Source organism: Schistocerca cancellata, chromosome 7 (genome assembly GCF_023864275.1).
Source record: "Schistocerca cancellata isolate TAMUIC-IGC-003103 chromosome 7, iqSchCanc2.1, whole genome shotgun sequence".
Taxonomy (NCBI): Eukaryota; Metazoa; Arthropoda; class Insecta; order Orthoptera; family Acrididae; genus Schistocerca; species Schistocerca cancellata.
In genome coordinates, this window is record NC_064632.1 from 47,807,603 (window position 1) to 47,879,691 (window position 72,089).

At 41.6% G+C, this 72,089-nt stretch overlaps 1 pseudogene; it reads right to left on the reverse strand.

Moving 5' to 3' along the window:
* Positions 1-34,483: 34,483 nt before the first annotated feature.
* LOC126093845 (5S ribosomal RNA) lies at positions 34,484-34,601 on the reverse strand (annotated as a pseudogene).
* Between the last annotated feature and the right edge of the window lie 37,488 nt (positions 34,602-72,089).

The window sequence follows — 72,089 nt, forward strand, 5'->3', positions numbered from 1 at the left end:
ACGTGGAACTGAAATGAAAGGGGCCAGTCTCTCAGCTTAGAGCGCAAAAACGCGACATGGAAATGCACTTTAGGAAACATTACCGAGACACAACAAACCGAGCTCACCGCAGGAAGTCAGTTTAAGGCGACTGTGGTCTGGGCCTTCACCTCTGCGCATTTGTGAGGAAGTTGGAGAAAGCCTCTCCGTCGCAGGTTCAGTAAAATCCTCGGATCACGTGATCCTCTCGCAGCTTCAGTAAAATCCTCGGATCACGTGATCCTCTCGTGAATAGAGCGTGGGCTTCACATGCAAACGTAATAGCAAAATCTCGGACGCCGTTTGAACAAAAAGGAGACAAGGAGGGAGAAGGTGACGTTACTGCGACGCAGAATTTTATTAGGAAAATTCGCTCGAACAAGCAAATACGGAATGTATTAGGCCGATACCAGTGTTGGCACGAGGCTGAGACCCGGTACAATGGGGGAAGTTCACAGCAGTATAGTCAACTGCGGGTGGATAATTGTGGTTCTCTTCTGTTGAGAGACGTCCAGTGTTCCACAGGACGCTTAACACCCTACGGTGACGCAGAGGGAGGCTTTTCTGTGAAACGTTTTTGGTTCACTAGTCTCTGTTTCAGGCATATTTGTGCTGAATACCTCGTATATCTCCAAAGTGGAGAAAATTAGGCGAGCCGTTCTAGTAAACATTATTGCGAGAACTTTGAGTGCAATATCCACATCGCCCAGCCTTGGCGAATGTACAGAGCCATTTTGTCTGAGCCTAGGGCCACATACAGTCTCCTGCTTCATGGAAACTTAGCGAAACTTTCAACTGGTTACATTCAGTCAGAAGTTGGCATTGTGTTAGTAGGATGACTGGTATAGGACCTTCCATTCAGTCAGAAGTTGGCATAGTGTTAGTACGCTGACTGGTATAGGACATTACATTCAGTCAGAAGTTGGTATAGTGTTAGTAGGCTGACTGGTATAGGACATTACATTCAGTCAGAAGTTGGCATAGTGTTAGTAGGCTGACTGGTATAGGACATTACATTCAGTCAGAAGTTGGTATAGTGTTAGTAGGCTGACTGGTATAGGACATTACATTCAGTCAGAAGTTGGTATAGTGTTAGTAGGCTGACTGGTATAGGACATTACATTCAGTCAGAAGTTGGCATAGTGTTAGTAGGCTGACTGGTATAGGACCTTCCATTCAGTCAGAAGTTGGCATAGTGTTAGTAGGCTGACTGGTATAGGACATTACATTCAGTCAGAAGTTGGTATAGTGTTAGTAGGCTGACTGGTATTGGACATTACATTCAGTCAGAAGTTGGTATAGTGTTAGTAGGCTGACTGGTATAGGACATTACATTCAGTCAGAAGTTGGCATAGTGTTAGTAGGCTGACTGGTATAGGACATTACATTCAGTCAGAAGTTGGCATAGTGTTAGTAGGCTGACTGGTATAGGATATTACATTCAGTCAGAAGTTGGTATAGTGTTAGTAGGCTGACTGGTATAGGACATTACATTCAGTCAGAAGTTGGCATAGTGTTAGTAGGCTGACTGGTATAGGACATTACATTCAGTCAGAAGATGGCATAGTGTTAGTAGGCTGACTGGTATAGGACATTACATTCAGTCAGAAGTTGGCATAGTGTTAGTAGGCTGACTGGTATAGGACATTACATTCAGTCAGAAGTTGGTATAGTGTTAGTAGGCTGACTGGTATAGGACATTACATTCAGTCAGAAGTTGGCATAGTGTTAGTAGGCTGACTGGTATAGGACATTACATTCAGTCTGAAGTTGGCATAGTGTTAGTAGGCTGACTGGTATAGGACATTACATTCAGTCTGAAGTTGGCATAGTGTTAGTAGGCTGACTGGTATAGGACATTATATTCAGTCAGAAGTTGGCATAGTGTTAGTAGGCTGACTGGTATAGGACATTACATTAGGTCAGAAGTTGGAATAGTGTTAGTAGGCTGACTGGTATAGGACATTAACTTCAGTCAGAAGTTGGTATAGTGTTAGTAGGCTGACTGGTATAGGACATTACATTCAGTCAGAAGTTGGTATAGTGTTAGTAGGCTGACTGGTATAGGACATTACATTCAGTCAGAAGTTGGCATAGTGTTAGTAGGCTGACTGGTATAGGACATTACATTCAGTTGAAGTTGGCATAGTGTTAGTAGGCTGACTGGTATAGGACATTACATTCAGTCAGAAGTTGGCATAGTGTTAGTAGGCTGACTGGTATAGGACATTACATTCAGTCAGAAGTTGGTATAGTGTTAGTAGGCTGACTGGTATAGGACATTACATTCAGTCAGAAGTTGGTATAGTGTTAGTAGGCCGACTGGTATAGGACATTACATTCAGTCAGAAGTTGGTATAGTGTTAGTAGGCTGACTGGTATAGGACATTACATTCAGTCAGAAGTTGGCATAGTATTAAGAGGCTGACTGGTATAGGACATTACATTCAGTCAGAAGTTGGCATAGTGTTAGTAGGCTGACTGGTATAGGACATTACATTCAGTCAGAAGTTGGCATAGTGTTAGTAGGCTGACTGGTATAGGACATTACATTCAGTCAGAAGTTGGTATAGTGTTAGTAGGCTGACTGGTATAGGATATTACATTCAGTCAGAAGTTGGTATAGTGTTAGTAGGCTGACTGGTATAGGACATTACATTCAGTCAGAAGTTGGCATAGTGTTAGTAGGCTGACTGGTATAGGACATTACATTCAGTCAGAAGATGGCATAGTGTTAGTAGGCTGACTGGTATAGGACATTACATTCAGTCAGAAGTTGGCATAGTGTTAGTAGGCTGACTGGTATAGGACATTACATTCAGTCAGAAGTTGGTATAGTGTTAGTAGGCTGACTGGTATAGGACATTACATTCAGTCAGAAGTTGGCATAGTGTTAGTAGGCTGACTGGTATAGGACATTACATTCAGTCTGAAGTTGGCATAGTGTTAGTAGGCTGACTGGTATAGGACATTACATTCAGTCTGAAGTTGGCATAGTGTTAGTAGGCTGACTGGTATAGGACATTATATTCAGTCAGAAGTTGGCATAGTGTTAGTAGGCTGACTGGTATAGGACATTACATTAGGTCAGAAGTTGGAATAGTGTTAGTAGGCTGACTGGTATAGGACATTAACTTCAGTCAGAAGTTGGTATAGTGTTAGTAGGCTGACTGGTATAGGACATTACATTCAGTCAGAAGCTGGTATAGTGTTAGTAGGCTGACTGGTATAGGACATTACATTCAGTCAGAAGTTGGCATAGTGTTAGTAGGCTGACTGGTATAGGACATTACATTCAGTCAGAAGTTGGCATAGTGTTAGTAGGCTGACTGGTATAGGACATTACATTCAGTCAGAAGTTGGCATAGTGTTAGTAGGGTGACTGGTATAGGACATTACATTCAGTCAGAAGTTGGTATAGTGTTAGTAGGCTGACTGGTATAGGACATTACATTCAGTCAGAAGTTGGTATAGTGTTAGTAGGCCGACTGGTATAGGACATTACATTCAGTCAGAAGTTGGTATAGTGTTAGTAGGCTGACTGGTATAGGACATTACATTCAGTCAGAAGTTGGCATAGTATTAAGAGGCTGACTGGTATAGGACATTACATTCAGTCAGAAGTTGGCATAGTGTTAGTAGGCTGACTGGTATAGGACATTACATTCAGTCAGAAGTTGGCATAGTGTTAGTAGGCTGACTGGTATAGGACATTACATTCAGTCAGAAGTTGGTATAGTGTTAGTAGGCTGACTGGTATAGGACATTACATTCAGCTAGAAGTTGGTATAGTGTTAGTAGGCTGACTGGTATAGGACATTACATTCAGTCAGAAGTTGGTATAGTGTTAGTAGGCTGACTGGTATAGGACATTACATTCAGTCGGAAGTTGGCATAGTGTTAGTAGGCTGACTGGTATAGGACATTACATTCAGTCAGAAGTTGGCATAGTGTTAGTAGGCTGACTGGTATAGGACATTACATTCAGTCAGATGTTGGCATAGTGTTAGTAGGCTGACTGGTATAGGACATTACATTCAGCCAGAAGTTGACATAGTGTTAGTAGGGTGACTGGTATAGAACATTACATTCAGTCAGAACTTGGTATAGTGTTAGTAGGCTGACTGGTATAGGCCATTACATTCAGTCAGAAGTTGGTATAGTGTTAGTAGGCTGACTGGTATAGGACATTACATTCAGTCAGAAGTTGGTATAGTGTTAGTAGGCTGACTGGTATAGGACAATACATTCAGTCAGAAGTTGGTATAGTGTTAGTAGGCTGACTGGTATAGGTCATTACATTCAGTCAGAAGTTGGTATAGTGTTAGTAGGCTGACTGGTATTGGACATTACATTCAGTCAGAAGTTGGCATAGTGTTAGTACGCTGACTGGTATAGGACATTACATTCATTTAGAAGTTGGTATAGTGTTAGTAGGCTGACTGGTATAGGACCTTCCATTCAGTCAGAAGTTGGCATATTGTTAGTAGGCTGACTGGTATAGGACATTACATTCAGTCAGAAGTTGGCATAGTGTTAGTAGGCTGACTGGTATAGGACATTACATTCAGTCATAAGTTGGTATAGTGTTAGTAGGCTGACTGGTATAGGACATTACATTCAGTTGAAGTTGGCATAGTGTTAGTAGGCTGACTGGTATAGGACATTACATTCAGTCAGAAGGTGGCATAGTGTTAGTAGGGTGACTGGTATAGGACATTACATTCAGTCAGAAGTTGGTATAGTGTTAGTAGGCTGACTGGTATAGGACATTACATTCAGTCAGAAGTTGGTATAGTGTTAGTAGGCTGACTGGTATAGGACATTACATTCAGTCAGATGTTGGTATAGTGTTAGTAGGCTGACTGGTATAGGACATTACATTCAGTCAGAAGTTGGTATAGTGTTAGTAGGCTGACTGGTATAGGACATTACATTCAGTCAGAAGTTGGTATAGTGTTAGTAGGCTGACTGGTATAGGACATTACATTCAGTCAGAAGTTGGTATTGTGTTAGTAGGCTGACTGGTATAGGACATTACATTCAGTCAGAAGTTGGCATAGTGTTAAGAGGCTGACTGGTATAGGACATTACGTTCAGTCAGAAGTTGGTATTGTGTTAGTAGGCTGACTGGTATAGGACATTACATTCAGTCAGAAGTTGGCATAGTGTTAAGAGGCTGACTGGTATAGGACATTACATTCAGTCAGAAGTTGGCATAGTGTTAGTAGGCTGACTGGTATAGGACATTACATTCAGTCAGAAGTTGGCATAGTGTTAGTAGGCTGACTGGTATAGGACATTACATTCAGTCAGAAGTTGGTATAGTGTTAGTAGGCTGACTGGTATAGGACATTACATTCAGTCAGAAGTTGGCATAGTGTTAGTAGGCTGACTGGTATAGGACATTACATTCTGTCAGAAGTTGGTATAGTGTTAGTAGGCTGACTGGTATAGGACCTTCCATTCAGTCAGAAGTTGGCATAGTGTTAGTAGGCTGACTGGTATAGGACATTACATTCAGTCAGAAGTTGGTATAGTGTTAGTAGGCTGACTGGTATAGGACATTACATTCAGTCAGAAGTTGGCATAGTGTTAGTAGGCTGACTGGTATAGGACATTACATTCAGTCAGAAGTTGGTATAGTGTTAGTAGGCTGACTGGTATAGGACATTACATTCAGTCAGAAGTTGGTATAGTGTTAGTAGGCTGACTGGTATAGGACATTACATTCAGTCAGAAGTTGGCATAGTGTTAGTAGGCTGACTGGTATAGGACATTACATTCAGTCAGAAGTTGGCATAGTGTTAGTAGGCTGACTGGTATAGGACATTACATTCAGTCAGAAGTTGGTATAGTGTTAGTAGGCTGACTGGTATAGGACATTACATTCAGTCAGAAGTTGGCATAGTGTTAGTAGGCTGACTGGTATAGGACATTACATTCAGTCAGAAGTTGGCATAGTGTTAGTAGGCTGACTGGTATAGGACATTACATTCAGTCAGAAGTTGGCATAGTGTTAGTAGGCTGACTGGTATAGGACACGTCGCCGACAGCAGTCGGCCACCGCCACCTCTGTCGTTATACACTTCAAAAGGTAAATAACGCATCGCTGAGGCACTAATTGCTGAAGTTACTAGCGTGCTTTCACTTCAGAACTGCGTTAGTTTGGAGTAATAGTGTGACACCCCACCCGTTGCTTGTCCGATTTTTGCGTGTGTTCGCCCCTGACAAACAACTTACAGAGAAATTGGGAGTGGAACAGTACGCAAAAATGGGTAACGCTAGATTTAAATGTGCCCTGTCACCCCTAATTAATCTGCGGTAGTAGTGTTGACGATAAATCACACCTATTTTTACTTCCAAAGATGAACGATCACGAACACTTAGGGTGTTCAATAACATGAAACACATACACAAAAATAAAATAAATCAAAAGAGTGAATTCCGGATCAACTACTGAAAGTAAAGGCTCTACTGAATCACAATAATTTTATTATAACCTTCAGATCAATGCTGAATAAAGCACAATGAGCAATTTACAATTTATCCTCCTAATTGGCATTGTGTTAAAATCGGTCGAAAACGCGATCTCTTATAACCTATATACGAAGAACCACAACATTCCTAAGTACTGTGAAACCTCTGTGGAAACAGCAATTGCAATTGATCCAACTATTTAACGTTACTCCAAACACAGGCCGAAGCGGGAGCGCTCTCATCATAATATTCCTGTTGTAGGGGCGGTCTCCGACGGCGACGGCGCAGCCGTACGATAGGCGTGTGGCGTCTCGGAAAGTACAATCCTACAGTATTCGAACACCAGACTGCTGTTCGTAAACTTCTCTAATTGCGTCAATGTTTCCCTCAGCAATGAGCTGGCGCGGCTAGCGACCTCTCAGAAAGAAATACCAAGAGGGGAGACGACTTGGCTAACGTCCTCTCACTACGAGAGCCTGGAACGGAAGACCTCTAGCGAGAGTCCAGCAAGATCGCTCTTCACCTTTGTTTTCTCGCCTCAACTTTTACCGAGCGAATCACATCACTAGAAGCTCTCAAAATACCCAGTTTGCCAGTGCCGACCTACGTACGGCCTGGGAATACAACTCTTTTCCACAATTCTTTTATTCCTACAAAATTTCACAAGTAAACTCCGCCCTCGCCGGCTGGGAAGAACCACAGCTGTGGGCAGTAAAACGTTTACTGCAAGTTTTCTCCCAACAGACCACTCAAGATTTTCCCAGAAAGATTCCCCGTCGTAGCGAACACAGATTCTTGATTTGAAAGTTTGTTATTTGGAACTCCTGGCCTGCCCCACTTGAGTTACTCGAAGGTGAAAAATTAGTGGAACATAGGCGAGAGCACGCACAGGAAAAGCCCGTCCAGCTATCCACTGCTCTGTTTTGGTAAACACTTGAACACCTGCAGCAGCGCATCCCTCAGAGTTTGGCGTCCACTGTGGCCCCTGTAAACGGGTTACAGAAATCCCCCAGTTCACCATTCATACCGTCAGGATGTGGCATTAGGCGGCTAGGCGGGGACGTAGCCAATCTCTGTCTCGCGTACTGCCTTTCCGCAAAATCTTAAATTACAAAATCGCGGAATTCTCGCGTGCCAATGCGTTTCCACATAGATTTCCTACATCGTAATTTAGAGTATTACTCCAACAAAACATAAAGTGTCACGTTAAATGGGCTCATGTAAGGTGCAAGGCCGTTGCCACCTTACAATAGTTGGATTCCGTCGTGACAGCGACGTTATCCTAAGGTTTAAGTTCGGGTAAGTCATACGGGTGATGGGAAACCATGCCCAGATACAGTATTTTCGTTTTTGTTGTCAGAGTGAATACTTCCATTTCAGTTGAGAATTCTACATGCACTTTTGTCATATTTTTTTCTTATTAAGTCTTGTTAAAGTTGATGAACATACTTTCCTGGTCTTATATTTTTGAGACGGGATCTTCCAAGAATGCACAGGATTTTCCTAAGATGACGATTGTCGGATCCTGAACCCACCTGTCTATGGTACTTTATGTAATAAAAGATTTATATGTACAGGGAATAGAATGTTTGTTTGTCCCAAGATAGAGGTTCCCTGTCCTTATTGACATATTGACACTGACAACAGCTGTTCTTCTAATGTCTAACAGTGATAGTGTCTGGGATCTTCCTTCCTGGCAGGTCCTGGGTTCACAAACTTAATATTTTCCTTTTCGGAGCAGTCCTTGAGCGCTAAACGGTGGGGTAGATTACACAAAAACCAGAGCTCTCAGCACGTCAGAAACTTCATTCAAAAGTTTAGTCAAATTCAGTGAGAACACGAAGTTTCCTAGCAGGTATAACATCGCTTAAGAAGGATTACTAAATTTCGCGTTTACTCAACAGTAGAATTTTGATGTTTATTTGCAGCGCGGTAGCGTTCTCGCTTCCCATGCCCGGGTTCCCGGGTTCGATTCCCGGCGGGGTCAGGGATTTTCTCTGCCTCGTGATGACTGGGTGTTGTGTGCTGTCCTTAGGTTAGTTAGGTTTAAGTAGTTCCAAGTTCTAGGGGACTGATGACCATAGATGTTAAGTCCCGTAGTGCTCAGAGACATTTGAACCATTTTTTGCAAACAATATCTGAACATAACGCATCGGAATTTCGGAAAGACTGATTTGGAGTAGCGACGCCTGAAAACTGATATTAAATACCTTTGTTGCTTGGCATAGCTACATATAGTGAATCTCAATAAATCAGATTAAATAAACAAATTCGAGTATTATCAGAAATATATTGAGGCAACATTAACTTTAGACTCTTTGTTTCTTCGTTCACACCTGCTTCTATTGCCATCGTTTTTATCTGATTAGAGGGCACTCCGCTCTGAGTGGTCGCCCGTTTTCTTCGAAACACCAGTACATGAGTTCTTCTACTGCCAAGTGTCTTGGTGGACACAATCAGTCACCAGACGCACTTTTACGGCGCCATGTTGAGACAGTTTAACTGAGTGTTGCAGGCATCTTAAGCGTTGACGTTATACTTATATATTCTGAAGAAATCAACGTTTCGGCGACGCTTAGAGTGGCCTTCTTCAGAGTATACCAGAGTGCTTCTCTGATCTTGAGTTTCGTCATGGCCGGCTGCTTAGCCAGTATGCAGGTTTTGAATTTGATTTCCTTCCCGCAGACTTGCCGGTGTTCGGCCACGGTAGATTGGCTGTGATGCCCCGGACGAATATGGCGCTTATGTTCTTGTATGTGCGTTGCTGTCGGCCTGCCGGTCTCCTCGAAATATACAGGGTGATTCAAAAAGAATACCACAACTTTAGGAATTTAAAACTCTGCAACGACAAAAGGCAGAGCTAAGCACTATCTGTCGGCGAATTAAGGGAGCTATACAGTTTCATGTAGTTGTACATTTGTTCGCTTGAGGCGCTGTTGACTAGGCGTCAGCGTCAGTTGATGCTAAGATGGCGACCGCTCAACAGAAAGCTTTTTGTGTTATTGAGTACAGCAGAAGTGAATCGACGACAGTTGTTCAGCGTGCATTTCGAACGAAGTATGGTGTTAAACCTCCTGATAGGTGGTGTATTTGTTGTGGCGTATCAAGACAGCCACGCCACTCGGAAGTAGCCGAAATGCACGCGTTACACACGCCGGCTGGCGTGAGGTCTGAAACAGGATACGTAATGAATGCTATAAAGAAAAGTACGTAGCTTCTTTAATACTTAACTTAAATCCATCATTTGTATACAGCATTCTTGATGATACAAGTGAGACTCTCTCCAGAAATGGTTAATGGCGCCTTGCTAGGTAGTAGCCTTGGACTTAGCTGAAGGCTATTCTAACTGTCTCTCGGCAAATGAGAGAAAGGCTTCGTCAGTGTAGTCGCTAGCAACGTCGTCCGTACAACTGGGTCGAGTGCTCGTACGTCTCTCTAGACCTGCCGTGTGGTGGCGCTCGGTCTGCAATTACTGACAGTGGCGACATGCGGGTCCGACATGTACTAATTGACCGCGGCCGATTTAAAGCTACCACCTAGCAAGTGTGGTGTCTGGCGGTGACACCACAGTATTAAACGTTGGTATAAACAGTTTACAGAGAATGGGTGTTTGTGCAAAGGGAAAAGTTCTGGACGGCCGAGAACGAGTGATGAAAATGTAGCACGCATCCAGCAAGCATTTGTTCGCAGCCCAGGAAAATCGACTCGCAGAGCTAGCAGAGAGCTGCAAATTCCACAATCAACTGTATGGAGAGTCCTACGAAAAAGGTTAGTAATGAAACCTTATCGTCTGAAATTGGTTCAAGCACTGTCTGCAGCTAATAAGATTAAAAGAATCGATTTCTGTGATTTTATCCTTGCTCAAATGGAAACAGATGAATCTTTCGTTTCAAAGATTGTGTTTAGTGATGAAGCAACTTTCCACACTAACGGGAAAGTCAACCGTCACAATGTGTGTATATGGGGCGCAGAGAATCCGCGGGAAACAACTCAGTATGAACGTGACTCGCCTAAGGTGAACGTTTTCTGTGCCATTTCAGCCAATAAAGTTTTTGGTCCCTTTTTCTTCGAAGGTGCTACTGTAACTGGACTACAGTATCTGGAGATGTTAGAGAATTGGCTGTTCCCTCAGCTCGAACAAGAAGCACAACAATTCATATTTCAGCAGGATGGAGCGCCACCACATTGGCACTTATCTGTCCGTAACTACCTGAACGTCAACTACCCGAGGCGATGGATCGGCCGCCAGGCAGCCCGTGACAGAGCACTTCATCGCTGGCCTCCAAGAAGCCCTAATCTTACCCCCTGCGATTTTTTCTTATGGGGGTATGTTAAGGATATGGTGTTTCGGCCACCTCTCCCAGCCACCATTGATGATTTGAAACGAGAAATAACAGCTGCTATCCAAACTGTTACGCCTGATATGCTACAGAGAGTGTGGAACGAGTTGGAGTATCGGGTTGATATCGGGTTGATATTGCTCGAGTGTCTGGAGGGGGCCATAATGAACATCTCTGAACTTGTTTTTGAGTGAAAAAAACCTTTTTAAATACTCTTTGTAATCATGTATAACAGAAGGTTATATTATGTTTCTTTCATTAAATACACATTTTTAAAGTTGTGGTATTCTTTTTGAATCGCCCTGTACTTCTCCACACTGACATTCTACCCTGTACACACCTGCAACGTGCTAAGCAGCTATCTTGTCCTTCCTGGAGCCTACTGTAAGTAGATTGTTTGTATGTTGGCAGCGCTATAGATTGTATTAATATCCACACAGCGATCTGCGCCCTCGGCAAGAGATTCTGTGGTTGGACGGACTAGCAGTTAGCGAGTGGATAGGGAAGTGTATGGACATGGCATTCTTTGTGGAGACTCCGTGTTGGTCGGACATGCATTGTAAAGTGAGATGGAAAGATGTGTTCATAAGAAAATATGCAAGGACACGTATGGTGATGGAAGCTTGGTTGATGATGTTTGGGCAGTGGAATTATTGACAACTACATAATTTTTGGAACTGGATGTCACATGAATAAGGTAAAATTTGCTTAATACATTGTTTGCTCTTCAACAAAATCTTTCGTTCTGCTAACCATGTGCCTCCGAATAGTTAGAGTCTATAGTAGTTAGACTGTTTTTGTTTAGCTGCTTGTAGTTGCTACCTGCTATAATTGAGGCGTTGAGATGGAAAAGGGGATATGTCACCCAGTTGATGTTCTGAAATATATTGAAAAAAACTCAGTAATTCTGAATAGCGTTATTCCCAAACCTTAGTTAGTCCCACACACTCGTGAGGAAGAATGCAATGTTATACCAACAATCTTTAATCATAGGGTGAAGGCAACTAATAGAAAATGGTAATAGAAAATGATTGACATATCCGCTTTTTGATTTAAACAACCGCCATTATACTGAAATATTGTATAACTCAACGAAATACCACATCTACAAGTAAAATATTATTTTTAATCCCTTCAACATGGTCATACGCATGTAACACGGGAGAGTTAATTCCACATGTTTTACTTATGAAATAACCCTTTCTATATTGTCAGAGATATATGTTAATAAATTTGTCTCTCTTGATCACTGTCCCAAACTTCACTTCCAGTTCATTGGCGTCCTCTCTACCAGTCAGTTTACTAATATCGCATTCCTTTAGAAGCCTATCAAAATATGCGAAACTGCAAAGGGATAACGTCCATCACGCATGCAATATCCTTCAGTTTCTCAGGTTTCAGTGGAGTGACGTTCATGTATGCTCTCGGCACATTATGGAATTGACGGACTGTCCCAGCCTTAACCAGACGAAAATCATATTTCACCATTCCACTGGTATTTGGTGAAACAGTGACGCATTTTGACTGGTCAGCGTACTCAAATAGTTTGTAACGTGTAACAGCCCATTTTTCTCCTTTCACAGTTACAGACTTCTTAAAAAATAAATCTAGAAGTTTCTGATAGTCAAGAAATGCGTCTTGTGTGCATAGTTCAATATGCATGCGTTTCCTTGCTTTCTGTAGTACTGTGAACCATTGGCGGGGAGTGTACACTGCGTCCTGTTACCTCTTCCGTAATTGCAGGCTTGTAAAGTCCCTGTCACAGGCACTGTAGGAATGCCAACGGGTTGGGAACATGTGGAAAACGTTGGAAAATCTACCACTATGAACCAAAGTGTACCAAAATTGAACCATTGTGCGATTCCTATTCTGTCCTGTACAGGCATATGAAAATCCATACAACGTTTTCATACTAGATGCCACATGTTTAGTTATGAAATCCGTAAGAAGAGAAACAACTGCATTAGGACCCTTCTCAGCGGTTACTTTATCAAACACATAAATGAAAGCTTTGTTACCAGAAAATCTGGCTGCCGCAAATAGAACATATCACTTACCGGTATGTGTGAAACAGGCACGTTCTGCATGAAATCGAATGTGATCATTTATGATTTTCCCACCTCTTCTCACTGTACAAGTTTTTCACGACGTGCCATGTTATCGTAGAACTGACGTGCTCGGAGCTTATGGAGTTTCAACTCATTTTGCGCTGCAATCTTGGTAGCAGGGTTGTTCTCTCCTTCAATTTTACATGTAAGCCTTTCACATTCATCACAAACGTCCATTCGAGGACGACCAAAGCCATAGGTGTAATGATTCCTGAAGTGATCATAAAAATAACGATATCGTAACTTTGGTTTGAACAACACTGGGTCAGTAGTGTTACTTTGAGACTTAAAAAATTATGTACATTTCGGTGTCGTATTTTTCAAGAAACATTTCCCACATGGTTTTCACAGATAAAGAACTTGAGAGATATCTCTTCTTCCTACCACAACGTCCATAATGCGCTACCCTTACTGGAAACGACTCAATGAATTCCGCTATGATGACATTGGTATTTTCTGGAACGGGATAATGGTTTTGGTATCTACCACGACCAATCATGTGGTGAAGTCACTCCTCCTTGACATAAGCCGCACTGTCTCTCCACTCGGCGTTTTGTTATGCCATCGAGTGCCATAAAACCTTTCTTGAATACCATAGTTTCCTTGAAGCCAACTTTGACCTGCAGATACAAGTGAATTAGTATAAGAAAACAAAAATCTACATAATCGTAATACTGTAGCCCTATTAAACATATGCCTTAAATATTTGTCTTTTTACAAAACGTGGATCAAAGATGTACATAATTCGGGAACGAAATAGTTAATAAAATAATATTACTTTTGTCATGCCAGTTACCTTATAATAATAGTTTGGTGTCCTTCCACGATTGGTAATGGAATTTGGGCGTGGTCTGCTTGCTTTTGGAATGAAGGGAAGAATGTGAGCACTCAAGTACCTGTACTGTCCATCTTTGTTGGGCATATTGTTTAATTCTGTCAACAATATTTCCTTCTCAGCAAATGAGAACTTCTCAAAACACTTACGCCGGCATCTGTAAACAGATATTGGCGCATTATTAACCTATATACTCGGCGAATAACATATTTTTACAGATTTCCTGTATTACAACTAAAACGTAAATTGAAACTTTGCGTCCATGAAAAGAATTTATATTCACACTTTAGTACAATATTTCTACACGACTTGCCTCTGCTACAGAATATTACATTATGTACCGAGAATTCAAACAATGAATATTGTATGACTATTTACCTGCAATCTGCACCTGTTCCCCTCATAGGAACAATGTTTCCTTTCCAGTTGCTATGCTCCAAACCCTTGACCTTCTTTTGTTTAATCACATTCCTCTTCCACAATTTGGGGCGTCTCTTCTAAATTCGTGTATATCGTCTTCGGACTCGTCTGACGGTTCCATCACCGAAGCCATTTTGAGATCTCACAGCTGATTACGGCAAACCGCTGCAGTGCTGCCCCCACGCCTCACGATCTTTCGTGCAATATAAGGACTTGTCTCTGTGACAAGTCCTCTTTCTGCACGAAACGTTAATTTCAACACTGGTTTTGACAGGGAAAAAAATACTGAAGGAGTACCTTTTTAGAACCAACAGACGCGGAAACGTGTGAAAAAGCCAACTACAGTAATAGCTCATATACCGCAAAAATGATGACTAGTCCCATTTCTGATCTCAACGCCTCAATTGCTGTAGTTCGTGTTATGAAGATTTTCTGTGAGGTATGTGACTTATGAAAAAGAATGGGGTTTGCACTGTTGGGATTCGTTACTGAAATGAGCTTAGGCAGTTAACAGAGTTCGAGGTAGTTTCATATTACTTTAATTTCATATTTTTTGGACTTGTATTATAGTTAGGATTTCTTGTTCAGGACCATTCTTTTGTATTAGTTATTGGTAGTCATGTTGTCAATGTGTAACAGTCAGATTGCTTTGGGCTTGTATATTGTCGGTAATAAATGAACAGGTTAAGTTTGAGTTGGCTTTGTCAGAGAAAATTCTGTTGGTCAGTATTTATTAAAAATAACTAAACAGGTAGTTTTACCTGTCGTCCTTGCTAGGATACTTCACTGTAATCATCTGATTTCCTTGTAGTTTGAATAATTTGTGCATGATTAGAAATTAATTATTGTCTACTGCTAGCGCGAAATTGCATGTATGGAATTAGCTTTGTAGTTGTAGTTCCGTATTTTTGTACTGTATTGTCATGAGCAAAGTAGTTGTAGCATGCATGTGGGTTTGCACTAAGTATCTCGCAGTCGCTTTTGCAACTAATTGGATATTTATTATTTTCAGTGCTATAGTTTTTTGTGTGGTACTGTGTAGAATAGTGTGATAATTGTGGTGAGTGAGGCTGCAAAGCAACTTGAGAAATGTCAGTGATAATAGTGTGGTAGTTGTGGTGAGTGAGGCTGCAAAGCAACTTGAGAAATGTCAGTGATGACGAGCGTAGCTTGTTAGCACTACGTAGTAACGAATTGACAAACGTTCAAGACAATAATTTGGTAACAGTGCACAGGGACTTGGACCAAACAGTAAATAATTGGTAGAAATGGAAAAAATCAGTGAACAGGGAACTGTTGATGATCGATCGGTCGGTAACAGTTGGCCCGGGGAATGCAAAATAACACAACAAAAGCTTGCAAATACCGTAGATTCAGGTTTCGCTTCAATACACTTTTCTCGATTAAGTTAAGACACACACACAACTTTTCTAAATACGAATATCACCGGCACAAACGCGCTGATAAAAAAAACAAAGGAACATGTTTCAGTCACTAATGCATTATTATTGCAATTAATTCAAAAATTTAACCGAACAAATCAAAAGTTAGACACAATGGAAAAAAAATCAGAAACAAGCACAGCAACAACTTCAAAAGTTGAAATTACACAAACACGTGATTTAATGGCTGAGATACACAAAATCGAATAGAAATATCAAAACCTTTCTGAATACGTGAGAACACAAATTTGTGAGCATTTTCAGCCTATATTTTCGCGAAATGAAGACACATTACAGAACCATGAATCAGCAATAAAAGAACTGCAGACCATTGTACACGAAAATCACGAAACCTTGGCTCCGTTGCATCTACCGATACTGTTGCGCACCTTCTAAAAAAAATCAGGAAAACTTAAAGGACAGGGTAGATACGATTACGACACAAATGGACACGCTAGAACTTGGCTCAGTAGAACACACGGAGGAAATCGGCACATTATCGGGAAAAATAGCCGAAATTTCGGATCAGTTAAGAAATTTACCTACGAAGGTAGGTGACGACTTGAATGATACAAGGCCGGAAGCCTGTACTGACACAGAGGAGTACGAGGAAATTAGGAAATTTAAACAGAGTCAGAAAAATAATTAATACCCAACACAAAAGGTAAGTACGGGAAATACAAGATCAGTTGTCACAGGTGATACAAGAATTGCATATTTCACAGGATACTCGCGCTTCGACACGGGAAGAAGGATTTAGAAATCTGGAAAAGTCATACGGTAATAATATTTGGTATTTCGGACATCTTGAAAGGAGTCGGCAGGGAGCACTGAGCCTTGAAAATGGAACCGTCGACACGACGCAGCAATGACCGATTTACAACTCGCCGATATGATGACGTTGACTATTAGCTCATCATCACAAAGCGTAAATTCAAGAATTCTAGTTATGACATACATCCACAAGCTTGGCTTCATCAGTTTTCTCTTTGTTTTCTTCCAAATTGGTCATTAGAGCATAGATTAGAATTTATGTATGACTGTTTAGGAAATGAACAGGCTGTAAGAATGCGATCGGTTGTTCGCGACTGTCACAGTGAAGGAGATTTTTATCATGCCTTCCCTTCTGCATATTGGTCTCAGCCTACTACACAAGAGCGAGTAAAACATAGTATTATAATGATGAAGCATTTCGAACAGTCTGAAATTTCCAGCCCTGTAAAATATTTTGATGAAATGTTACACAAGAATCAGTATTTGTCAAACCCGTACAGCCGTCTCGGAACTTATTCACACGCCCTTAATTAAATTGCCTGAACACTTAAGACATTATTTTGGCTAGACGTTGTAAAGATGATATCGAAGCATTTCAGGGGCTTTTGCAAGAACTGGAAATCGACAGGGACAACTGGATGATGCGAAAACTGGTAGGCAACAACAATTACAGGTCACATCCATCACAATTTCGTGACGACAGAAAAAATAACCGTACACAGCAAGTCCACTGTTATAACCCAAATTGTGATCAAAACAGACACCACCCGTATGACAACCGTTGGTAGAATTACAATAATTACGGAGGCAGATCACATTTCAGAGTTAATGTCTATGACAGGGATAACCGTGGAAATAAACAATATGGGAATCAAAATAATTATTATCATGGGAGGAAAAATGATTTCAGACGCAACAAGCCACCCCGTAATTACGATTCTGGGTGAAATTCTGCACTACTTAATCGACAAGAAAGAAACTACAGAAATTACCGACAAGGTGACAGACGCTATAGTCACGACAACAGACTTGAATTGAATCAGAACTGGCGTGATTCAAATAGGGCAGGGCCCTCTCGACAAGCTGAAATTGTAAAAATTAGATCTCCAAATGCCAGTAACGACGCGCGAGACCTAAGAAATAATAGACAATGACTCGCACTGCAGGCAGCTAAAAACGTACTTATGAGGCTGACGACGTAGCTGCCATGACTATAAATTATGTGAAAATGGACGACATTTGAGACATTTAAATCCAGGAACATGATACGAAACAGAACAGTACTACATATCCTGTAATACACATCACAACAAATGACATAAAATTTATGGCAGCACTTGACTCCGGGAGTCCAGTTTCGGTAATTAGTGAAACAGCTTTCAGTAAATGCTACAAGTCGAACGCTTACCTCACACTTCCTTTACGTCAAATTAAATTACAAGGAGCACTTTTTGGAAAAAAGTTTAGGTATACGCCAACAAACTAACTTAGACGTCCTGTGACAAAGCCACATATTTTTTATGAATTTTCCTAGTGTTCCATTACTGTCGACGGAGATTATATTAGGTGTAGATTCCAGAATGAGATTTTCACTCTGCAGCGGAGTGTGCCCTCATATGAAACATCCTGGCATATTAAAACCGCGTACCGGACCGAGACTCGAACTCGGGACCTTTGGCTTTCGCGGGAAAGTGCTCTACCAACTTTTTTTTTTAATCTCATTTTGTTCATTTTCTTTCGTTGTATCTGCTCGGGGCGGACATCGCAAGACACCCGTTTCAGTTCGTCGTTGACCCATTAATTCAGTTTTTTTTATTGCAGAGGGCTGCTAACCCTCTGACCGAACACGCTGAGCTACCGTGCCGTACAACCGGCACCATAGACGGTTCCACAGCTGAGCTACCTAAGCACGACTCACGCCGCGTTCTCACAGCTTTTACTTCTGCCAGTACCTCGTCTCCTACCTTCCAAACTTCACAGAAAGCTCTCCCGCGAACCTTGGAAGGTTAGAAAGTAGTAAACGCTCCAATGCAGGGCGATAGCTCGCTTCTATCGTAATAAAACTTAGCTCCTGCCTCTGTGGGTAGTCTACCTCTACATCTACAATTACACTCTGCAGCTACCTTATAGTGTGTTCGGAGTGTACTACTTTCTGTACCACTGCCCCCTCCCACCTTTCCCTGTTCCATCTGCGAACGGTTCACAGGGAGGACGACTGCTCATAAGCCTCCGTGCGACCCTAAACTCTTTAGGTTTACCTTCATGGTCTTTTTCCGAGATATACGTCGCAGGAAACAATATATATAGCATGCGTCTTCAAGGAACTTACGCATAACAGTAAAGCACGCCATGATGTCACTAGACACTTTTAAATTAATTACGAATAGAAGAAGCACCTGAATTTTGGAGGTAAATTTTCGAATAAAAAAGTGCGTCTTCTAGTCCGTAAATTACGAAATATCACAAAGAATAAGTGAAGCAGGGCATGTTTTCCAGCCACGCATACGGATAGATACTTCTATGAAATCAGCAGGTGCAAAAGGGCGTTCTCGTATAGTAGCAACAGTTCACGGAATATACTTGGTCGATTTTCTTGTTTCGGCGTCTCGTCTTTGGGGAATAGATTCCAACGGCGATGGAACACCTTGGGGTGCAGTTGTTAACTTAAAAAAAAAAAAAAAAAAAAAAAACTACTTTCTTCTTGCCATGAGATGGATAACGTTACGTTTTGAGGACTAAGACTGACCTTTGCTTCAGACATTTCTTGTTATAGTCAACCAGTACCTAATTTTAACGAGTTTATCACGCAATGTTTTAAATCCCTGTCCGACCATTCTGCCGGCCGGAGTGGCCGTGCGGTTCTAGGCGCTACAATCTGGAACCGAGCGACCGCTACCGTCGCAGGTTCGAATCCTGCCTCTGGCATGGCTGTGTGTGATTCCATAGGTTAGTTAGGTTTAATTAGTTCTAAATTCTATGTGACCGATGACCTCAGAAGTTAAGTCGGATAGTGCTAAGAGCCATTCGAACATTTGAACCGACCATTCTTATTTAGATTTTTTGTTATCTCCTTACCGATTAGGCAAATGCTGATGTCTTTCTTTTTTAACGACCAATCCCTGTCTAAACTTAACTTCTGCTTCGCCGCCTCTAATGATCTTTGTCTGTAATCTATCTTCCTCTCTCTTTTCCCTGTCATTTCTCACTGAATGCAAAACTCACACGAAGGTTAAATGGTCGTAGTTCATCACATTTGCCAGTAATAAGATGGACCATATTGATAAATTGTAAAAACTACATTTCTGATGTGATTTCTTCGAAGCACTTACCTCAAGCATATTCCCAACTGCCTCCGCTGTCTGCAATTCTTTATTAAATCCAAAGAGAAGAAAAGTGACAAATGTGAGACATTTTCTCGTGTCTCGTTCCGTTGCTTATACTTAAACGGCTCTGAGCACTATGGGACTTAACTTCTAAGGTCATCAGTCCCCTAGAACTTAGAACTACTTAAACCTAACTAACCCAAGGACATCACACACATCCATGCTCGAGGCAGGATTCGAACCTGCGACCGTAGCGGCCGCGCGGTTCTGGACTGTAGCGCCTTTAACCGCTTGGCCACCATGGCCGGCTGCTTATACTTAAACAACATTTCTTATAGTCTTTAAACGTACAACATTAGAAATAAATAAAAACGTAACTACAAGAATAAATGAGAACCGCAAATAGAAAAGTTAAGGGTTGTTAAAAATATTTGTAAACAACCTGTGTGACAACACGTAAAACATAAGCTCAACGAAGTTATGCACCAACCTACTTTTTCAGGTAAATGTTGTCAAATTTGTCCCTGGTACATTACGTGAATCAGTATTCTTCATATAATAAGTCACTTGAGAATAGGTCACTGCTCTCCTACTGACGCAGGTATATTAGATAGACGCAGTTTAAGATATTAAAGAGAAGAGTGTGTTCGATTTCTGTCCTTTGCCTTTACGATTCACTAGACTTACCTTTATATCATGGATACATACAACAGCAAAACGACTCAAGTGTAAAGCAACTTTTCATGCAGGAATTTCTGCATCCTACAGTGTTGCTGAAGAAAAGTCGGTGTACAGTTTTCCATGATAAAGGCTGAAGTCACGGAAAGCTGAAAAATCTGCCACCAGAAATTTTATTTCATTAATGAAATGCATTTGAACTTGTGATGTTGTAGATATTGTTGTCGGACTGGGATTCAAACTCACATCTCCTCTTTTGCTGTATTTGGCCCTTTTGAGACGATTCAGTTACATCATTCGTTGTTTCCCCAAGATTCAAAACTCCTCAAGGTCTCCGCGAAAATCTTGATTGGAATCTTGTCACATTATAAAAATTGGCGCCACGTCATTTGAAGCAGCAGCACGAGAACGCCAAACTAAAGGTGCAAAATAATTATAATTTTTAACGTCTTTTCGTGCACTGTCAACACTAACGTAAAACAAAAGAAGGCGGCGAACGTCTACACATTTTTTTTAAAAATATAACTTAAAATTACTTACTCGATCCATATAGTAGCAATGATTAATTATTTGTACATGCATCAACTTCCAAGTCATCCACCTTCCCGCCTGTCTTACGCAGTTATGAAGACCGTTCTAAATACATGACATGTCAATTACTGTAGTCTATGACTTATGCAGGGACAGATGAATTTCCCAACGGTAATATCGCTGCAGGTGATTACGCTGTAAAATATATGCTATGTGAACAACGGCGGGGAAATGTCAAATTCGTCGCGATAAATAATAACTGGCTAATTACGACGCACAACGCTGTCATAACGAAAATTAATTTGAAACTCATCGCCGGCGCAGTGATCCAGGTATGTTATTATGGCCACTAACAAGACCACAGAGCCACAAATCTCTCGGAATGTCACGGATGACTACTTTATCCACAAACGTAATGATTAGGATTTCGAAATTTAACATAACATGGAGAGGAAAGCGGTTTTGACATTTGAAGACCCATTTAAGCGGTGGAAAAGTGCGTCAGGAACTCGGAAACGAGTCTATGTATCAGGCATTTATTTTTTGGTAGTCCCAGATTACCTGCTATTTGGATGACGGTGACTTCTCAGCCAATACTCTCCTATTTTTTCCCCAAAATTGCAGCCTGTAGTATGTAGCTTTGGCGGTGTAATAGTCCCGTTTTCACTGTATTTGTTTATTTGATCCGCTCCAGCCTGTACGAAAGATAGTTTCATATAACATTACAATGACCAACGGAAAGTCGTCTTATTCAACGCATAATGGCACTAAAACGAATTGGTAATTTTAAAAACTCGTAATTATAAGTATACACATAAAGAACTACGCTAGATAACTTTTGTTGTCATAAATGTTAAATTATTTTGCAATAAATAACTTTTAAGAAATATTTAAAAATGTTGCAATGCCTCAAAAGGTTAACTGTTTTCGCTTGTTTATATCATGTAAGCAAAGTGGTAGCTACTGGCCGTGGCAATGTTTGTGTAGTGCTGTGTAATCAATATAACTAGAGAAGATAACTATTGTTCCCAAAGTGATCTTGTAGCAGGATGAATCCCATGGATAAAAATGACTCCGTATAACGAACCCCGCTGAGCTACAGTCACTAAACTGTCTGTAACCTGTGATACAACTGGAAACCGCTAGGCAACTGGAAACGTGTCATGGTAAACCAAAAATTGTTTCAACACAAAAGGCGGTTAATAGCGGTTATTTCCGAAAACTTTTGAAACGCTGATACGTCTTAAATTAAATTATGATAACTCATTTAATAATTAAAATCAATGCTTTAACGAATTTAGCAAGAAATTAAATACTATTAGCGGCAAATTAGCAACGTAACCATCAAATTCCGCAAAACAAAATCATTTACTTTCGCTGAGAGTTTCTCAAAAGGCACCTGAACTACACGCACCTATTGTGCAGGCAATGGCAAACACTTCGTGCAAGATAACAGTGAAAGCATCAAGAGACAATGAAAGGGATATGGAACTCTTAACATCCACCTTATCTAGGATAACTGAGCCGGTGACCAGGTTATTCCCCTTTCCAAAAAGGGTCATCGAACAGACGCACAAAAATACCTCTGACGTCGGTTTGTTGCAGAATTTTGAAACATTCTGTATGCTGGTGGATTACGAAATTTCTGGAGACCGAAACTCTCCTGTGTAGGAATTATGATGACAAGGATGATTCATTGTTCCTTGACGTCCGGAAGGCGTTCTGTACAATTTACTACTGCCGTCCAATGGACAAAAGAAGAGCGTACGGAATTGCAGATCTTCTGTGTAACGGGATTAAAACGTTTCCAGAACACAGGACGCAGCTTGTCTTTCTCAAGGTAGACAAATCTTCAGACGCAAAAGTAAAATCCGGCATAGTCCAATGGAGTATTATGGGACCCGTTTCGCCATATAGTGGGTTGTTAATAATTAAAGTGCAGCTACTCAAGGAGATCCACTGTGGGCTATAATTATCGAATGGCAGCGAAACTTTGTAGATATGCTACTGCGTAAAAGCAGAACCGATTAATACTGGAAAAAAATTAGTTGCAATTTTAGCCACCAGGTGCAAATTTGGCGCTCTGGCAGCGAGATGACGTACGGAAGCATTTCCACATGCAATGCAATACGAATGGTACGTGGACAGAAAAGGTCAAACAAATAGGAAAGGCATAATGTCGATTTTATTACTAACCACCGCTTCCACAACTACATGAGTAGCGGAGACAGATTTGCACCACGGGCCCAAATTTAGCTCTATTTTATTCCGGCGTATATCGGTCCCTCACTATCGCATTGGTGTACCTACAAAGTTTCGCTGCGATATGATAATTGCAGCCCACACAGGACTCATTAAGTAGCTGCACTTCAATTATAACCAACCGCTATGTGTAGTGTATAATGTCAGAAGTTCCCTGAGGACTTTTGCGGATGGTACTGTTGAATAAAGAGAAGTCACAACGCTAGAAAACTGTAGCGAAATGCAGCAAAGGATAGACCCATTACGAAGAGGTTAACAACTGACCCTCAACATAACGAAACGTAGTGTATTTCATATACATAGACAGCAAGGTCCGTTATTTTACAGTTACACTCTTGCAGAAGAATACGTGGAGGCACATCCATCGAATATCTACGAATACGCGTGTGGGTCGATCTGAAGTGTAAAGACCACATAAAACTAACTACAAGTAAGGCAGATGCCAGAGTGAAATTCATTGGGAGAATCCTCAGGAAATATAGTCCACCTACGGAGGAGGCAGATTACAAAACCCTCGTTCGACAAATAGTCGAATATGGCTCGTCACTGTGAGATCCGTACCAGATAGGGATGGACGGAAATACAGAAGATCCATCGAAAAGCAACGTCTGTCGCAACAGGTTCATTAGGGAGGAGCAACGTATTTCGCAACAGGGTCATTTGGAGAAGAGCGTGTTTCACAACAGGGCCATTTAGCAAAGGCGAAAGCGTTACGCAGATAGTCAGCCGACTACAGTGGCAGACACTGAGACATTTTTGATTTAAAATTCTCGCCAGTCTTAAAAATTGGCCATATATTTAACGTCACGGGAAACCTATTTCTATCTGGCAACACTGGATTGAACTGGCAGCAGCAGTACACCGTTGCGGCGAACGTGAGTTGTGGGGATTCACGTGCTTGCTAACACAGTCTCCCTTCCGCCCCGCCATCACAAATCCAGAACACTGTCTAGTCTATGATACATCATAGCAGTCTCCGATGCCAGTGAACTTGGAAGCGATTTGTGTTATCGGTAACAAAACAATAATTTTGTTAGTAGCTAGTTTCTTAATGGGAAAAGAATAAAAGGCCTTCATATGATGCGGGCTATGAATTGAAAGTAGCAGCATATCTAGAAGAACATGGAAACAGAGCAGCTGAGCGGCATTTTGACACTCCAACAAACAGCAAAAACCATTCGCGATTGGCGAGCTAATAAAAAAAGAATCGAAAAAAATGAGAAAGACTAAATTTGTAAGCAAGAACCGAATGCAAAATGGCCAAAACTAGAAGATGACGTATTAAAAAGGCTTCAAAGACTCCTCAAAATGGCTTTGGAATTAATACAAATACGATTCAAATACACGCTCGTAAGCAAGCGTGACAGTGGAATTTAGTAGACCTTAGGGGTGGAGTTGTTTGGTGTAGCAGGTTTATGAAGCGTCATGGACTTAGCATGCGAATTAAACACAAAATGTCACAGAAACTGCCACAAAAGAACGAAGAGAAAATATTATCTTTCCATCGCTTTATGATTCAACGTCGAAGGAAATCCATTGTGGAAATAAGCCAAATAGCGAAAACGTACGAAACTCCTCTGTCATTTGATGTTGAAAGGTGCTAAAACTGTAACTATAAAAAGAAGTGGGCGTGAAAAACTGCACTGCACTGTTATCTTTCATGTAACTATGGATTAACAGAGTATGAGAGAGAAGGAAATGTGTTTTATTGAAAAAGAGTTCTCTTACTGTGCTAGATCATTTTAGTAGTCAGCTGAAAAGCTCTGTGACAGAGAAATTGAGACAGGGAAATACAGAGCTTGCTGTTATTCCGGGAGGACTTACTTCACAACTGCAGTCTCTTTATGTCTCAAATAAACTATTGAAAGTGTGTATGAGAAAAGATTGGGACAAATGGCTGACGGACGAAACTCATCATTTATTCACTTTGTAGGGAGCTTTCAAACGACCTACAATTAAACAGATGTCTCAATGGATAAAACAGGCGTGGTCTAAACTCCATTCACCGAAACCAGAGACGACGGAAATTAAAAAATGAAAGTCGTGTTTTTTATACTTTGGCACCTGAATATGATAAAGTGATCCGAGAACTACCTTCCGACACCTTTTCTTTACATTACATTAAAAATAGTCACTGAAAAAGAGAAATATTTAAGCTTTCTGGAAAAGTTGTTTTTTCGCGTTGCTCTATATTTATCACGCAATATCTCCTAAACTGTGTGTCGCACAGCAAAATAATTATATAATTGCCTTCAGTACTATATTTTGATGACGTCTGCAAATTTTCTGCCCAGTAGGATCAGTGATAGTCAAGTAATAAATTAAAATCTCAAGTCTGGTGCAGAACTTTTACCAAATCATCATCCGAAATATAGTAAGCGACAAACTTTTCCCCTTTAATTTTTTTGTTGGCGTGTAAGCGAGAAAAGTTTCAGAAAGGTTTGAATTTAATTTTGTAGTTTGTTTTAATGCGATGGGTGCAACCGTTTGTCCTTTATGAGCGATGCATTGTGCGATTCGCAGGCGCGGCGCTCACTCAGTGTGGCCGTCTCAGTTGCAGGTATGAGCTCGTTAGTGGGTGTTGTGCAGCGGTGATTTCAGGATATCTTAAGGTCTTCTGTAAAGACGCTTGAAAGACTAGTTGTTGATTATTAGAGTACGTATATGTGTTTGTAGTCACGCTGAGCATTTACTGTTTATGTGCGCATCCAACAGAATCGCATGGTTTCTTAATTTAGATATTCACTTATTTCATTAGCATTACATACGGCTGTCCTCATTATATCATCCACGGATTCAGCGAGGGAGGTCGACGTGTCAGTTCTGAGTCCACCAAAGAAGCGAATAAAGAAGAAATCATCAAGTTCTTCTGAGAAGCACATGGTGCTTAATGTGTATAAAACGGAACTGTTACATCCAGAGCAGTTGATGAATGACATTGTATCGAAAACAGCTGCAGCTACAGGTGTTGGACGTTCTTCAGTGTATCGTGCGATAAGTGAGTACAAGACCACTCACTCTTTGAAGTCTCCCAAGAAAGGAAAATTACGACAGAAACTTTCTGAAAGTTGATGACTTCGATAGAAATGCGATACGAAGGAAAGTACACGAAGTTTTTTTTGGTAACGAATTGCCAACAATTGACAAAGTGCTTACAGTCGTCAACGAAGATGCAAATCTGGGCAATTTTCGGACAACTACATTTTAGAAGTTATTGAGAGAAACGAATTTCAAATATGTCCGGCGTGGGCGCGATAGCATGCTAATAGGGATTACATGATGTTATGGAGGCGGCGTTATCTTCGAACCATTAAACGGTTGAGAGATGAAGGCAGACCCATTTACTATTTGGACGAGACATGGGTGAACGCAGGACATACTCGAAGCTACGTCTGGTTAGATGACACTATAAATTCCTCAAAACAAGCGTTTCTGTCCGAATTATCCACAGGAAGCAAGGGCCCATCAGGTAAAGGGAAAAGTCAGATTATCGCACACATTGGCAACAAAGCAGGGTTCGTTGAAGGATGTTTGTGGACTTTCGAATCTAAGAAAAGTGGAGATTATCATGAGGAGATGTGCGCCGAAACCTTCGACAAGTGGTTTCAAGATCTTCTACCTTGGCTTCAGTAAAATGCAGTTATTGTTCTTGATAACGCGCCGTACCACTCTCGGAGAAAAGAAAAAGTTACCAATGCGAATTCCAATAAGCACGAAATATCAGAGTGGCTAAAATCTAAAAACATCGATTTCGAAGGTGGTGTGTTGAAGAAAGAACTTTTAGATATAGTTAAAAATCACAAATCAGCGCACAAAGAATACGCAATAGATGAAATGGCGAAGAATGCAGGGAAAATAGTTCTCAGAATTCCTCGTACCACTGTGAATTAAAAACCATCGAGTCAGTGTGGGCCAGAATCAAAGGCTACGTTGCAGCGAAAAACAAAACATACGAAATGCCGGAAATTTAAGTACTGCTAGAAGAAGCAGTAAGAATAGTGACTGCAGAGGATTGGAACGAAGTGCGTCCTCCATGTCGTAGAAAAAGTGGAAACTCAAATGTAGAAATTAGACTGCATGATAGAGGAGAGAGAGCAGTGGTTTGTTTTAAACCTCAATGAAGATAGTTCAAGTTCGACAGAGTGAACCTTGTTTCGTCCTTTATCATTATTATTACTGGTACTGTTATTAAAATTAACAATTAATTGTGTTTGAATGCCGGCCGGAGTGGCCGTGCGGTTCTAGGCGCTACAGTCTGGAACAGCGTGACCGCTACAGTCGCAGGTTCGAGGCCTGCCTCTGGCATGGATGTGTGTGATGTCCTTAGGTTAGTTAGGTTTAAGTAGTTTAAGTTCTAGGGGACTGATGACCACAGCAGTTAAGTCCCATAGTGCTCATAGCCATTTTTTGTGTTTGAATGGAGCGTTTTGTTAGCAACTTGAATGAAAATAAATCTGCTTCGACAGAATAAACTCAGTTTAACATTATTGTTAAATTTATTTCGTACATAGTTGCCCAGGTTGCTCACGGTCAGCTGTGACAGCTCGGCAGGTAGCCGAACGCCGCCAGCTGCAAAGCGTGCGCCAAGGATTTTCCACACCCCTACGTATCACTTGAACACCGAATGGTTTCTCTGAAAACGAGCGTAGTCACTCACGTGACACTGTTTATGATGCGTCCCAGTTCTCAGTGAATAGACTTAATATAGTGAGAGAAGGCATTATTGTTAAGTATGTCACGAAGTGCGACATAAGTAACACTGTAGTGAAGAGCATCACATATATGAAGAGAACAATGATGACGACAAAGAGGAGGAGGAAGAAGAATGTTGTGTCCTGCCTACTCGTCGAATAACGGGTGCCTAGGAAACCTGCTCCTCGCATCGCTAGATAGTAATTCAAGCCAATCGTATTAATGAACTTTTATTACTGTTAGATAAATGACAATAATTTAATTTTGAAAATTTACAATGATGTGTTGCTAGCAATGGGCGACAGAAAAAATAGAAGAACATGGAAACAGAGCAGCTGAGCGGCACTATATACACTGCCTAATACAACTGAAACAATACAGTTCCCAAGTCGCTGCTGTAGAGCTCGCAGAACGGCTTGTCTTCAACTGGCTGCGGCCAGTCGGCACTTCCATTCTCTTCGCCTAGAGGCCGCGGCTGTCTCGTTGTTCTAGAGAGGGGTTGGTCCACATACTATTGGTTGACGTCTTCTTCACAGCCCTCTCTGCTTTAACATTCCTGACCGGCGAACCGGTGCTTGACTTGAGCCAGGAACAAAGAAGAAGAAAGTTCGAACGACGATTTTCAGGTATTTTAAAGAATAGATAGCTTTCATAAACTAATTGGCCTTGCAAGTAATACTAAAAATGGTAAATGTGTTACTTTTCCAAAAAAATTGCTTGACACCGAGGTATGCTTCATAGTTCATAGCGTCGTATAGTCTGTAAAATACGGTAGCGCCCTCAAATGTTTATCTTTCTCGCTTCTTATAAAACACCCAGGAAGAAAATTTATTTGAGGATGAAAATTAACTTTCAAACTGGATCGACGAAACCTTATCTCCGAATCAGCAGTTTTCTACAGGGGTGGAAACCAAAAGATGCCCGAGCATCAGAGATTGTTTTAGTTACAGTTATAAGCATTCTATAAAAATTTATCTATAAATGAAAATACTGAATATTCTTTTTTCAAAACTTGTCTCCATGTGTAACGTGAGCTTTAGACATCGTATTCAAGGGTTGAGCAATTCTGACTATGGTTTGGCCCTGTGTTGTGCATGTGAACAGTGCAGTGAAACTAAACTTTAATCCAAGTGAAATGCTGAATTTGAAATAATTAAAATAAATCTAGTTAGATCCCAAAAAAAAATAATAGTCTACTTAGTGAAAACTATTTATTTTTAACTCAGTACTGAACTATGTTATGAAGGTTGCATAACATGAACTACAACGTTTGGCTTGAAATATCCACGAAACAAAATACTACTCAAATGGGTAGCAAACAACTTTAATATTAGCTACACTGTTTACTGTAAATTAATCTGCTTAATAAGCGCAAATACCTGAAAATTCTGACTTTAAAATGTTTGTTCACAAGAATACAAAGTGAAATCTACTCTGAAATAAAAGTAACTTACCTCATGCTTAGCATGCTGTTTTGTGTCTGTCATAATGACATTCTCGAAAGCAAATAGAAATCAGCTGATGCAGCAGCTCAATAAAAAATAGACTGCTCATTACAGAATGTGTTTTTTACTTGTCAGAAACAATCAATGGCTTCATGTGGTGTAAGGTTCAATGCACACACGGTAAAATATTCAAAACTTTACTATTAATGATGGAGGAGGATTTTACTTTAGAGGAAGTATTTCTTGAAATAATAAACTCTGATTATTGTCAAAAAAGACTGTACATCATAAATAGAACCTAACAATTACGAAATTCTCACCATGCAAAAATTACAGACATGACAACCAATTGTGTTATTTGAGACATAATTAATACAAACAGATCAAATTAACACCGATCATGAAAGTCGTTAGTTATCTGAGAGACAAAGATTCTTCATTGATAGTTCTGATAAAAAGAAACATTTCATTCTTGTGCATCCGCTGGTTACATTGAAAAATTCCTTCAAAATTTTTCTCCATCAGTAGTAAGAATAACATATGTTTACAGACAAGTTTTCATCTTCATAATGAAATATTCCAGATAATTTCTGTAAGATTCACAAAAATCAAATTTCCTCTAAAAACTCAACTGCTTGCTACTGTGTCTCAAAGAAGAATGCCATGACTAGTGACACACCACAGATTACTTTAAACACAGAATCAAGGACCTTATTCACTGCTAGTGTCGCTCGCTCATTCATCTTCGTCTCAGTACAATAAAGGTGAACTATTTACAATTGCAGAAAATATATGAAACCCTTATAGTGTGAGAGGGTACGTAGTAGTTGATCAAGTTTTCTTATGCTTTTCTATTACATTTAATAAACCAAATGTAAGATTGGAACCTCCCCACACGAAATATGTAATATTATTTATTAATGATTCTAATATTAGTGTAAGCTCAGAAAAAAATTTGTTCCCATTTAATGTACCCACAAAATTCTTTTTCTCATTTAATATAAGCTCGAAACAGAAAAATTCCTAAACCTCGTAATAAAAAATAAATTCAGTAACCTGGAAAAATTTGGACGACAGCAGTGTTGCGTCATGGCCCTGTAAGATCATTCTGAATAAAAAGCAAAAATTCTCGCCTCGATAAAGTCGGCAACTATCTGCTCTTACAATAGCTTTTCCCGGCACAGCTCTGTGCAATTCTGGCCTATGCATTTATTATTTATGAAAGGAAGGAAATGATTTTTCTTTTGCAACAATCGGAATGATCATGCATTAAAAAAATTAATTCTTTAAATTGAAATGAATGATTGTTAGAAATTAGACAAAGATTATTATTAGGACATTTTTAAAAGATTTACATGTGAGTTTACATGATGTTACTAGATATACGCGAGGCTGCTTTTTTACCTTATACAATAATACTCAGGCTCCGGCATCGCTGCATCGCGACCGGCCCACCCAACATGAGACACCAGACAGGACTGACCAGCGCAGACAGGCAACTGCTCGCTAGCAACAACTTACTGCTACTGCTACACAGTTCGTACTGCAGTCAACACTGCTCTTTGGTCTCAGATTCTCGTATGATATACGCGAGGCTGCTTTTTTACCTTATACAATAATACTCAGGCTCCGGCATCGCTGCATCGCGACCGGCCCACCCAACATGAGACACCAGACAGGACTGACCAGCGCAGACAGGCGACTGCTCGCTAGCAACAACTTACTGCTACTGCTACACAGTTCGTACTGCAGTCAACACTGCTCTTTGGTCTCAGATTCTCTTATAGCTTAGATATCGCAGGTAGCGCATACCTCTTACAAGGTGACTGAGTGAATAGTCAGATTCACACCTCACATGTGACCTTTACACATAACAATGAGAAGGTGAAGACACCTAATGTAATTCGCCAGTTATGAGACATTTCATCTAGCGAGTGAGAACACAGAAAAGTCAACATAATTTTAGGCATCTAGAATGAGCACAAAACGTCCGATTGGCGGAAACGCACTAGGAAGGAGAAAAATACTGAAGTTTCGATGCACTTTGGTACAAGAACATTGCAATTGGTAGACAGAGTTTCTACAAAATAAGAGGAACACTGCTACTGGTCGAAAAGGGCCGTGACATGGAGGTAGAAGGATTCCAAGTGGAGGGAGGCAATTCTGCCATGAGTAGGACTAGAGAGAAATTTTCGTGTTCTCTAAAGTGACATCAAGTGCATAACGAAACGTTTAACGCTCCGTACAACACAGAGAAGAAATTTGTGTGGCCACTGCATTCACATTGGCCCGCAGCTCGTGGTCGTGCGGTAGCGTTCTCGCTTCCCACGCACGGGTTCCCGGGTTCGATTCCCGGCGGGGTCAGGGATTTTCTCTGCCTCGTGATGGCTCGGTGTTGTGTGATGTCCTTAGGTTAGTTAGGTTTAAGTAGTTCTAAGTTCTAGGGGACTGATGACCATAGAGCCACTGCATTCACAGCGGCTGCACTTCAGCTAGAAATTAGCTGTAGCAACATTTAGCTCCATCTGTGGAGAACCTAACCAGCAAAATTAGTTAATTGTTCTTGCGAGAACTGATAGGGCATTATAATATGCATGCTGCTCCAACCATGCACATGTATATCGCCACATAATGAGGCTAGGCCTGGGTACATGTTTTCCTTCATATTGAGAAACACAGAGAAAGGTTCTGCTGGAAAGTTCAGCAAAGGCCAGAATAGTTTTGTAGGAATTTCAGTGGGAGAGAGCGGCCTTGCAGTTCGCAGCACATTGCAGGTTAAGGTAAATACTGCATGCAGAGGTGTAAACTTTGGTGGTTCACCAGCTTGCGTCTACTGTAAACTCGAGCTGCCTTGGGTAATCTTGCGCTCAAATTTGTCACTTAACTAACCATCTACCGCAGACTTTATTGTCATCCTAAATAGTACCAAACTTTGAACCGGAATAGGACGATTTTCGTAGTACTGACCAACATCATATGTGTAGAAGCGGTTTTGTAAAGAAACTTCCAATTAAACTTTCCTAATATTGTGTTTACTATTAATGTTCTTTCAGAGAGTTAATATTTAACATTGTTGTGTATAAAATTATTTCACTTTTTGATGTTGGCGAGATGTGTTCAAAATTGTGTAAATGCATGTAATTTTGTGAGAAAAACTGCGACAGTAAAATTGTCATTTCACCTTACACAATTGTTTTTAATCCAAGAATAAGCAACGCAACTTACACAACATGAAGCTCTAAAAAATTATGTGCTGTTCTAATCAAACGAATTACAGCTTACCATCTTTAACGACAAAAGCCTATTATAAAAAACAATTAGTATCTCTAATACGAGCTTTCCCAAAACATCATACATATTAATATCTTATGCACTGTCCATCATGGTGTGGTACGTGCCTGTGTGAAGTCATGTCTATTACCCAAGGAACATTTTGCGATTACCATGAACATATATAAACCTGGCAAAGAGAATCACAATTAATAAATTACCGAATGCAACATGTAATTAGTTATATGGTTTATTCTCAAAAAACTAAAAATTCAGTCGATACAAACAGCGATGTATGAGTTTTAATAAGGGTGCAATGACACAGGTTGTCAAACATATCATGTATGTTGGGGGGGGGGGGGGTTCTAAATGGAGGTTTGGAGGATAAATTTCTACTTAAAATGGAGAAGTTTGTAACTCGGTAAGACAAATCTCCTAGGTCTCCAATGAGATTACAACCAAGAGATACAGCATCTTCCCCTTCACAAAGCGAGTGTATTACCACTTAGCTACTGAGGAGCTGCTGAATTCAGTATTCTCCAATTGGCATAGTGACTAACAATACAGGTAATTCGTAATGTAAAATACCAGATTAGCTGTGGAGTCTGTCTGGAACGACCTTCTTGAAATCAAATAACAAAACTGACACTCCATTATTACACCTAATCAAGAATCATTCAGATTAATTATTGGAAATAATATGAAAACAGCATGTTAAATTAGCAGGATGATTCTTAATCAGTCCAGGAAGTAAATCATTGGTTAAATAGTTGTATTCTACAGTGTTGCAAATTATGTATTATTCTACCTACAGGAAGGACCAGTTATATAGCCGATGCATTGAGCCAGCTAGCATGTGGGCAACTTAATCCTCCAAGCCATGGAGGTGCTGGCTGCCACCACATTCCCTAAAAACCGGAATACATATAGTCTATCATAATTAGTTTTGTTCACAATCATTTAGCTATTAGTTACGAATAATATCAAATACCACTGACTACACATCAAGCATTATAAATAAAAACCAGTAGTAATTATTTGGGCCCATCTGTTCAATAGCTGTCACAGCTATTATTGTTTAATTTCTGTCTTACGATTACTGCAAACTAAGAAATCATTTGCTGAAAGAAATTCGTTTATTTAGTATCGTAGTAGTATTAACATCATGAAAAAACAATATTCTTTTCAATATTATACATTTTGTAACTGTTTTCCTTAAGTATACTTTCTTTGGCAATACACCTGATCCAATAATACAAAAACTGACTACAAAATGCGAAAATTGATGAATATATTTCATTATGTGCGAATAACATATAGTTTAAACTCAGTAAAGGAAACTATGCAAGGAAATCTTGCACAATGACCAAAAGAATAGAAATCAAAAAGCCTTGAAAGAAGTGAAATAAGTGAATGAGTATGGTGCAAGTTTAATAATGTTCGAAAACGTGAGAGATTATTCCGCAGTGATTACTTTATTTGTTACATTTATCTGCTGTGTTCAGTAAGTAACTAAAAAACAGTATAATGTTTGCACTGTATTAATACAAATGAATTGCTTCATACATTCGTAACTTTATGACAAATGTAGTCTGCAATAAAACAAAGTATCTATGTAGGATCGTCCCTAGATCATCTGAATTAACAAGATAACACATCTTCCCGCACAGGCCATGAAGGCCCAAAGGTATGGACTGGCCGTCCTGTCATGCTCAGCCCATAGGCGTCACTGGATGCGGATATGGAGGGGCATGTGGTCAGCACACCGCTCTCCCAGCTGTATATCTGTTTCCGAGACCGGAACCGCTACTTCTCAGTCAAGTACCTCCTCAGTTAGCCTCACAAGGGCTGAGTGCAACCCCGCTTGCCAACAGCGCTCGGCAGACCGGATGGTCACCCATCCAAGTGCTAGCCCAGCCTGACAGTGCTTAACTTCGGTGATCTGACGGGAACCGGTGTTACCATTGCGGCAAGGCCGTTGTTCTTACCACTAGGTTAAAACATACTTTTGGAATAAAAAGGTCTGTATGTGCAGCGCATTGTGATACTGAAGTAGTGTTAGTGTACTAAAACAAAGGTATGGAAATGTAGCGGTGGATGCAGACACATAATGAAATCCAGGTAACTAATTTTTGTTGCCACAATTAAGTCGATATGACTGTTTCTCCATGAAAACTAAAAATTATCTCAGCAGAAGCAGTTAAAGCAAAGTTTAACAAATGTACAAATGTGCAAATTTTTCACCCTTATTCCTACAGGGTACTAAATTAGGGAGCCAAGGAACATGTGATGTACAAGACTTCTAAGGATTTCGTTATCGATTGATACCACAGAGTGGTTAAACATTTGGTCCCCAGTATTCCCTTTGAAGGGCAAACACCTTACCGCTGAACAAACTGGTACATGTAACAGATACAGCTTTCTCTTTGACCCTGCCCAAGAGAGATAATTTATACCACAAAAAAGAGATTACATGTAGTTTCAGCTTGGAACGAGCTTTCTCTATTCAAAAACATAAATTTTCTAACTCGTGTCCTCTCTTAAATGATAATCATTCAAAATATTTTATCGAAATGGCAACAAAATACCAAGTTAATACAGTAGGACAATCTTCAGCCACTCCAGGAAGTACGTGAATGGTCACTGTGTTACAAAATATACAATAGGAAGTTATCACGTCTCCGGCTAGTGGCAAGAAAACTGCATTTCCACAGCTGTGCAGTTTCTTGAGTGCTCCTAACTTGCATTTCAAAGACACGGAGCAGACAGCCATCTGTCAACACCTTCGTAATTGTAGTGGTCTCTTATCGCCTTTCATTATGAGTATTTGGTCATGACTGCTAAGCAGCCTGATCTTGCTAGAACCTCGGCTGTCTATTGTAACGTAAAACTTCTGATTCTCCACTAAAAACGATAATATTAACATTTTGAACACTATTTAGAGCTAACTGTACTCTGTTGTTATGTTAACTGCATTTGTACCAATTTGAATATTACCTGGGCTAATCAGGCTACCGTACTTCTCCTGGAGCGCTTAGTGGGCACAAAAGCGGGTCTTTGGAAAGAAATGACAAGGGGAAAAAGTTGGGCGTTTTCATGCTTAATGGCTTCCTCATTTCTTTGACTAAATACTAGTCTGTTCATAATAATAAAGTATAACATCCTTATGAAGAACTCAGCCTATACAAAAATGGTTGCCTTAAATCATTAAGTATATAATAATTATACTGCAGTTACCATCCACAAATTACATTCACAGTGGTTTGAAAATATACATTTCCCCATACTTACTATTAAATAATGATTAATAAATCACCTGCAAAACACTTTGGCAATGGTTCTCACCCGTTCTGAGGCCATTACCTTTGAGTGCAGTCAGATATCAGCTTGTAAACTCGCCCTCAAAACGAGTTTCGTTGAACGCTTGTTTGTAAGAAGGAAGTCCAGTGAGTAAGTTTCCCTATTTTTTTAGCAACATAACACAAATTAATCATGGTGGAATAATTTTACTGACTTTTTACGACGCTTCCGTTACTTTTCTACATAGTCGCCCCAGTTTCTGCAAGCAATTTTCGTAACATGATAGAAGTTCCTCCAAACCAGTGTTGTATCAGGTGCTGTCCTGGGCTAGTAACTTATTGTTCACTGTTCATGTGACTTCATAACCGATGTTGAAGTGCGTATCTCCTAGATGACATTTGAGTGGGGGAGAATAAATGAATGTCACGTGGGGGCAAGATCTGGTGAACATGGAGAATGCGGGAACACTTCCCAGCTTAGTAGTTTGATCTCTGACTGGATAACTTGAACTGCATGTGATTAAGCATTCCTTAATTGTGGTGTTGCAAGGTTGGTACTGAACAAGTATAGCCCCCTGACAGTCCCGTAAGATGGTTTCCACAACTTTCCCTGATAAATGATTTGGCTTTTTATTGGGGTGGGGGGCTTCCACCAAGTTTCTTCCACACCAAGCACTGATATTTTGTCTCAGGGCGCGAATGATGGACCCAGGTCTCACCACTCTTTTAATGACCGTACAGTAACCCTCATTGACAGATGGATATCGACAGTGAATAATTGTTTTGCTGCGAAAAAGAACAATGAGAGAGCGCATTTCATAAGCGGACAAACCTATTAGTGATAATTCATTGCTAATTGTGCTAATGGACAGCATATTGGCCAGACACTGCAGTATGCATCATAACCCAGTGTGCGTTGTCAAAACATACCAGTCGAACGCGCCAGCCGTCACATGTCACAAACACAGCTTTCTGTGGAATTTTTTTAATTTTATTTTTAATTTAATTTTTTTTATTTTTTTTTTTTTTGGCAGAGAAACAAAATACGGAAGCTTACATACTGGACGATCCTCGCAAAACAATAAACGATGAATTATCTTTCGGTTGTAACACGCCTGGGGGTACAAATGGGTGGGGGAACTCTTTAACTGGTTGCCGCTTCTCGTTTCGTGACCGCGCGCCCTGTCCACACCGCGTACCTGATAATCCCGCGGTGGTCCTACTTTTATGCTCCACACTGCTGCTGGATTTCCTGAAATTATTTATCTAAATATGCAGGCGGGTTAGGGGAGACACTCAACGTTAAGCACAACACTGTCCTACGTCTGGTATGAACATCTATATTCTGAGACGATAAGAAATCACAGGTTGCACTTTTTACATTCTAAGTCACAACTGATTATCCGGTAATTTCCAAGAATGATTCTCTATCGTAGTCGCGGGGTCCACATGGTACATATCGAACGTCCGATCGAAAATCGATCATGCGACTGTGGTGGTGGGCATTATGAGTATGTTTATGGTGGTCACTACAGCAAAAACAAAAGAAGAGCATTACAAAAGTACTTGTATTTACAAAGGAGACGACTTACCTAACTCGTGATCGGTGTTGTCGTCATGTGAAAATCCATGTGATGTATACGCTACTGGAACAAATCCCATTTTGCCTTAGCCTGGGTAAACTCTATCAATTTCACGCAAGAACATGGGTAGAGTGTCACATGCATTAACTTTTCCCTGCAAACGCAAGTTGTGGAAGTAGAGGTACTGAAACAAGTACAGTTCGTATTTTTGTCCTGGACGCCCTTCTCCTTTAATGGAAGTCTTCACAGATTTCCACAGTCGCTCGATGTTCTGCATGTGCACATTGGGGTCATCCGAATATACGAACTCTACAGAGTGGTTGACGAACTCGTGGTCGAATCCTTCTGCCTTCAGTGTCTTGTAGAACTGAAAACCGTCTGTAATGACTTTACTAACATGCAGTTGTCTTGTGACAGCCAGAGCGAGAGCACCACCAGCAGCGAGTACTGTTTGTATAAAGCGTTTATTTTGCATTTTGTTTACGACCTTCCACTAAGGAAGGGATTCTATTTGTGTTTATCTGCTCTGCATAGTAACTAACAGTTCTTGATAAAACTTTACGTAGTTTTCGTGTTAGATTTCTTAGTGTTTTCTTGATCGTTTAGAACAGAAAGCGCCCTAAAACCGTCTTTGTTTGTTTCGCGGCCGTTAGCCACTAGTCACTTGAATCAGCAGTTGTCTTGTGACAGCCAGAGCGAGAGCACCAGCAGCAGCGAGTACTGTTTGTATAAAGCGTTTTTGTACTTATTTGCTGCGCTTAGCTTTTAAATAGTTTTTCTGGGAAAACCTAGCGTAGTTTTCGCGTCTCGTATTTCAGTGAGTGTTTCTTGATTATCAGAGTAGCTCATCAGAAGATTATCTTGGGAATTTGTCACCGTATAGGGTAGGGTAAACATAGTCATGTGTAGGGACTGTGGTTGTTGTGAGCGGACGCAAGGAGAATTGGCCACTCTTCGGGGGCAGGTGGAGGCTTTGTCTGTTAGGCTCATCGAGCTCGAGGCGCAGGCGTCGGCTCGTAGTGGCGTTGGGGCAACTGTGGTGAGACCTATGCCTACTTCGGTGGCCTTGGAATCACATGGAACCCCTGATGTCGCTGCGTCTTCCGGCAGTGAGCATCTTACCGGTCAGCCATCACTCCAGGGTGAATGGCGGACAGTGGTGGGCTCGCGCGTGCCTGGCCGAAAGGCGAAGGTGGGATCTGGCCGCGTGGCAACTGCCTTACCCCTTTCCAACAGGTACGGGGTGCTTCCTAGTGGTGATGACATCGTTTCCGAGCCACCACAGGATGCCTCGCCTGTTGGGCCAGTGGCCGATTCTCCGGCAAGGTCCCGACAGTCACAGAGGGCGGGCCTATTAGTTATAGGGAGCTCCAACGTTAGGCGGGTTATGGAGCCCCTCAGGAAAATAGCGGGTAGGTCGGGGAAGAATGCCAGTGTGCACTCGGTGTGCCTGCCGGGGGGGTCTCGTCCGTAATGTGGAGGAGGCCCTTCCGGCAGCTATTGAACGCACTGGGTGTGACCGGCTGCAGATAGTAGCACATGTCGGAACGAATGACGCCTGCCGCTTGGGTTCTGAGGCCATCCTTGGTTCCTTCCGGCGGCTGGCTGATTTGGTGAAGACAACCAGCATCGCACGCGGAGTGCAAGCTGAGCTTAATATCTGCAGCATAGTGCCCAGAGTCAATCGCGGTCCTCTGATTTGGAGCCGTGTGGAGGGTCTAAACCAGAGGCTCAGACGACTCTGCGACTATAATGGTTGCAAATTCATCGACCTCCGTTATTGGGTGGAGAACTGTAGGGCCCCCCTAGACAGGTCAGGCGTGCACTACACACCGGAAGCAGCTACTAGGGTAGCAGAGTACGTGTGGCGTGCACACGGGGGTTTTTTAGGTTAGAGGGACCCCCCCTTGGGCGAAACGATAAAATACCTGACGGCTTACCAGGGAGGACATTATCATCGTTGATAAAGAACGTCCGTCCTCAGAGACCAAAAACAGGAAAAGTTAACGTAATATTGGTAAACTGCAGGAGTATCCAGGGCAAGGTTCCTGAATTAGTATCTCTTATTGAAGGAAATAGTGCGCATATAGTATTAGGAACGGAAAGTTGGTTAAAACCGGAAGTGAACAGTAACGAAATCCTAGACACAGAATGGAATATATACCGCAAGGATAGGATAAACGCCAATGGTGGAGGAGTATTTATAGCAGTAAAGAATTCAATAATATCCAGTGAAGTTATTAGCGAATGCGAATGTGAAATAATCTGGGTTAAGCTAAGTATCAAAGGTGGGTCAGATATGATAGTCGGATGCTTCTATAGACCACCTGCAACAGCAACCGTAGTAGTTGAGCGCCTCAGAGAGAACCTGCAGAATGTCGTGAAGAAGTTTCGTGATCATACTATTGTAATAGGGGGAGACTTCAATCTACCAGGTATAGAATGGGACAGTCACACAATCAGAACTGGAGCCAGGGACAGAGACTCTTGTGACATTATCCTGACTGCCTTGTCCGAGAATTACTTCGAGCAGATAGTTAGAGAACCAACTCGTGAAGCTAACGTTTTAGACCTCATAGCAACAAATAGACCGGAACTTTTCGACTCCGTGAATGTAGAAGAGGGTATCAGTGATCATAAGTCAGTGGTTGCATCAATGACTACAAGTGTAATAAGAAATGCCAAGAAAGGAAGGAAAATATATTTGCTTAACAAGAGTGATAGGGCACAAATCGCAGAATATCTGAGTGACCACCATCAAACGTTCATTTCTGAGGAAGAGGATGTGGAACAAAAATGGAAAAAATTCAGAAATATCGTCCAGTACGCCTTAGATAAGTTCGTACCGACTAAGGTCCAAAGCGAGGGGAAAGATCCACCGTGGTATAACAATCATGTACGAAAGGTACTACGGAAACAAAGAAAGCTTCATCATAGGTTTAAGAGTAGTCGAATCATAGCTGATAAGGAAAAGCTGAACGAAGCGAAAAAGAGCGTAAAGAGAGCAATGAGAGAAGCATTCAACGAATTCGAACATAAAACATTGGCAAACAATCTAAACAAGAACCCTAAAAAGTTTTGGTCATATGTAAAATCGGTAAGCGGATCTAAATCCCCTATTCAGTCACTCGTTGACCACGATGGCACCGAAACAGAGGACGACCGAAGAAAGGCAGAAATACTGAATTCAGTGTTCCGAAACTGTTTCACTGCGGAAAATCGTAACACGGTCCCTGACTTCAGCCGTCGCACGGACGCCAAAATGGAAAATATTGAAATAAACGATATCGGAATTGAAAAACAACTGCTATCACTTAGTAGCGGAAAAGCATCCGGACCAGACGAGATACCCTTAAGATTCTACAGTGATTATGCTAAAGAACTTGCCCCCTTTCTATTAGCAATTTATCGTAGATCGCTGGAAGAACGTAAAGTACCTAGCGACTGGAAGAAAGCGCAGGTCGTTCCCATTTTCAAGAAGGGTCATAAATCAGATGCGAATAATTATAGGCCTATTTCGCTTACGTCAATCTGTTGTAGAATAATGGAACATGTTTTGTGTTATCGTATTATGACGTTCTTAGATAATACAAATCTCCTTCATCATAACCAACATGGATTCCGCAAACAGAGATCATGTGAAACTCAGCTCGCCCTATTTGCCCAAGAAATTCACAGTGCCGTAGACACTGGCGAGCAGATTGATGCCGTATTCCTGGACTTCAGGAAGGCATTTGATACGGTTCCGCACTTACGTTTAGTGAAAAAAATACGAGCTTACGGAATATCGGACCAGGTTTGTGATTGGATTCAGGATTTCCTAGAAGAAAGAACACAACATGTCATTCTTAACGGTTCAAAATCTGCAGATGTAGATGTAATTTCGGGAGTACCGCAAGGAAGCGTGATAGGACCTTTATTGTTTACAATATACATAAATGACTTAGTTGACAACATCGGTAGCTCCGTGAGGCTATTTGCAGATGACACGGTTGTCTACAAGAAAGTAACAACATCAGAAGACTCGTACGTACTCCAGGAAGACCTGCAGAGGATTAATGCATGGTGCGACAGCTGGCAGCTTTCCCTAAACGTAGATAAATGTAATATAATGCGCATACATAGGGGCAGAAATCCATTCCAGTACGATTATGCCATAGGTGGTAAATCATTGGAAGCGGTAACGACCGTAAAATACTTAGGAGTTACTATCCGGAGCGATCTGAAGTGGAATGATCACATAAAACAAATAGTGGGAAAAGCAGGCGCCAGGTTGAGATTCATAGGAAGAATTCTAAGAAAATGTGACTCATCGACGAAAGAAGTAGCTTACAAAACGCTTGTTCGTCCGATTCTTGAGTATTGCTCATCAGTATGGGACCCTTACCAGGTTGGATTAATAGAAGAGATAGACATGATCCAGCGAAAAGCAGCGCGATTCGTCATGGGGACATTTAGTCAGCGCGAGAGCGTTACGGAGATGCTGAACAAGCTCCAGTGGCGGACACTTCAAGAAAGGCGTTACGCAATACGGAGAGGTTTATTATCGAAATTACGAGAGAGCACATTCCGGGAAGAGATGGGCAACATATTACTACCGCCCACATATATCTCGCGTAATGATCACAACGAAAAGATCCGAGAAATTAGAGCAAATACGGAGACTTACAAGCAGTCGTTCTTCCCACGCACAATTCGTGAATGGAACAGGGAAGGGGGGATCAGATAGTGGTACAATAAGTACCCTCCGCCACACACCGTAAGGTGGCTCGCGGAGTATAGATGTAGATGTAGATGTAGATGTAAGAAATGCTTTATCAGGCGCACTAAAGTGACCTTGTCTCTGGACGATACTCTGACAACGAAACACTTCCGTGACTCTTGTTCTGTTCCACCGAATACCCAAATATGATCGATTTAACTCTTTGAAGGTCGTTCTCTGTGCTTATTCCTTCTTCCTATGTGAGATTCGTCCACTTCAACAACTTTACTCGATCTACCAATCGGTATACTGTCGTTCGACACTACCACATAACACACTTCTCTGCAAAACCCGAAATAGTCGCATACAGTATTAGCAGGTAAGTCAGTTTCCGAAGCTGTTGCTTGCAATCCAGAAAGATAGAAGAATTACTCTGGTCTGGATGGATAATTTGGATGAGTCGAACCATGTATTCTTCCTGATAGTCGTTCGTTTTCCACACTGTCGGCAATGAAACTGTAACGGTATTTCAGCATCGAAACTCGTCTTAAGTTTTACACACATCGCACCACCACAGTCTACACAGTCCTCCTTTCCTCATCCGGTAGTACTCCATATTTGCGACAAAAACTCAAACAATTTTCTACGCTGGATAAGCATGGAATTAGAATTTTCCGTGTGAGAGAATCCGCCGAGGAAGCGTCAGGAACACCAGACATCCCACTAACTACCGACATAATGTGAATCGTCTGGGTTTCACTACAGACCCACAAGTAATTCGCGGAGGTATGCAACTAAGGGAACGATGGAATATAGATAAAAATGACGATCACAAATAATTGATCATAACGTCCGCCACCAGAGTAGCATGATCGATTTACGATCGCACGTTCGATGTGTATCGTTTGGACCCCGCGACTTCGATAGGCAGTCATTCTTGGAAATTACCATTTATCCCAATTAACATTCTTCATTATTATCTATCTACAATATCACTTGGACGAGCGTGCACGTAACCGACGCGACGCCGCTGTTTGTTAATGATATAGAAGCCGAATGATCGAACGAAAGTTCTTACGCTCGTCATGCATACACAGATATTTCGTACCAGTGCTCCTTGACATTAGTAATGATATAACACTGTTCATAGTGTTAATTTTCAGTGCTCAGTTCTCACTTGTACGAGCGAGCGTAACCATCGCGGCGCGGCTGATTGTTGATGATGCGGAACGCAATGACCGAACGCATGTCCTCGCGCTCACTACAATACACTGGCACTTGAATGCTCTCTCTAGCGGTAAACTATATTGCTGATTGGCATTAGTTCATTCTGAGAGGCCGAATACGGCGCGGATGATTGATGTTCGGTGCGACACGCAACGAGAGGATACACAAATATGTTATCGGCAGCACTGCTCATTATTAATTAGATCATTACGCACTTTCCTCTCAATCACTTCCATATTTCATCACTTTACTGTAATAGCACTTGTAGCAACACTTGAACTTCCATAATAACGATGCCTCTCACGTGCAGAGCTACCCACAGCACAACATAACAGTTCCGTGCCGCGTGCTCGACTCTGCAAACGCGGCTGCCCGCAAAGATACTCCGCAAATAAACCAGCGATATGACAATACTCTTACATTCCCGCACGAAAAAGTTTTCGAATTGTCGAAGACAATATGGAAATCTAGGTAAAAGAGATGGTATGGGGGGAGGGGTATACTGCCCCATCCCACAGGTATAGACCAGTGCGACATTGTGGACCACACATGAATTACACACAATCATGGAAACATAAAAAACAGAAAGTAAACAGTTGTCAAATAGCAAAAAAAAAAAAAAAAACAACCATAACTAATGAACCCTACCAACAGTGCAACCTGTATAGCAAAACACAGCTACAATACAGTGGATCAACAAAGAGTTCGTACAGTAAGTCCCCGGAACAGAAGAACCTTCATCAGCACTAAGCCGTAAAAATCCAGCAAAAAATTTATTTCACTAATCACAACACTGCATCACAAGGGAGCTTTCTTTGCATTCAAAGGGGTGGTGATTGACTGTAGCGTCGATGCTGCGCATACCGGCAGATGTGGAGTATAGTCGTCAGATCGCCACTCTCACCTCACGGTAATCCGTCCATTGGCGTACATGAAACAGGTTAATGACGCTCTCACTATTGTCCTAGCAATGCCTATTCAATTTCCTCTTAGTCTGTTACTACTACAGTACACATTAAAATGTTATATATGACATGATAAAACACGTAGGCCAATAACTAAGAATATATGGACCTCCTCTAAGCTATATTTTGTTACTAAGTGAATAATACAAGACTAATAACAATCATTAAACAGGCATAGTAAGAAACTTTTAAATGAACACCCTTTTCCATAACACAACCCATAGATACTAGACACTCAAAGCATATCACAGTATAGGCAAGAAGAAACGTAATACATATAACCTAGACTGAATAGACAGAAAGTGAAAAGAAAAAAAAATGCACACTGTAGTAACACATCCTAGCTAAATCTCAATCGATTAGTGTGTCCTCATAATACCTCATAATAATCAGAAATGAATGTTTGTACTGAAGAACAACAGCAGCTGACATATATACAGATTCAGACACGTCACACTATATCAGTCGGTCATTAATCTTGCTCACTACAGTATAGTTTAATGTTTTCCACGCGGCCATATACTCTTTCCACTTGCTATGTTTTCAGTTTCGCACCTGGTCATACGATGCATCATACCTTGAGTTCTGATATCTGTAGCTGGCATGGTCGCCTCTGTGGCCACCATGGCCACAGATACCACCATAACGTCTCCGGTGATTATTATTATTCCAATGTCGTCCACCATGTCTATTGTTATGGTTTGAATAGTTATTTGTGTTGTGTTCATTGTTCCCTGATACTCTTGTATCATCTTCCCCTCCTCCTCCTCCTGTTCCGACGGCCGCTGTGGCCGAGCGGTTCTAGGCGCTTCAGTCCGGAACTGCACTGCTGCTACGGTCGCAGGTTCGAACAGGTTCGAATCCTGCCTCGGGCATGGATGTGTGTGATGTCCTTAGGTTAGTGAGGTTTAAGTAGTTCAAAGTCTAGGGGACTGATAACCTCAGATGTTAAGTCCCATAGTGCTTAAAGCCATTTGACCCATTTTGAACCTCCTGTTCCTCTTGACTCATACATGTCTAATTGCCCTAAGGCCAACTTCATTGCCTGTTTGCCATCTCTAGGGATTGCTAGCAACTTATCCTGAACCTCAGTAGGTTGTTGACTTATGATCAGGGACACTATTGATTCTGTCGTCATTTGTTCACCTAAATACAAGGTCCTCTCGTAATGATCTTGATTATGAAAAATTTTCTTTTAAGTTCAGGTCACGCCCTCTCTCATATCTTCTACCTTGGTATAGACTGTTAAGTACTTCATTTTGCTTCCGTCACGACTAGTATTGGGCAAAAATTCCTTTTCAAATTCAGCAAAGATTGCACACTTATGTCCTATTCTCACACCCCTGGTACCAGTTCACCTTCCAATCTTGCTACAACAATGCGTACCTTTCTCAGCTCATCCCATAAATCAGGTGACACGCCCTTAAATTGATCTAGGAAACCACTGGGATGCCATCTTCTATTTGGTTCAAAGTTCTTGAAATTCCCTATACAAAGAAAGACCTCGTCATTTTGTTTACCAATTAAGCCACCTCAGGCAATGCTTCCACCACGTAATAGTGATTTCACTTCGCTCTTCACCTGCTGACCGACCTGTTCCTTCGTCTTGCCTACCTTACTGTAAACTACTTCTACTTGCCGGGCATAAGCATCCTGGTTTAGCGCAACAGCTGATATCCTGTGTTTACAGTGTTTCACTTCCTCATCCAGTTGTTTGTAATGCTCGTCGTAGATCTCAACCTCTTTAGTTAGTTCTTCCTTCACTTCTTTGACATCTGATTCTACATTTTCAAAACGTTTAGTACTTCCTGCAACGTTCTCCTCAAACCGAACGCTAATTTCATCCATCCTTTGACGAATTGACTCGGTCAGGTTCTTTTAGAGCCTTATTAGTCTCGTCGGTCTTTTTAATGAGTCGTTCGTTTATATGCTCTACCGATTGCCTAATATCTTCCCTTAATTGTTTGTTATCTTGCAATACTAATTTCTGGTTGTCTTGCAAATAAAGTTTTGAGCATGTCAACGATGGATAAGTCAGACCTAAGTTTACAATAATCTCTTTTGGGCGTCTCCATGACTGGTGATCACACTGCATTTGGACTTCGCATCTCTGTTGATAACTACTGTCCCCTATACCAGAATCGACACTTCTCTACTACTTGCTTCTGTTTTTGCTCCATCTGATTACTTTCACCTAAAGAGATTGCTTTCACCTCTCTGTCTACTGCAGTTGCACCAACCTCATTATCTGCCATACTGAACCACAAATAAGTCAGTCAAGCGAGCAATAAAAAAATCAACAACACTAGTAGCACAGAAGGGATGGCAATTACCGCAACCAAACTACACCGCCGTTTGTATTCAACGCTATAATTCGTGCTCAGAAGCACACATAACATACAAGATCACGTAAAAGAAAAAAAAAAGAAAGAAATATAAGCTAAGGTAACTACAGTTCTGCAATTGTATTAACTGTTGTTAAAATTTAGACCCCTAAGTAAGCAGAGTCTGGCAGTGACATTTACTTTACTGTATGATCGGCAAAGTAAATATTTCTCGTACTTTCGGTTATACCAAAGAATTTTAGCTGTCACTGTTTGTAATCACGTAATTATAGAACCCAATCTGTACTGCCAGTTAATTACTTTCGTTGCTTCAAAAATGGCTCTGAGCACTATGGGACTTAACATCTGAGGTCATCAGTCCCATAGGACTTAGAACTACTTAAACCTAACTAACCTAAGAATATCACACACATCCATGCCCGAGGCAGGGTTCGAACCTGCGACCGTAGCAGTCGCGCGGTTCCAGACTGAAGCGCCTAGAGCCGCTCGGCCACTCCGGCCGGCCTTTCGTTGCTTCAGTTACGTGAAGTAACGATGAGTTACTCTGCGTCGTCTTCTGGCCCAGTGGTAGCAGTTGCTCCTTAGCACCAACTCAGTTGACTCCATGCCGCTATCGGCACTGCACCATCTCTGCAAAGCGTGGTAATGTTTGCAGCGTCGCTCCTAGGCGCCGCTCACGTCGTTTCCGATGATGGCTGCCGAAAAGTTGTCACTTTCGCCCATAGGTGACACTAGCGCCGTCTACCGTAATGGCTGTCGAATAAGTGCTCACTTTCGCACATAGGTGTCGGTAGCGTCGTCATATGTATGGAGTATGTTTACTTCGTAGCACCAGTTCCTTGCACTGTCACTAATCGGACGAGTGTATACACTGTGTCACAAGTTCTTTGGCATATACATCCTACGGCTCGCGTGACGTCATTTGATAATCCAAATTAACAGTCATTGTTTACACACAAATAGTTCATTCTCCTAATTAAGTATACTGCACTTCTTATCCGAAAATTGCAGGTCCTGAATACAAGTCGCCATCTAACACGCCCGGGGATACAAATGGGTGGGGGAACTCTTTAACTGGTTGTCGCTTCTCGTTTCGTGACCGCGCACCCTGTATACACCACGTACTTGATAATCCCGCGACGGTCGTACTGTTCTGTTCCACACTGCTGCTGCCTTGCCTGAAATTCATCATCATCATCATCATCATCATCATTTAAGACTGATTATGCCTTTCAGCGTACAGTCTGGAGCATAGCCCCCCTTATACAGTTCCTCCATGATTCCCCATTCAGTGCTAACATTGGTGCCTCTTCTGATGTTAAACCTATTACTTCAAAATCATTCTTAACCGAATCCAGGTACCTTCTCCTCGGTCTGCCCCGACTCCTCCTACCCTCTACTGCTGAATCCATGAGTCTCTTGGTAACCTTGCTACTCCCATGCGTGTAACATGACCCTATCATCTAAGCCTGTTCGCCCTGACTGCTACATCTATAGAGTTCATTCCCAGTTTTTCTTTGATTTCTTCATTGTGGACACCCTCCTGCCATTGTTCCCATCTACTAGTACCGGCAATCATCCTAGCTACTTTCATATCCGTAACCTCAACCTTGTTGATAAGGTAACCTGAATCCACCCCGCTTTCGTTCCCATACAACAAAGTTGCTCGAAAGATCGAATGGTGCACAGATAACTTAGTCTTGGTACTGACTTCCTTCTTGCAGAAGAGAGTAGATCGTAGCTGAGCGCTCACTGCATTAGCTTTGCTACACCTCGCTTCCAGTTCTTTCACTATGTTGCCATCCTGTGAGAATATGCATCCTAAATACTTGAAACCGTCCACCTGTTCTAACTTTGTTCCTCCTACTTGGCACTCAATCCGTTTATATTTCTTTCCCACTGACATTACTTTCGTTTTGGAGATGCTAATCTTCATACCATAGTCCTTACATTTCTGATCTAGCTCTGAAATATTACTTTGCAAACTTTCAATCGAATCTGCCATCACAACTAAGTCATCCGCATATGCAAGACTGCTTATTTTGTGTTCACATATCTTAATCTCACCCAGCCAGCCTGAAATTATGTATCTAAATACGCAGGCGGGTTAGGGGAGACACGCAACGTTAAGCATAACACTGTCCTGCGTCTGGTATGAACATCTATATTCTGAGACGATAAGATATCACAGGTTACACTGTTTACATTCTAAGTCGTAATTGCTTATCCCAATTAACATTCTTGATGAAAATCTATCCACAATATCACTTGGACGAGCGTACGCGTAACCGACGCGATGCGGGCGATTGTTAACTCTGCGGAAGCCGAATGATCGAACGAAAGTTCTTACACTCTTCATGCATACACAAATATTTGGTACCAGTCCTTGACAAGAGTAATGATATAACACTGTTCACAGAGTTAATTTTTCAGTGCTCAGTTCTCACTTGTACGAGCGTGCGCGTAACCGTCGCGGCGCGGCTGATTGTTGATGATGCGGAACGCGATGACCGAATGCATGTCCTCGCGCTCACTACAATACACTGGCACTTGAATGCTCTCTCTAGCGGTAAACTATATTGCTGATTGGCTTTAGTTCATTCTGAGAGGCCGAACACGGCGCGGATGATTGATGTACGGTGCGACACCCAACGAGAGGATACACAAATACGTTATCGGAGGCACTGCTCATTATTAATTATATCATTACGCACTTTCCTCTGAATCACTTCCATATTTCATCACTTTACTGTAATAGCACTTGTAGCAACACTTGAACTTCCATAATAACGATGCCTCTCCCATGCAGAGCTACCCACAATACAACATAACAGTTCCGTGTTCCGTGCTCGACTCTGCAAACGCGGCTGCCCGCAAAGATACTCCGCAACTAAACCAGCGATATGACAGTACGTTTACACGGGTTTTAGATGTTTTATTAAACTGCAAACTAATGAACAATGGGACAAGTGGTACTGCTTGTACCTAGAAGCATTTTTTTGTAGACTGATGAGGCAGTTCTCAGTGAAGTACAGGCCCATATCGTTAACGTCGATATGCAGCAGCATTTTAGAACGTATATTGTGTTCGAACATTATGAAATACCTCGAAGAAAACGGTCTATTGACACACAGTCAACATGGGTTTAGAAAACATCGTTCCTGTGAAACACAACTAGCTCTTTATTCACGCGAAGTGTTGAGTGCTATTGACAAGGTATTTCAGATCGATTACGTATTTCTGGATTTCCGGAAGACTTTCGACACTGTACCAAACAAGCGGCTCGTAGGGAAATTGCGTACTTATGGAATATCGTCTCAGTTATGTGACTTGATTTTGTGATTTCCTTTCAGAGAGGTCACAGTTCGTAGTAATTGACGGAAAGTCATCGAGTAAAACAGAAGTGATTTCTGGCACTCCCCAAGGTAGTGTTATAGGCTCTTTGCTCTTCCTTGTCCATAAAAACGATTTTGGAGACAATCTGAGCAGCCGTCTTCGGTTGTTTGCAGATGCAGCTGTCGTTTATCGACTAATAAAGTAATCAGAAGCTCAAAACAAACTGCAAAACGATTTAGAAAAAAATATCTGAATGGTGCGAAAAGTGGCAGTTGACACTAAATAACGACAAGTGTGAGGTCATCCACATGAGTGCTAAAAGGAACTCGTTAAACTTCGGTTATACGATAAATCAGTCTGATCTAAAAGCCGTAAATTCAACTAAATACCTAGGTATTACAATTACGAACAACTTAAATTGGAAGGAACACATACAAGATGTCGTGGGGAAGGCCAACCAAAGATTGCGTTTCATTGGCAGGACACTTAGAAAATGTAACAGACCTACTAAGAAGACTGCCTACACTACGCTTGTTCGTCCTCTTATAGAATACTGCTGCGCGGTGTGGGATCCCTACCAGATATGACTGACGGAGTACATCGAAAAAGGTCAAAGAAAGGCAACATGTTTTGTGTTATCGTGAAATATGGGAGAGAGTGTCACAGAAATGACACAGGATCTGGGCTGGAAATCATTAAAAGAAAGGGCGTATTTCGTTGCGACGGAATCTTCTCACGAAATTCCAATCACCAACTTTCTCCTCCGAATGCGAAAATATTTTGTTGACACCGACCTGCATAGGGAATAAGGGAAATCCGAGCTCGTACGGAAAGATAAAGGCGTTCATTATTTCCGTGCGCTGTGCGAGATTGGAATAACAGAGAATTGTAAAGGTGGTTCGATGAACCCTCTGCGACGCACTTAAATGTGATTTGCAGAGTATCTATGTAGATGTAGAACCCTGAGTGCTGCTTACAAATCCCTCTCCAAACTGTAACATAAGGAAGCTGAGGGTAGACACTTGTTACAAAACGTGCTTCCTATGCACCAACCTTCTCTCTTCCTTCACCTACACCCTGTTGCTATTAAAGTAAACCGAATTAAAATGTGTGCACTATGTATAAGCCTACTGTTCATAAATCCCTCGATTGCTCGTTTTGCGACCCAGGTAGCTGGGGTCGCGTTGTGAACAGGAGGCTGAACACTTAGGTGATCCTGTTGTAAGTAGGCTGTTTATGTTTTCTTATTGGCAACGTTACGTAGCACTCTATATGAAAATCACTGGCTGTGTTTGTCTCTGATTTTATTCCATTGTGTCTAACTTTTGAAGATTTTGTCCCATTTGTTGCATTAATTGTAATAACAATGCATTAGTGTCTGGAATCTGTTCCTCTACGCTTTTCGCAGGGCATTTGCACCAGCAACCTTCACATTTTGACAAGCAGAAAATGTGTCTTGACTCATTTGAGAAAACGGTGAGAACCCAAAACCTGAGTCTACAGTATTTGCAATATTGTGTTCTGTCATTCCCGATTCCTGAGGCGAGCTGTTGCCGACCGATCTATCGATAATACTTCCCTGTTCACTAACTGTTTCATTGCCTACGCCATTATTTGACGCCCGCTCCATTTCCCTATGCACAGTTACCAAATTACTACTTTGAATATTAGTTAATTCATTACATGGTGGCGTTAACACACTGATTTCGTCTTCACTGTCATTTCTCAGTTTACTTTGGAGCCTAGTGTTACGTTTTTCACACGCCATTATTGTCACAATGTTTCACACGACAACACAGAAAAACCCAATTTGAAGAGCAGAAATAGGGGAACACATTAACATAGCACTGAAAATAATATCCAGTTAATTGCAAGCGCAGCTGCGAAATACTTGGTGCAAATCTACATGCATGCCACAACTGTTTTACTGTACAACAATGAAAGACTACAACTACAAAGGAAATTCTCTCTATAATTACGCGCTAGCAATAAACAATAGCTACACTAATTACACAAACTACAAGAAAAAAATCAGAAGATTCCAATGAGGTATCCTACGCTAAGGGTCGACATATGAAACGTCCCCTTTGAAAAATTATACATGACTGTGCTTAAACTGACACACAATATTTTTTTAGCGCAACGCAATCTGACTTTCAAAAATCCCTTCAAAAGAATGGCCGTGACTAACATTAACCTATACCTTTCACAAATCACTTACCTCACAAAAATCTTCATTACTCGAACTACTGCAATACAGCGAGCGCCACTACTGCCAGCTAAATAAAAGATTCAAACTACTGAAGGCACTAACTACTGATAGGCATAGTTAGCAAATGAAAGATTTTAATAGAGAACGAACAATGTATTTACCTTACTAGTGTTCAAAGGTCATAATATATACAGCAGTTCATGACAACCAGTGTTACAAATTTCAGAACTTAGCCATCTCTCTCCCCACATCCACCACTGCTGGCGGCTCACCTCCAACTGCGCAACGCTACGCGCTGTTCACATCCAGCTGCCGCTGCCCATCACTACAATGGCAGACAACAATGCAAACTAGCCACAGACTGCACACAGCACAGCCAGTGATTTTCATATAGAGCGCTACGTAACGTTGCCAATAAGAAAACATAAACAGCCTATTTACAACTTGTTACAAAACGTGCTTACTCTGCACCAACCTTCTCTCTTCCTTCAACTACACCCTGTTGCTATTAAAATAAACCGAATTAAAATGTGTGCACTATGTATATGCCTACTGTTCATAAATCCCTCGATTGCTCGTTTTGCGACCCAGGTAGCTGGGGTCGCGTTGTGAACAGGAGGCTGAACACTTAGGTGATCCTGTTGTAAGTAGGCTGTTTATGTTTTCTTATTGGCAACGTTACGTAGCACTCTATATGAAAATCACTGGCTGTGTTTGTCTCTGATTTTATTCCATTGTGTCTAACTTTTGAAGATTTTGTCCCATTTGTTGCATTAATTGTAATAACAATGCATTAGTGTCTGGAATCTGTTCCTCTACGCTTTTCGCAGGGCATTTGCACCAGCAACCTTCACATTTTGACAAGCAGAAAATGTGTCTTGACTCATTTGAGAAAACGGTGAGAACCCAAAACCTGAGTCTACAGTATTTGCAATATTGTGTTCTGTCATTCCCGATTCCTGAGGCGAGCTGTTGCCGACCGATCTATCGATAATACTTCCCTGTTCACTAACTGTTTCATTGCCTACGCCATTATTTGACGCCCGCTCCATTTCCCTATGCACAGTTACCAAATTACTACTTTGAATATTAGTTAATTCATTACATGGTGGCGTTAACACACTGATTTCGTCTTCACTGTCATTTCTCAGTTTACTTTGGAGCCTAGTGTTACGTTTTTCACACGCCATTATTGTCACAATGTTTCACACGACAACACAGAAAAACCCAATTTGAAGAGCAGAAATAGGGGAACACATTAACATAGCACTGAAAATAATATCCAGTTAATTGCAAGCGCAGCTGCGAAATACTTGGTGCAAATCTACATGCATGCCACAACTGTTTTACTGTACAACAATGAAAGACTACAACTACAAAGGAAATTCTCTCTATAATTACGCGCTAGCAATAAACAATAGCTACACTAATTACACAAACTACAAGAAAAAAATCAGAAGATTCCAATGAGGTATCCTACGCTAAGGGTCGACATATGAAACGTCCCCTTTGAAAAATTATACATGACTGTGCTTAAACTGACACACAATATTTTTTTAGCGCAACGCAATCTGACTTTCAAAAATCCCTTCAAAAGAATGGCCGTGACTAACATTAACCTATACCTTTCACAAATCACTTACCTCACAAAAATCTTCATTACTCGAACTACTGCAATACAGCGAGCGCCACTACTGCCAGCTAAATAAAAGATTCAAACTACTGAAGGCACTAACTACTGATAGGCATAGTTAGCAAATGAAAGATTTTAATAGAGAACGAACAATGTATTTACCTTACTAGTGTTCAAAGGTCATAATATATACAGCAGTTCATGACAACCAGTGTTACAAATTTCAGAACTTAGCCATCTCTCTCCCCACATCCACCACTGCTGGCGGCTCACCTCCAACTGCGCAACGCTACGCGCTGTTCACATCCAGCTGCCGCTGCCCATCACTACAATGGCAGACAACAATGCAAACTAGCCACAGACTGCACACAGCACAGCCAGTGATTTTCATATAGAGCGCTACGTAACGTTGCCAATAAGAAAACATAAACAGCCTATTTACAACTTGTTACAAAACGTGCTTACTCTGCACCAACCTTCTCTCTTCCTTCAACTACACCCTGTTGCTATTAAAATAAACCGAATTAAAATGTGTGCACTATGTATATGCCTACTGTTCATAAATCCCTCGATTGCTCGTTTTGCGACCCAGGTAGCTGGGGTCGCGTTGTGAACAGGAGGCTGAACACTTAGGTGGTGCTGTTTATGCTCGAAGGCGTCAGTGACACAGTCATATGTGCGGTATCATTTATCGGGATGAGTTTACAGAGTTATACGTGACGTTTCTAGCATTTGTAGACTTAGAGAAAGCTTTTGACAATGTTGACTGGAATACTCTCTTTCAAATTCTAAAGGTGGCAGCGGTAAAATACAGGGAGCGAAAGGCTATTTACAATTTGTACAGAAACCAGATGGCAGTTATAAGAGTCGAGGGGCATGAGAGGAAAGCAGCGGTTGGGAAGGGAGTGAGACAGGGATGCAACCTCTCCCCAATGTTATTCAATCTGTATATTGAGCAAGCAGTAAAGGAAACAAAAGAAAAATTTGGAGTAGGTATTAAAATCCATGGAGAAGAAATAAAAACTTTGAGGTTCGCCGATGACATTGTAATTCTGTCAGAGACAGTAAAGGACTTGGAAGAGCAGTTGAACGGAATGGATGGTGTCTTGAAGGGACGATATAAGATGAACATCAACAAAAGCAAAACGAGGATAATGGAATGTAGTCGAATTAAGTCGGGTGATGCTAAGGGTATTAGATTAGGAAATGAGACACTTAAAGTAGTAAAGGAGTTTTGCTATTTGGGGAGAAAAATAACTGATGATGGTCGAAGTAGAGCGGATATAAAATGTAGACTGGCAATGGCAAGGAAAGCGTTTCTGAAGAAGAGAAATTTGTTAACATCGAGTATAGATTTAAGTGTCAGGAAGTCGTTTCTGAAAGTATTTGTATGGAGTGTAGCCATGTATGGATGTGAAACATGGACGATAAATAGTTTGGACAAGAAGAGAATAGAAGCTTTCGAAATGTGGTGCTACAGAAGAATGCTATAGATTAGATGAGTAGATCACATAACTAATGAGGAAGTATTGAATAGGATTGGGGAGAAGAGAAGTTTGTGGCAGAACTTGACCAGAAGAAGGGATCGGTTGGTAGGACATGTTCTGAGGCATCAAGGGATCACCAATTTAGTATTGTTAGGCAGCGTGGAGGGTAAAAATCGTAGGGGGAGACCAAGAGATGAATACACTAAGCAGATTCAGAAGGATGTAGGTTGCAGTAGGTACTGGGAGATGAAGAAGCTTGCACAGGATAGAGTAGCATGGAGAGCTGCATCAAACCAGTCTCAGGACTGAAGACAACAACAACAACAACGTGACTCCAGGGTGGTGGTCCGTGGCCGGGCGTACGCGCGTCCCGTGAAGAAGTGCTGATGCCTCATCAGCGAGACATGATGCCAGTCCACAGGTCGGCGCCACGTCCGCGTGCTGTCATGCGTAGCGATGAGGTGGCTTCAGCTGCCGAAAGTCCTCCGATACAGCGCGGCTCTCAGATCAGCCCTTTCGAAGACAGCCCGATGTGCGCTTAGGTGAAGACTGAGACTGTGGCCCGGGATGCTGCGCCAGGTCCGTGTGGAGATGACAGCTTTCAGATCATCTTTGATGACGTATGGTGGAGAACGGCTAGCAGTACACTTGTCTTCTCACCCGCAATGTTCCAGTCGACAGCAACGGAAGACCGCTGCTGTAGTATGCATCTGGTTGGTTATATCTCGGTGCTGAAGTCAGCAAGTACACAGCAAGCAGGGCTCCATCTGTCAGCTTGTCATGGTTTCACTACAGCTCAATGGGCTGCCTTTCTCTCTGTTGTAACAACGATGACATAATGGCACCACCGTTGAATTTCTTTGAGCTTCAAAAGTCTCTTCGTTAACAGAGCTGAAACTGTGGAGTGGCTGTGGGTGTATGCACGCATTTTCCCTCACACCCATGAGCACTCCTTGCCTCGCTGTGGTAATTCAGTAATCCCATAGTGCTCAGAGCCATTTCAACCATTTTTTTATTGTAATAGCACATCTCACTTGTGCTACGCCCAAGTGACCTTGTGTGCACGAGAGAATGTGAACAAGCTGTATGTTTTATTATAGCTATTAATTAATAAGAAATATAGCGTGATTAATACCTTGGTGTTTTATAGTACAAAAAGAGGAAAGGAACGCTACAAATTTTAAGTGATATTTCCGTTAGTGTGTTATCTTTTGCGTTATTCCAAATAAAGAAATACGAAAAATCTTGGCGTGCTGCCTCACTGCAAGTTTTTATACATCTACATCTACATTTATACTCCGCAAGCCACCCAACGGTGTGTGGCAGAGAGCACTTTACGTGCCATTGTCATTACCTCCCTCCCTGTTCCAGTCGCGTATGGTTCGCGGGAAGAACGACTGTCTGAGAGCCTCCGTGCGCGCTCTAATCTCTCTAATTTTACATTCGTGATCCCCTCGAGAGGTATAAGTAGGGGGAAGCAATATATTCGATACCTCATCCAGAAACGCACCCTCTCGAAACCTGGCGAGCAAGCTACACCGCGATGCAGAGCGCCTCTCTTGCAGAGTCTGCCACTTGAGTTTCTTAAACACCTCCGTAACGCTATCACGGTTACCAAATAACCCTGTGACGAAACGCGCCACTCTTCTTTGGATCTTCTCTATCTCCTCCGTCAACCCGATCTGGTACGGATCCCACACTGATGCGCAATACTCAAGTATAGGTCGAACGAGTGTTTTGTAAGCCACCTCTTTTGTTGATGAACTACATTTTCTAAGGACTCTCCCAATGAATCTCAACCTGGTACCCACCTTACCAACAAGTAATTTTATATGATCATTCCACTTCAAATCGTTCCGCACGCATACTCCCAGATGGGAGTAGGATGGACGTAGGAAAACCAATCTTGTGGGCGGTAACATTGAATCAAAAGAACATTTTAGATAAGTAGAAACTTAATTTTTTTAGAATGTAGTGCTAGAGGCCACTATTGGAAGAAGTTCGTTGTACGTCAGGAAGCACTCTCCCAGTTCGCTCCTTGCCAATTTTCCTCGGAAGGATGGTGCTGACCCGTCATCGTCTGTAACCGCAGTGAAACAAAATTCACAATTAGTTACTTATTTCCACAAAAATACAGGTAGCGTCTTGATTCGTGGTTGGCACCGTCTGTCAATGCAAGCTGCGGGCTTTCAAAAAATAACTACGCACCCTCCGACTCGGCGTTGGAATATTAAACGTTTTTACTGGTTTCGTTGTCTAGGGGCTAGGATACCTATTTGCTGCATTACAAGCCAAATACTGCTGTACCGCTGAGTCTACAGTATACGATAAGAATACACACATTAACAGAATGGTTGAAGGTTTCTATCACTCGGCAATTGCCAATTATGAAAGTAACATATAAATTTATAAATGAAGGGTTGCAATAAAATAAAATCTGCAGGTACTATCTTAACGGCTTTAAATGATGAGTACGATAGCACAAGTACTTTTGAGAATACCGTATATTTCTGCAAAACACTTATTGGTGTCGATGGTCCAGCAATTAAGTATAAGCTGAATAACAGGGAATCAATAGATTCCTACTACACGGAATTAGTCATGAACTTACAACATAGCTCGCGAGATATTCACTTTGTAACCTCCCAACAGAAAAGTTCCGTAACCTACCAATAATACAATGTGACTAACCTCTCAATTAAATTGCGACTCCCTTATAACCTTTCAATAATTGACTGTGAATTTAAAATGGTGAATTTTGGACGTCAGCAGCGCTGCGTCATGGCCCTGAAAGATCATTCTGAATAAATTGAAAATTCTTACCTCAATAAGGTCGCCGGATAACGCGTATACAGGATGTTACAAAAAGGTACGGCCAAACTTTCAGGAAACATTCCTCACACACAAAGAAAGAAAATATGTTATTTGGACATGTGTCCGGAAACGCTTACTTTCCCTGTTAGAGCTAATTTTATTACTTCTCTTCAAATCACATTAATCATGGAATGGAAACACGCAGCAACAGAACGTACCAGCGTCACTTCAAACGCTTTGTTACAGGAAATGTTGAAAATGTCCTCCGTTAGCGAGGATACATGCATCCACCCTCCGTCGCATGGAATCCCTGATGCGCTGATGCAGCCCTGGAGAATGGCGTATTGTATCACAGCCGTCCACAACACGAGCACGAAGAGTCTCTACATTTGGTACCGGGGTTGCGTAGACAGGAGCTTTCAAATGCCCCCATAAATGAAAGTCAAGAGGGTTGAGGTCAGGAGAGCGTGGAGGCCATGGAATTGGTCCGCCTCTACCAATCCATCGGCCACCGAATCTGTTATTGAGAAGCGTACGAACACTTCGACTGAAATGTGCAGGAGCTCCATCGTGCATGAACCACATGTTGTGTCGTACTTGTAAAGGCACATGTTCTAGCAGCACAGGTAGAGTACCATCCCGTATGAAATCATGGCGGTGAATCGAGGAAGTACAGTACATACTGACGAAACTAAAATGAGCTCTAACATGGAAATTAAGCGTTTCCGGACACATGTCCACATAACATCTTTTCTTTATTTGTGTGTGAGGAATGTTTCCTGAAATTTTGGCCGTACCTTTTTGTAACACCCTGTATATCTGCTCCTATAAGAAATTTTTCTGGCACAGCCCTGTGCAATGCTGGCCGATAGATTTGTCCTGTATAAAAAGAAACAACTGATTTTTCTTTACAATAATCGGGATGACCATGGATTGGAGAAATTAGTAAGTTCTTTAAATTGAGAAGAACGATTATCAAAAGCTAATTTTTTATAATAAAGATTATTATTAAGAAATTTTTTGAAAACATTTACATGGGGCTTGACATAACAGTAGTACACATGCGCGAGGCTGCTTTTACCTTATACTACAACGGTCAGGCTCCGCCATCGCTCCACCACGACCGGCCCAGCCAACTCGATACACACGACTGCTCGCTAGCAACTACTTACTGCTACTGCTACACAGTTCCTACTGCAGTCAACACTGCTCTTTGGTCTCAGATTCTGTTATAGCTTACATATCGCAGGTAGCGCGTGAGCAATCCATCGAAATTATATCTGCTCGAGTGCGATAGCAACAAATTCCTTAATCATGGACCTCTTACAACTTCTAAGCGAACACTACATCTTCACCGCAGAAGCCACAGAAATCTCACAATTTCACAAGTCCGCACTCCGAAGTATTTCTCTCTCGCGACCACGCGCAAACCGCTCCACACTCTACAGGGTGTTACAAAACGGTACGGACAAACTTTCAGGAAACATTCCTCACACACAAATAAAGAAAAGATGTTATGTGGACATGTGTCCGGAAACGCTTAATTTCCATGTTAGAGCTCATTTTAGTTTCGTTCTTCCACCTACGCTCAATGGTGAACGTTATCATGATTTCATACGGGATACTCTACCTGTGCTGCTAGAACATGTCCCTTTACAAGTACGACACAACATGTGGTTCATGCACGATGGAGCTCCTGCACATTTCAGTCGAAGTGTTCGTACGCTTCTCAACAACAGATTCGGTGGCCGATGGATTGGTAGAGGCGGACCAATTCCATGGCCTCCACGCTCTCCTGACCTCAACCCTCTTGACTTTCATTTATGGGGGCATTTGAAAGCGCTTGTCTACGCAACCCCGGTACCAAATGTAGAGACTCTTCGTGCTCGTGTTGTGGACGGCTGTGATACAATACGCCATTCTCCAGGGCTGCATCAGCGCATCAGGGATTCCATGCGACAGAGGGTGGATGCATGTATCCTCGCTAACGGAGGACATTTTGAACATTTCCTGTAACAAAGTGTTTGAAGTCACGCTGGTACGTTCTGTTGCTGTGTGTTTCCATTCCATGATTAATGTGATTTGAAGAGAAGTAATAAAATGAGCTCTAACATGGAAAGTAAGCGTTTCCGGACACATGTCCACATAACATATTTTCTTTCTTTGTGTGTGCGGAATGTTTCCTGACAGTTTGGCCGTATCTTTTTGTAACACCCTGTATGTCTCTGGCGACCGTGCGCGCCCCTCGCACCGTACCGTCCCGGCGCTTCCCGTGTCATCTCCCTTACTCTCTAGGACTGCCGCACTGCCAGAATTCCCTCATTCCCTCTCCGGAAACTCGCTTCCATCCAGTCTTCCCATTCACGAGCGCTGTGATTGGCTAGAGCACTCGCGCCATGTCTTCATGCCAACGCACAGTCACAATCATAATGAAACATATTTAAGCACATACGAAATACTGGATTTACATTTAACTACTTGAAATTAAGTGGATATTCCTACGGCTGGATCATAAACACACTCTGACACACGCTATTTTTTTTTCGGACTTAACTGCTGTGGTCATCAGTCCCCTAGAACTTAGAACTACTTAAACCTAACTAACCTAAGGACATGACACACATCCATGCCCGAGGAAGGATTCGAACCTTCGACCGTAACGGTCGCGCGGTTCCAGACTGTAGCGCCTAGACCCGCTCGGCCTCTCCGGCCGGCCACACGCTATTAAATACATTAACAATTAAATAAATATATATCAAAAGAAAAGATGCAAAAGGTAGGCCAGGAGCTTAATGTCCCTGTGCTTTCTAAAACACAATAAATAATTGACCAGTTTCTAAAAAAAAAAAAAATGTTTCTACCGTTTCTTCGTGTAACTGTGGATTACTTATGGCCTGACGCGATCAATGGTAATCGGCCACTTTGACCTCTAATAACTCACATACCATTCAAGTTACATGCCTGTAGTTCATACCAATTTAGGTTTACACTAATAGCTTTCTAAAGACAAGGTGATCGACAAAATCGGATGAAGGGTTTATATTTTGTAAATTCGTTGCTGGGTGTTACTTGTACAATTTACCGTCAGATACGGAACTTTAAACTAATAAAGATATTGAAAATCAGATTACACCGTCAGAATCGTCGTGCAAATAATAGTACAGGGCTATTACAAATGATAGAAGCGATTTCATAAATTCACCCTAGCTCCATTCATTGAGATATGGTCACGACACACTACAGATACGTAGAAAAACTCATAAAGTTTTGTTCGGCTGAAGCCGCACTTCAGGTTTCTGCCGTCAGAGCGCTCGAGAGCGCAGTGAGACAAAATAGCGACAGGAGCCGAGGAAGCGTATGTCGTGCTTGAAATGCACTCACATCAGTCAGTCATAACAGTGCAACGACACTTCAGGACGAAGTTCAACAAAGATCCACCAACTGCTAACTCCATTTGGCGATGGTATGCGCAGTTTAAAGCTTCTGGATGCCTCTGTAAGGGGAAATCAACGGGTCGGCCTGCAGTGAACGAAGAAACGGTTGAACGCGTGCGGGCAAGTTTCACGCGTAGCCCGCGGAAAATTGGCTCATGCCAGAACTGGAGACCGACAGCGCCGACTTCATCTTTCAACAGGATGTTGCTCCACCACACTTCCATCATGATGTTTGGCATTTCTTAAACAGGAGATTGGAAAACCGATGGATCGGTTGTGGTGGAGATCATGATCAGCAATTCATGTCATGGCCTCCACGCTCTCCCGACTTAACCCCATGCGATTTCTTTCTGTGGGGTTATGTGAAAGATTCAGTGTTTAAACCTCCTCTACCAAGAAACGTGCCAGAACTGCGAGCTCGGATCAACGATGCTTTCGAACTCATTGATGGGGACATGCTGCGCCGAGTGTGGGAGGAACTTGATTATCGGCTTGATGTCTGCCGAATCACTAAAGGGGCACATATCGAACTTGTGTGAATGCCTAAAAAAACTTTTTGAGTTTTTGTATGTGTGTGCAAAGCATTGTGAAAATATCTCAAATAATAAAGTCATTGTAGAGCTGTGAAATCGCTTAAATCATTTGTAATAACCCTGTGTTGTACTTGTTTCTTTTTGAGGTATCATGATTCCTCTGGTTATTACTAATTTCTTTATCAACTGCGAAATGTCTGCCATTATGGTTTCACGAAGTCCGCCATCTTTGGCGCTCTCAGCATACAGCGTCTCCAAGGAATTCCCAGCCACTCGGCTGGACCGGCCGTTGTGCGGCATCACGCGGTTGCTGAGCTGACGTCCTGGACCACGTGGTCGCTGGCGAACGGCCCTCGTCCGCCGACCGGCTAGTGCGGCCACTGCCTCCTCAGAACTTACAAGGGAACCTCCCCATCGCACCCCCCTCAGATTTAGTTATAAGTTGGAACTGTGGGTAGGCCTTGAAAAACTGAACACAGATCAATCGAGAAAACAGGAAGAAGTTGTGTAGAACTACGAAAAAAATAAGCAAAATGTACAAACTGAGTAGTCCTTGTGCAACATATGCAACAACATGGACGACGGAAGTTCAGGAGGGCCGTGGTCCCGTGGTTAGCGTCAGCAGCTGCGAAAGCAGAGGTCCTTCGTTCAAGTCCTCCCTCGAGTGAGAAATTTACTTTCTTTATTTCCGCAAAGTTATGATGTGTCCGTTCGTTCGTTGACGTCTCTGTCCACTGTAATAACTTTAGTGTCTGTGTTTTGCGACCGTACCGCAAAACCGTGCGATTAGTAGACGAAAGGACGTGCCTCTCCAATGGGAACCGAAAACATTTGATCGCAAGGTCATAGGTCAACCGATTCCTCCACAGGAAAACACGTCTGATATATTCTATACGATACTGGTGACGGCATGTGCGTCATATGACAGTAATATGTTGTCGACCCACCTAACTTGTACACTTGGCGAATTGGTAAGAAGATTCTTCTACCTTGCCCGATTTAGGTTTTCTTGTGGATCTGATTATCACTCCCAAAAAAGTGATCACATCTGACGGACAGACGGACAGATATAATAGTCTGAAAACAAAAAATTAAAATTTTCACTCGATGGAAGACTTGAACCACGGTCCTCTTTTTTTTTTTAAATAACTGCATGTACAAAGTGAACATTATTTGTTTTTTATTTTTTATGGTTTTTAATTTTTTTTAAATTTTTTTAACTTATTTTTTAACAACTTTTTTTTGAAAGCCCCTTAATGGAATGGAACTTAAAAAAAACCTAAGTGCCACCGCCACTTTTCATCCTATAACAAAAAAATCTGGTCCACTCCAGGCGTTGGCTCCTGGCTAAACCTACTCCAGAGAGCTGCCTATATACCAGGGGAAATATGGGAAATCAAGGTTAGGGCTATCCTTACAAACAACAACAAAAATTTCCTTTTTTTTTAATTTTTTTAAAATTTTTTTTGTGTAGTTTTGTTGCGTATTTGATCAGAGGCCTTCTGCGCCCCGCTGGTAATATGTTGAGTCACGTCTTCTCGAAATTGATGTGTTCCGTTGAACTGTTCAGAAATGTTCATTGGTTCAAACAGGAAACCTTCTTCTCTCTTGGCTTAACACATTCCAGCTGTGAGGCGGGTCGTGGAAAGCACTCCCAAGGAAGTTCGAGAAAAATTGTCTGTATTTTGGGTGACGGACAACGACATAATGACGGTCATTGAGGTATGTCCAAAAATCGAGTACAGAGTCTACAGTTTGACCAAATAGGTAGTGAATGGCATGTCCTCGAATCCAATTCACAGCATTAGTCTTTGTCCGAGGAAAATAGTCACGTTCCGGAAATAATAATGAAAGGGGAGTCCCGCGTTAGAAAAGCCACAATACGTCGAACCAAGTGCCAAACCTCCGCCGCCGGTCCGCAAACAAACCGATGTTCATCATTGTCTGGCACTCCACACGTGGAACATAGAGGTGATTGGGCGAGGTGGATACGATGAAGGCGAAATTGGTTGATTTGCTTACCATTGACAGTTAGGTACCAGACAGACTGAACATTCGTGTCAAGGTAACAGGCGAACACCGCGCGCCATACATGACGCCAGTCAACCTGGGGGAACTTTTGTTCAATCGGGTTTGGTGGACGACCTAATTGGAGGACATTGTATACTTCCTTTGTCTTGAGTAAAAGCGGTCTTGGTAAGGTGAGGCGTAGATAACTGAGTTCAAGAAAGAAGTACCGTATATAATGGAACTGGGCCGATCCTCTCGTTTCACAGCTGCTCACGCTAACTATGGGACCACGGCGCTCCTACGCTCACACTCTCCTTGATATTGCTTATCTCACATGGACTACTCAGTTTGTGTATTTTGATTATTTTTTTCATAGTTCCACATAACTTCTTCCTGCTGAAACGTCCCCTTTCAACAATTTATACATGACTGTGCTCAAACTGACACACACTATTTTTAGCGCAACGCAATCTGATTTTCAGAAATCCCTACAAAAGAATGGCCCTGACTAACATTAAGCTGTACCTTTCACAAATCACTTACCTCACAAAAATCTTCGTTACTCGAACTACTGCAATACAGCGAGCGCCACTACTGCCAGCTAAATAAAAGATTCAAACTACTGAAGGCACTAACTACTGATAGGCATAGTTAGCAAATGAAAGATTTTAATAGAGAACAAACAATGTATTTACCTTAATAGTCATCAAAAGTCATAATATATACAGCAGTTCATGACATCCATTTTTACAAATTTCAAAACTCCGCCATCTCTGTCCCCACATCCACCACTGCTGGCGGCTCACCTCCAACTGCGCAACGCTACGCGCTGTTCACATCCAGCTTCCGCTGCCCAACACTACAATGGCAGACAACAATGCAAACTAGCCACAGACTGCACACAGCACAGCCAGTGATTTTCATACAGAGCGCTACGTAACGTTGCCCATAAGAAAATATAAACAGCCTACTTACTTAGCCCCCATGCTCCCAACAAAAAATTTTACAAATTGTTTTGGGCAGTGGCCAGTAATGATTTGATAAAATTTTTCATAATTACAATGACAAAGATATCAAATGCACACACTTTTTGATACAATGTTGGTCAAAAGCTAAAATTTTCTCACAGTCCATAAAGACAGTCCTGATCATTCATCACAGTGAAACTGCCGTTTCTTTTCTCAAAGTCTGAGCAGTAAAGGACAATGCACACGGAAGTAGTGGATTTCCATGCAGTCTTGAAGAAGTAGTGTTGTCCTTCCAACGGAAAGACTGTGCTGACTCTTGACATTCTGACAGGTAATGGGCCACAACAGAGCAAACCCACAGCAGAGTCATTCGACGTTTTGAAGAATATTGGTAGGTAGTTCATCACAGAGCAGACCCACTGTAGTCCTGGTAGGGATTACGGTATTGGTGGGCCACCAGAGGTGCAGACCCATTGCAGTCCTTGTAGAAATTGGTATTGGTGGGTCATCAAAGGTGTAGACCCACTGTAGTCCTTGTAGAGATGGCCAGCAGCCATCTGCTGCGACTGTGCAGGTGCACAATCACCATCGAAGAGTCTTGCGGATAATAGAGCAAGTCCATAACCACCACTTGTGCACTCACAAAGTTTTTGGAATTGTCCTTAGAACCAGCAATGCTGTTATCCAGTCCCTTGCCGAATTATTAACACATGTGCAAACACTATCAGTCCCTACTTCTCACATATTGTCCATTACTATGACCAACAGAAATGTGTGCAGTGAACTGAATGCTTACAAGTTACTTAATTTGATGAACTGGTGTCAATTACAATATTGTAACATGAGAATACAATTACAAAGGTACAAAATAAATCATTAAAGGACATAACAATACAGATAACATTTGTAGTAAAACAGGCTTTACAAAAGAATAGAAATAAACATGTACATCAGTGTTACAGGAATTAAGACATGAGTACATACATAAAAGATCAGAATAACTTTTGAAACATCAACTTCACACATGAGCATTAAAACAAAACGTTGCCCATAAGAAAATATAAACAGCCTACTTACACTGCTTTCTCGATTGATCTGTGTTCAGTTTTTCAAGGCCTATCCACTCCGCCAACTTATAACTGAATCTGAGGGGGTTGCGATGGGGAGGTTCCCTTGTTAGAATATTTCCAGCGTGCCGCAACTCGCCCGTTGCCTCACACAGCTCGAGGAATCACGACAAAGGCGGCCCCACGCCTTTGAGTGACGGTGGCGCGTGTCTCGGTGGACTGAACTCACACACGCCGACTTCGGAGGTGCTCCGCTCGCTCGTACCGCGATGACAGCTGCCTTGTAGCGCTGAAGTTCGACGATGTTGGCCTGCCCTCCAGGCATTCCACCGGAACGTCAGAAACGCTGGTGACCTGATCCTGGTGGGACAGAAAGACCTGCGGGCTCTCCCATCTACGACAGAGACCGACTGTGAAGCTGAACTCTGCGTCTGTTGGTTACGGCGAGGTAGCTCCCAGTAGCGGCTGTTATTGTCCGTAGCGTGCAGAAAATCTAGAACAGACTTGTGCCAGGCCTCAATTCGATGCGATCAGGGAGTCGAGTGCGAACGTCACGTACGCCGTCGAACTGTCTGACCGACTGCCTTACGAGCTAAACTGCTGGGGTATGTGTGGAGCGCCGTAGTGGCTAATGTTTACCTGACGTCATTCGACATGACCGCATAGGGCTTAACACTACGCAGGTATCAGTGGATTTCCTTCTGCGTGTTTGCTTAAGGGGCTCCGGAAAGGCTCAAAATCATGAAAAGTTCAATTTTTACTTTTTTGCGTTTTCTGAATCTGCAGACTATTACCTTTTAATAGATGTATAATTTATTCAATTCCGAAGACTACAACTATTTTTAATTTTTTTTTGAAATGTGTTCTACATGGGCGTGACCCACTGTGGCGCTGTGCGATATGTTAATTACCTTGGTGACGGTGATTCTAAAAGTTTCAAACATGTTCAAGGACTGAAGCCATATGGTGATGATGTTGTAGTGCAGAAATTTGAGTGTATTGGACACGTACAGAAGCGAATGGGAACAAGACTTCGGCGACTGAAAGCTTCGTACAAAAAACAAAAACTCAGTGATGGTAAAGGGTTGGATGGGAAGGGAAGGTTAACTGACAGTGTAATTTACAAAATACAGAACTATTATGGAATGGCTATGAGGCAAAATACACAAAGTGTCGACGAACTGAAGAAGGCTGTTTGGGCTCTTTTTTTTTTCATACTTCTTCAACCGATGAAAATCCCCAACATAGCTTGTGTCCCAAAGAAGAAGACAGTTGGTGTAAATATAACAAAGGATTGCTAACTGGTGAAGTGTACACTCATAAGCATAGTCTGTCTCATGCAATAATGGAGGTTATAAAACCTATTTTCAGAGACTTAGCAGCACCTGAACTGTTGAAAAAGTGTATTCACGGAAAAACTCAAAACCCCATTGAAAGTGTAAATAGTGTTATATGGTCGAGAATCCCCAAGACTGTATTTGTTGGAATAGAAACACTTCACTTTGGTGTGTATGATGCTGTTGCGACTTTCAATGATGGCAACATTGTAAGGTGCAAGGTATTTAGTAATATGGGAATGAAGATAGGTTCTAACATGGTACGAGCGATGCTTGTTTTAGACAAGGAAATTCTTCGGGCTGCAGACAGGGCTGTAAAGAGTCTAGAAATACAAGCAAGAGTAAACAGGAGGAGGAACAAGAGGAAGCTGGAGGAGGAGTTTGCAGAGGATGAAGATAATCCATCCTATGGACCTGGAATGCACTAAAAAGTTAATCTAATCTTTGTCGCTCGATTCCCAAAACTTTTTTTTCTCATACTAATTACATGTTTTCTAAGGATCTTCCAAACATATTTGTTTCAAACTTTCAGTAAATGTTACACAGTACCTTCTTCATAATTTAACACAGCCTTTTTCCAAAAAACTGTATATTTTTGAATATATAAATAAAAAATTGCAAAAAAAATGTTGGGAATTTTCATTACAATTGAAAAAAAATCATCTTTAATAACTGAAATAAAATTTTGTAAAATCCCTGTGTTAAGTTGTAGCCCATATTCCAATAAATAATCTGTAAAAAGTTCAACTTCCTACCTCAAATACTTTGTGAGGAAAGATGTAATTTATAAGCGTTATTTTAACATTGCAAGTATAGGGCGTTCCGGAGCCCCTTAAAGCATCTGTTATAGTGTAGAACTGGTTCATTAAAGCTGTTGGTACCGTTTGTTGTATTCACATTAGGCTTTCTTACATCACATAACGGATGCGACGTGACCCTGTTTTGCTCTGACCAACTACATTCTGCTGACGTGTGCTGGCTGGCTCGTCAGAGACGCCGATGTTATGTTTTGGCGTGATCCAGTCTCGGTGGCCAAATGTTTTCATTGCGGCCGCCGCATGTCGAATGGAGCGAGATAGTTTCGTTCTGGGACTTAGCAAATTTTACCCGTTTTACTGCCCTATACAGGACTGTCATGCAGCCGCTGGGTTCCAACCTAGAGCTACACCGTGATGTAATCTCAGTTATAGGTTACTCAGTCCAATGAGCTGTGTCACTATAATGAGTATGCTAGACACACTTCATATTGGCCCAATGTGCTCTCCATGCACCGCAACCTAGTCCACTCAACATGTCAGAGGAAGTAAACCCAACCTTAGTGTGTGACTTGGCTGGACTGCTGGTGTGTTGAGGTCTCTGTGGATTACGCTGTTCCGGTTTCTGGCCAGAAGGGTGTTTAATTTTGGATGGTGTGCATCCAGAAGCACAACAGTGTGCGCCGACATAGATGTACCAAATGGACAGAGAGGGGGGGGGGGGGGCGGAAACACTAAAACTGCAGCTTTTTTATTAGTTCTATTGCTGAGCTTGGGTATTGTCGTAACGCAAGAACTAATTTGAACACCCAAAAAAGCGGTGAGGTAGGGTAAAATAAGACATTCGATTACGGGCACTTTCATTCTTTCATTATTCTCCCTTCCATGGGTGTTTTGGACCTTACGACGGTAGAAAAGTCTACGGGGCCTTACCATGTTTTTGAACTCGCTGCTGCACCACACAACGAATGTAGCTGCTCTTTGTTGCCTTATCGGATTCTGTTATTACCTTTTCTGACATTCTGTGATCAAATTGACTATGAACTATAACCTGATAATTGGGGTAATCACTCCCTATTCTGTACATCGATAAAACATAAAATGAAATATAGTGTAGTCCCTACATCATAACATCTGAAAGTAAAGTTCACGAGCGAGCCATTGCTTTGTATCATAGCTCGATTTCTTAGTACTTTATTAACCGTATACTAAGTTACACTGACGGGGTACATGATTAACATCCTCTCCTGTGCCAACCTTTTCCTTTGGATGAAACTTTTTCAGTTATGTGATACATATAATCTAATGTCTGTCGTCGCCCACAGCTTTCGCCCTCTGCGGATCTATCTAATGGGATGGACGCTTTCTCCTGATGTCTTAACACGTGTTCTGTCACTCTGTTTTAATTATTTTCCATATATTCCTTTCGTCGTCGATTCTGCAGCGAACCCAATTTCTCATTTTATCAAACCTTAATTTTCATCATTTTTTTCTATGAAACCAAGCCGGCCCGTGTGGCCGAGCGGTTCTAGGCGCTACAGTCTGGAACCGCGCGACCGCTACGGTCGCAGGTTCGAATCCTGCCTCTGGCATGGATGTGTGTGATGTCCTTAGGTCAGTTAAGTTTAAGTAGTTCTAAGTTCTAGGGGACCGATGACCTCAGAAGTTAAGTCCCATACTGCTCAGAGCCATTTTTTTTATAAAACCACGCCTCAAACGAATTGACTCTTGATTCCCGATTTTTAAATGTAAATATATTTGTGCAACAAAAGATGTTGAAGTTTTAAGTTGCTCTGTAAAAGTTTTAGAATGAGTAAGTGTTACATGTTTACATGTTTTACTATAGTGACGCTATTTTGCATATTTTAACTTTACACTTGTCACCCTCAGTAGACCTCCCTATAAAAACATTCTAATCATAACTACCATAAAGTTTGAAGAAGGAATTAAATTATCTTTAAAAATCACGTTACTGTGCATTAAAATGTGCTTAATAACACTTTGTGTTAAGATTGTGAAGGGCGTGATGCTTCTTGCTTTTGATGCGAAATTTCAGCTCTCGAAAGCAAATCAAATACGTTAACAATACTATGTGTAGCAGTGTCGTAGCCATTATTATGTCTTGTGAAGGGCTTCGTGTGTTGTCGAGGTTGACAATGGGACAAACAGAAGACTAACGCGCTCCGCAGGTTTCCGACTACTATCAGGTTCTTACCGATTCAGAACTAGGGAACATGTGGGCCAACAAAAGTTTTCTAAATAGTACTACTGCATCAAAATTTTAACATCTAGGATTACACTGGACGAATCTTTTGCTAGCGATGGAGAGATTACTCTGTTTACAGCGGTGCGGTAAGGAGATCCGATGCTCCATGAAGTACCACCTTCAACGGCATATACGGTGCATGGTGATGCGCACACAAACATTGTCTAAGAAGCAAAATGTTACTGACCCAGAGACTCCAAACATAACAAATGAAAATTTCTGCCATTCGTGCTCTTCCAATGTTGCAGACAACTTTCCACTGCACAAACTTTAAGTGCCTGAATATTGCGCTCCTACGAAAGCTCTACGGCCAATAGGTACCTGATGAATCGACATCAAGGGAATACTATTTAGTTTTTTGCCACCAGGAAGCTCTGGACAGTGGACAGCCCACCACAGATGGATAACCAGCGACGAAACAACGGACATGTGTGGACGTTTCGTTGGCAATCTCATTGTTGAGAAACTCGACGAGGAAGTAGCCTCAAAGTCGTTATTGATTTTCTGCCAAGTGTACAACATAAATAATCCAACAATAGCTCGTTTTGTGAATGACAGTATGAAAGTGCTGTGGCCTGACGGAATGAAAGAAGATGAAAAGTTCTACGTATGTATTCTGATGCTGTGGCCTGATTGCTAAAAGCGGCAATTGCCTTGTCGTATTCTATCCGCTATTAATCCACCTGTGTGGCCATGCACTGTAACACATCACCGAAGTAGTTCGCGGCAGCTATCTGACGTGTGTGATGTGTAGAGACCATTTTACTCCCACAAAAAATTGGTTCTTATCGGTGACATTCTACGACTCCAGAAATTTCAGAGGAATATCTGATTGTTGATTGTCCTTCAATATAAAATGAAACGTTGGTACCTTAATAATTTAAGTGATGAGTGACATTTTATTTGGTCAATTAGAAATGTTTGTAAAGGCTTTTGACTGCAAAATAATGGTATTTTACAAACGAACCCATTGACATTGTAGTGACTAAAAATAATTTTTCTTTTGGTACCGCGGCATACACTTTCCAAACAAAAATACTGATGTGAAGTGTATCTTCTTATCGTACTTTTTGTGTTTCTAAGACGTTGAAGTGCATTTTAAAGTAATGTAATAGACTATGGTGTAATTCACAAGTTGATTTCAGTTTAAATTACTTTTATGTTATATATTTAACAAAATACTTGTTTTGTAAATAAAACTGCCTTTTCCTGCTGCTAGTTACTTTATTTATTCCATACGCGTTTCGCCTTCTCCTGTTCTAAGGCATCATCAGTGGGATCTATAACGATACAGTTTTGTTAGTTTTAGATTATTAAACAGTTCACATCGCAATTTTTTAAAAAAGTAATTACTTACGATTTGCTGATCTGCGTTTCCTCACATCTGGTCTGGAGGTCGCACTACCACTTTTATCCCGGCCATGTAATCACATCTTTGTGTTCTCGTCTTCCACACACAGTTCGTCATGTTTCTCACGCTTTTTTGTGGAGGACTATT